At 37.6% G+C, this 53,918-nt stretch overlaps 6 protein-coding genes and 1 long non-coding RNA gene across 10 annotated transcripts; 5 read left to right on the plus strand and 2 right to left on the minus strand.

The window, feature by feature from the left end:
• Positions 1 to 1,452: 1,452 nt before the first annotated feature.
• LOC103710172 lies at positions 1,453 to 26,024 on the plus strand. The gene is made up of 8 exons (XM_008795798.4): positions 1,453 to 2,634; positions 8,959 to 9,147; positions 11,961 to 12,053; positions 12,155 to 12,337; positions 12,421 to 12,523; positions 12,612 to 12,794; positions 20,779 to 23,294; positions 25,182 to 26,024. The coding sequence occupies exons 1-8, from the start codon at positions 2,404 to 2,406 to the stop codon at positions 25,803 to 25,805; spliced, it is 4,122 nt and encodes a 1,373-aa protein (XP_008794020.2). The 5' UTR covers positions 1,453 to 2,403; the 3' UTR covers positions 25,806 to 26,024.
• A 2,291-nt stretch (positions 26,025 to 28,315) lies between these two features.
• Positions 28,316 to 31,972, minus strand: LOC103710183. 3 transcript variants are annotated; one of them, XM_008795836.4, is made up of 5 exons: positions 31,600 to 31,972; positions 30,977 to 31,066; positions 30,794 to 30,890; positions 29,643 to 29,790; positions 28,316 to 28,643 (listed from the first exon to the last, which is right to left on the minus strand). In XM_008795836.4, the coding sequence occupies exons 1-4, from the start codon at positions 31,808 to 31,810 to the stop codon at positions 29,652 to 29,654; spliced, it is 537 nt and encodes a 178-aa protein (XP_008794058.2). In that variant the 5' UTR covers positions 31,811 to 31,972; the 3' UTR covers positions 28,316 to 28,643; positions 29,643 to 29,651. The 3 variants fall into 3 exon arrangements, with proteins under 3 accessions (XP_008794058.2, XP_026661883.2, XP_008794050.2); XM_026806082.2 differs by lacking the exon at positions 28,316 to 28,643 and adding an exon at positions 28,706 to 28,723; XM_008795828.3 differs by lacking the exon at positions 28,316 to 28,643 and having other exon boundaries at positions 29,489 to 29,790.
• A 2,971-nt stretch (positions 31,973 to 34,943) lies between these two features.
• LOC103710198 (tRNA (guanosine(18)-2'-O)-methyltransferase) lies at positions 34,944 to 40,850 on the plus strand. Of its 2 annotated transcripts, XM_008795847.3 has the most exons (6): positions 34,944 to 35,579; positions 35,832 to 35,970; positions 36,911 to 36,972; positions 38,215 to 38,353; positions 39,354 to 39,547; positions 40,516 to 40,850. In XM_008795847.3, the coding sequence occupies exons 1-5, from the start codon at positions 35,002 to 35,004 to the stop codon at positions 39,489 to 39,491; spliced, it is 1,056 nt and encodes a 351-aa protein (XP_008794069.1). In that variant the 5' UTR covers positions 34,944 to 35,001; the 3' UTR covers positions 39,492 to 39,547; positions 40,516 to 40,850. The 2 variants fall into 2 exon arrangements, with proteins under 2 accessions (XP_008794069.1, XP_026661895.1); XM_026806094.2 differs by lacking the exon at positions 40,516 to 40,850 and having other exon boundaries at positions 38,215 to 38,361; positions 39,354 to 39,490.
• Positions 40,851 to 41,563: 713 nt separating this feature from the next.
• Positions 41,564 to 42,564, minus strand: LOC103710209. Its single transcript, XR_604589.4, has 2 exons — positions 41,986 to 42,564; positions 41,564 to 41,880 (listed from the first exon to the last, which is right to left on the minus strand). It is a non-coding gene; the product is annotated as an uncharacterized LOC103710209 (long non-coding RNA).
• A 975-nt stretch (positions 42,565 to 43,539) lies between these two features.
• Positions 43,540 to 44,994, plus strand: LOC103710216 (pentatricopeptide repeat-containing protein At1g08070, chloroplastic-like). The gene has a single exon (XM_008795863.3). The coding sequence runs from the start codon at positions 43,540 to 43,542 to the stop codon at positions 44,992 to 44,994; it is 1,455 nt and encodes a 484-aa protein (XP_008794085.3).
• A 1,659-nt stretch (positions 44,995 to 46,653) lies between these two features.
• On the plus strand, positions 46,654 to 47,984 carry LOC103700508 (nodulin-related protein 1-like). Its single transcript, XM_008782441.4, has one exon. It carries the CDS (start codon positions 46,966 to 46,968, stop codon positions 47,362 to 47,364), a length of 399 nt encoding a protein of 132 aa, XP_008780663.2. The 5' UTR covers positions 46,654 to 46,965; the 3' UTR covers positions 47,365 to 47,984.
• An 809-nt stretch (positions 47,985 to 48,793) lies between these two features.
• LOC103710224 (nodulin-related protein 1) lies at positions 48,794 to 49,584 on the plus strand. The gene has a single exon (XM_008795877.3). It carries the CDS (start codon positions 48,895 to 48,897, stop codon positions 49,384 to 49,386), a length of 492 nt encoding a protein of 163 aa, XP_008794099.1. The 5' UTR covers positions 48,794 to 48,894; the 3' UTR covers positions 49,387 to 49,584.
• Positions 49,585 to 53,918: the final 4,334 nt, after the last annotated feature.

Consider the following 53,918-nt stretch of genomic DNA (forward strand, 5'->3'; position numbering starts at 1 on the left):
GTCTAACATATGGTACTCTAGTATGCTGTCGAGGAGCCTTTCTTCTATCATTCATCCTACTCTAATTAGGATAAGATATATAAGATTATGACAACCTGTTGGAGATCAAACCATGTAGGTGATCATAAGGACTGCAAGAGGATGTCTTGATGAGGTCGAAAATGCGAAGGCTAAAACCCTAATGGTCTTCTATGCTAAAGAGCTTAAAGCCTTCACCATAATTTGGCATGTATTAACATTTGATGGAAAATTTTAGAGATTTTATTTTTCTCTTTTGTTATTTGTTTTGCTATCTCAAGTGCTGGCCATTATTTTTTGTCCACAGTCCAACTCAGACTAGAAGGCCAGTCTATATCACATGTTAGAGTGCAATTTGAGTAAGTCGGATAGGTCAACATTCAAGATAAGTAGAACTTGGTCAACAAAAAATACAATCATATGACTCGTCCAGCCAAGCTGAAAATAAAATTTGCATCCAAATTTTTAACCCAAATATAATTTAGACTTGATTTGGTTAAATTGAATTGGTATGAATAGGATTTATATGCAAGTTATTTTGTATATAGTACTGGTTACATTTGAGTCAGGTCATGCTTGCAATCTTCTTGTAGATACTTGGGTTAAGTTTGGGATGCCTAATCTGAAAAGAATAGGATGAGGGAGATTTGTGCCAATGTAGCTAAGCTGAAAGTTCTATCATGTGACTATGGAAAAGACTAACAAATGAAGTTATAAAACATTTTATAAGACAATAACAAAGACACAAACACCAAGCCACTCTATGCATAAAGTTGACTTACTTTCTGGATCATTTTACCCACTACTTAACAACATGCGATAACATTTTCTTATACTTTTGTTTGCATCAATCCAGCAACCTTGATTGAAATGCTGATGTTGAATATCAGGACACCATCCATATCTCTCACCAAACCCATCAACCACCCTCACCTTTTTTTTTTTTCCCAGTCTTTTTAAGGCAAGTCCCTCCCCCTATCTCAAAATACATTTATACCCTAGGTATACCTCACATTCTATGTAAGGGCATTGCAACCTAAACTTTCATCTACCCCTTCCCAACCAACATAAAAATAGAAAGCCACCCAATATGAATTTCTAAAATTGGAGAAAATATATCGCATCAGATGGTCATAGATGTAATCAATCATAGACATTCATTTTTATAGGCCCCATTCATCAAGCATGCATTTCCATGCATTACTTTAGAAATAAATAGCTATGATTGGCGGTATATATGGCCGTATGATGAGGTAATATAAAATATATTTTCTCCTAAAATTATTATCATATTTGAGCTAATGATTTTTTTTTTTTGGTTGGTTGGGGATGTAAAAAACTAGAAACCAAAGAGAGGAAGGGGGAGAAGCCAAATATATGACCTAAGACATGATGGTGTTCCAAACGTTTGGGTCAATCGTAACCTAGTTTTTTTTTTTTTTTTTTGATAATCGTAACCTAGCTCTTTGAAACCAACTCTCTCCTCTTCTTTCTCTCTCCTTTATTCCTTTCCACCCATTTGGTTTCTTATTCTTTTCTCTCTCGTTCTCTTACTTACATCTTCTCCGAATCCCCATAAACCTTTCGGGCCACCTCTCGATCGCCAATCTCGACATTCCATCAGTGGAAATCCTCGCCCAGAGCTCGAGTTCCTCCGCAAACTTGTGGGTGGAGCCGCTGCATTTATTTAGGGTTTTGCCCCATACCCTTTGCCGCTAGGGTTTCCGCGCTTGATGCGATAAAAGGGCTTCTCTATGCTTTGATCGGGCGGTCCAGTTCGACGGCGTTGGACAGATCTCGCTGCGGAGCGCTCGGCGTCGAGGTTTCTTGGGTTGTTCGAAGGTAGGGCCTGGATCGACTGGCCGTTGGTTGGATTAAAGGGCGTGGCGGGAAAGGCGAGAACTTAGATCTCTTTTGGGTTCAGATTTGCTTTCGGTTCTTTTGTGGTTACTGTTTCGATTCCTATTTCCTTCGTCTATTATCTTACGGCGGTAGAGGAGATTCTAGAAGTTGGGTATTTTGATTGGAGTGGTGCAGTAGAATTAGGGTTACTGGATTCTCTAGAAAATGCTGCAAGTTTGGGCCTTTTCAGAAGAACTTAGATGCCTAAAGCCCGGAATTTTGAGGTCCATGTGATCGCCTCTTTTGGGATTCAAATTCTGGCTTCTTGGTGTTGAGGAAATAGAAAAAGTTGTTCTTGTTTTGTGGTCGAAGATTTTCAAGTACCTTCATTCGTATTGTTTCGACTTTAATTTCTCAACTTTACACGTACAGTGTATTGGATTCCATTGCACGGAGAGTTGTTTCCTGAGATTATTGTATCAAAGGAGGTGGGAGAGGTGGCATCTGAGACAGCACGGGTTAGTTACCCTTAAGTAGCCCTGCATGGGCGAGCATGAAGGCTGGGCAGAGCCTAGTGGCCTATTGCCCAATGGCCTTTTGCCCAATGAAGTAGCCAATGTGACCCGAGTCCTTGATGCAGAAAGATGGTCCACGGCCGAAGAGAGAACTGGAGAGCTGATTGCACGTATTCAGCCCAATCAACCATCAGAGGAGCGTAGGAATGCTGTAGCAAACTATGTCCAGCGTCTCATAATGAAGTGCTTCTCCTGTCAGGTTGGTCTGCTTCAGTGCTTTTTGCATTTATAATCGGCTTCTAGTTGTTGAAGAAAAGAGGGAGACTGTTGCTCAAAATTTTCAATGGTTCCATGATGCTTTTTATAGTTCTGCTGCATGAAGGAAAGCACATGGTTGAGCAGTCCTATATTTATTTTTTCACTATCAAAATTGCACATTGATTTTTTTTTTGTTCACCAAATAAGTCAGTAGAATGAATATAATGAACTTGTCGGCATCAATTGCATTTTGTTCCCCATTCATTTAATCATATAATTTTCAGGTTACATTATTATGCGTACATCAGTTGCTAGCATAATAGCCAGTTAGCCATTAATATCACAATCAAGTATATGTGACAATTTCCTCATGAAGTCAATCAACTTGGTCATGGTCTCATGGAAAAGAGTCATAGCCAAAATAGCCCCAACTTCATAGGTGGTTATTTCTCAGGTTTTTAAGTTCTGTAGTTTCATTGCAAAAAAATTAATCAGCTATATGTCATCATACAATCTTGGTATCATTGAGTTGTTGATCCTAGTACCGGACAATAAGAAGCATGATGAAGAAAGGCAGTTAGAGGTGGCTGTGAAGCTATTTGAAAGCAACATTAATTTATGATGATTGTGATTTCATTAGGAATATTGAAGTAAGTGGATAATGGCATCCTTGGATATGGTGAGTGAAAGTTTTGCCTTTTTGTTGAAGGTGACAAAACTTGGCATATCTTTAAAAGAATGTAGAAAAGGCGCCATGTAGAAATCATGCTTAAATTGTCAAAGTCATGTGGGAAGGGGTAGGAGTTGGGAGAAGGTAAAACGGGAGATCTATGAGACAATTATTTCTAGTGTGTCAGCACATTGAAAGGTGTTATCTGTACTTTGTTTACCAATCTCTGCTTACTTGGATATTTTTTTGTTGGTGGCACTAAGGGGGTGCCATGCATGGAAAATTTTTGAAGGTTGTTGTGGTGGACAAGGGAATGCATATTAACCTTTCACCGACCGGGATTAAAATATTGCTCGCTGTATCCATGTTTGTCGCGAGCTGGCCTCATAGAAAACCTTTACTATATTGTGCCGTGTTCATCACATGCTTGTTCACTATGTAATGGCTCTTGTTTCTTTTTTTTATTAATAAAAATGCAGGTTGATTTCATGTTGTATCAGCATGCATGATTTAGCAGTAACGACCCCCTTTGCTGCTTCTGAATTTAGTGGGCACAGTATATATTGTATGCCATGGATTGGTATGTACCAGCAACTAAATCCTTGTGGCCAGCTAGCTTTGTGCCAGTTGAGATACTTACCTCTCCAAAGGGGCGAAAACTTGCTAGTGCCAGCTGCAGTAATGCCTTAGAAGACCATTTCGTTTGGGGCTTAGTAACACTAACAGAGTTCCTGGGGCATAAATGTAGTATAATTCCTTTTTCGTAAACCTTCTAGGGGAGGCATAAATTTATACATATTTGAGAAGTGTCAGGTATTTTTATTTTTTATATTGATTGTCTTGTCTTTCTAAGGTTGAATTAAAATTCAGCTTTGCTTTTTCTTGCTGCATCGTTGGGACTGTTGTGCTTGTAGGACATTGAAAAGTAGTCCCTTTGGGGCTTTCATTTTTTTTGCTGAGTTATTTGAGTTATAATTGCTGCCCTCTCAAAACCATGCTACCTTTTATTTGCTACATTACAAGGAATTTATGGCATGATCTTTCTTTTAATCATGAAATCTATGTGCTAGTCATGGGTGAATTGGATGCTCATTTTCTTGCATCTAGAACTGTCATATATGTAGTGAGCTTGGGTGACTATTACAGTTGATATAAGTGCAAGGTGATTGAAGACTATAGTGATGATACTTTACTGTTAGAATGCCGATTTATCATAATGGCAGTGCATTGTCTCATATGATAGGTTAACCTGAGAACATGTATACTTGAACTGGAACTATTATAATCTTGCTCTTGCATACAAAGTTTTCTTGTCACTGGAACTTAAAGATGTGTCGTATGCTTGCTCCACTTATGCTCACTTGTTTTTCCATAGTTAGCAGCTTGTTCAAAAATGATTTATAACACAGCACATTGCGTAATATGATTACTTTTAGGGAAGCATACGATATTTAACAACAGATTCCTAAGCTTTTTCAATGAAAGTATTACGAATGTGTCGAGATATTAGCTTAGCCCATTATATACAACTTTAATAGTCTGTCAAACAAGATTTGATGGAACTAACTTGATAGTGAGATGTAGCAGACCAGTATATATATTTTTTTAATAAAAATGCCATCATGGAGAAATGGTTTCTCTAATGTTTGATCAAGATTATGGGCCTAATATTGTAATCAGTATTGATGCAAGGTCAGATAATGCTTATTATGTAACTCCAAGGATAATGTCTCACACTTTTGATTATATGGGACTAGCATGCATAAATGTGTTTATGTGGAGGGGCCTTTTGCATGTAGTGCTTTGTCCATGCCATTTCTTATAGTATTGTATTCCCTAGTAATTTACAACTTAAGCAAGTTATCAAGGCACCCAATAAATTAATCAGGAATTAGTTGGCTTGCTACTTATAGCCCTAAATTGTAATACCAATCTCAATCTGTTTGATTTATCTCAGTTGTTTAATATTTGCTCAATTTTTTCCCCTATGAAATGCAGAAAGAGGGAGGAGTCTATGAAGTATTGTCATGCACATGAAATAGAGATCTGGCACAATATACATGCACTGATGCAATGAATCTTTTAAAAAGGGATAACAGAGACTGTGATACGACAAATGAATACATAGTTTTTGCAAATATGTAAAAGAACAACTAGAAAGGATAATTGGCTATCACAGTAACATATTTCATACTCTGTATACCAGTATCAATGTTGCAAAGGTTAAGATTAATCATTTAATAACACATCCATCATGTTTGTCACCAAAATGTTGACTTTCATCAAAATAAGAAAAGGAATTCTTGTACTTGTGGTTCAGTAAAAGAAGGGGATGCCTGTTGATCCTCACCAATTTTATATTATTTCAATAAAATTGGGATTAGCAACCCGACTGCCTGCCAAATGAAAAAAGAAAACCATGAAACCCGCAACCTGAGCACCTTCCAAATGAAAAAAGAAAACTATGAAAGTTTAAAACCCTCCCATTTGTGATATCTCATGGAGGAGAAATTCTGGCATCCATAAAAAAGGGACCTCAATTCATGTTGAAGAAGGGGAAAAAATAAAGCATCATCTGGGTTTTGGAGGAAGCATAAAGCATGGGAGAAAACTAACCTGCTGGATGCCGGATGATATTGCACTGCTGGCATCTTGTTGGGCTTGTTGAGCTCCAGATGCTGCTGTTGCCCCACGACAGCTAGCTGCCACTTCCTTCTGGTTTATTTGTCCCTTTCTCCACTCTCTTGCTTAAATAGAAGAGAAGAGCTATGGGTTTAAAGGGCTACTTCAACATCAGATGCATTTTTCGGTTCAATTTCTGCTTGCTTGATTGTGTTAGCGCACCAATAGCCAAAAAATATTCCATGAGTATATGGAAAGTGTTCAGTGCATTCTGAAAATATTAAAGCCTTGTTTTATTTTTTAAAAATTCCATTTGAAGTATTAGACTCGTATGCAAGCTGTCTCTGATCAATATCTGATACGTGCGGGGTGGCCCTGTGGCCACAACATGTAAAATGGAGTACCTTCCCTTCTTGTGAGGAACCCAGGAATCTTCCTACACAAAGTAAGAATCATTGAAAGGCTTTATGAGGTGGCTGGCTGTTGGTTTATAAGATCCTTATGGTCAAGTGCCACTTTGAAAACTTTTTTAAGGGGGAACAGTCCCAAGGGTTTAGGAAACTGTAGTCTGTCTGATCACTAAAACCTCACTATCTCTTACTCTTGCCTCGACAGAAGGTAATGTTCCAAGTACCAAGGCATCCCAAAGTGTTAATCAATTCAGTCTCTGAAAACTGGACGGGTAACACATTTATGGAAGATAAGGAAATGATAGATGTATATGTAAATATAAATAATATGTTGAGTACTTGTTGAAATTGACTGTAAATGATACTCTGCAGTAGAAAGTTACTTTATTTCTGGTTATACTAAATATTGAAAAGAAGTGGTGACCCTCACTAAAGTATCTGAATGTTTTACACTAATCTAGTTCAAAACTTGAAATGCTATAGAAGCTAACGTCTCTACACTTGCCCTAAATATTAATTGGAAAATTATTTCAAAATAGTTCCAAATGGTGACGCTTCAGCTGATAATAATATGCTTTTGGAATTGTCAAGAAGGTTGTCCAATATAATGCCATTACACATGTGCAAAAGCATTGGCAGTCAAAAAATTTAAAAACCTATAGTGTCTAGTTAGTGTATCCTTGATACACTTTTTGATAATTGGCAGGCTCTTCCTCTCTCTGTTCCTCTGTGTAGTCAAAATTTTGAAAGGTGCCAGAAGACCAAGCTGGTATAGTCTCCAGTGGTCGTTCCAAAAAGTCCTAGGTTCAAATACCCCTCAGGTGTACCCTTGATACATGAAACTATAGAAGGTGTAAGATGACCAAGCTGGTGCAGTCTCTGAGACTTGGTAGGCTCTTCTTCTCTCAGCAAAATTTTAGAGGATGCTAGATGACCAAGCTGGTACTGTCTCCAGTGATTGTACCATGAGACCTAGGCTCAAATCCCCTTTAAACCCTCACATAGTTTAGGATTTATGTGTATTTTGAAGGAAGCTGCCGTATTTATATAACCCATTGTCTATGTTCAAAATTTTTGGAAGAAAGACTCCCTAAATGAGATATTTGTCCAAGAGTTTGTGAGGCGCTACAAGCCTACAAGGTTGGCCCAAAATCATTGGGCATGTAACTACAAGAGGTCACCTCCTAGAATGATGTAAGAAATTTGTCTTCTTCGTGTGATCGCTAAACCATTATGTGGTTTTGCCCCTTTAGAGTTTCCTTTTCCAACATTTACCTTGCCTTTAAGAAGTAGGCTATATGCGATTAATTTAATGTATTGAAAGATGGAGGATTGTGTTTTTTGATGCTTGAACCGTTGTGAATAGCTTGAGAGGAACCCATGGTGATGTTTACTTGTTTAGTGTTAGTTGCTTGTTTTAACTTGCCTTCAGCTAGAAGGATAAGCCTTGTAGGAAGATGCTTATTGGCATCTCTTGCTGAGGTCATTTAGGTTTTTTACTGGTTTTTGTATAATATGGAGACAAGCTGATTTGGAAGTTGAGGATCCTCTGAAAAATCCAATTCTTCAGATGTTTTATTTGTAATAGGGGTAATCTTCACATGTGATGATTTGGAGAAACAAGTATGTATGTTGATAGTAATTGCATCTTGCGAATACCATTGGGTTCGAGAGAATGCCAATGAGAGTTTTGCAATTCCTAAAATAGCCTTAAGAACCCTTGGGATATAATTCACTGATAGAAGTTCATGGGACAAGAAGGAAAGGATTGGCCCTTTCCCTCACTGTTGAGTGGCGAGCATTCTAGAGTTAATGAAGAAATTGAAGTCTTGTGAAAACATTTAGTGGGATGGAGGACATTTTTATTGGTGCCAAAGGGTTGGTTCAGCTTTTGGCTCTTGTTAAGGGCCTGAGTTGTGATGTTGAATGATCACTCTTGTCTTCTCAGTGCTGAAATTTTACGGGTGTGTGTCCTCATATTTGTTCTTTGCATTTTGTTCTCAAATATTATGTTAGCCTATAAAAATCTTTTTTTTTTTCCCTGTTTGTTTGTGCTTTTGTTTCTAATACTATATTTCTAACAAAAAACTGCTTTGATCTAGCTATAGAAGATGTAATGCATAGTCAGTTTGTTTAGACATGGAACCATAAAGGGGAAGGTATACATCCTAAATATGTTCACATTGAACCCATATATAGTCCCTCAGCAAAAATGTCCTTATAGAGGACAGCATGAATGCATTTTAGCGACATAAATCTTTTCTGATCTTTTTTTTTTTGACTTGTATCATCGACTGTTTCTCCAACCTTTGAATTCTCTTTTTTGTCTTCCTGTTGATTTGTCATTTGGTGTAGTGACTCGGAAGTATAAATCCTACATATGTTCACATTGAAAGCATATATAGTCCCTCAGCAAGAATGTCCTTATAAAGGATAGCATGAATATATTTTAGTGACAAATATTTTCTTATCTTTTTTTTAAACTTGTATTATCAACTGTTTCTCCACCCTATGTTCTCCCTTTTTTGTATTCCTGTTGATTTGTCATTTTAATCTTCATGGAAATTGGGATGAGTCTTGATGTGTGATTACAATTATGGTTATGACTTGTGATGTTTTGTAGGTTTTCACATTTGGGTCAGTACCTCTCAAGACCTATCTACCTGATGGAGATATTGACTTGACTGCATTTAGCAATAATGAAAATTTGAAGGATACATGGGCCAATGAGGTGCGCTATGTGCTAGAGAACGAAGAGAAGAGTGAGAATGCTGAATTTCATGTAAAAGAAGTTCAGTACATTCAGGCAGAGGTATGTCTTTCTTTAAAACCCATAAACATTTTCAAACAGTATTTGTTTCAGTTTCATACTATTGTTTTTTTGTGGTTTATTGGCTCAAGATCTCTGGTGTTCATGACCACACTTTATCATGAAAATAACAATCTTGATCTTGCAAATCTTTTTCAGAGAGGGCTACATAATGATGTTTTCATTAAGCAATAATTCAGTTCTGTCATTTGCCGTCATTTATGTGCAAGAACTATTTGCACCTGAGATCTTTGTGATCAAACCATTTCTAAAGATTGGTATTTGTGTTGATCTGATCCTTCAACTCCAATCATGACACTGTCACATTAAAGTGAAGAGCATGCAAACCACTTATTACTCAAACTTCACCGACGGCCATTTGCTATATCAAATATTACTGGATATGCTTTTGTCCCTTGGTTCATTAATTAATGTTCCTTTGATTTATATGACTAGTGAGTCTTTTTTTGACTGAGTAAGTCTACTTAAATTTAATCCATTCCCTTGGCTGATGACTAGCAACTTGCTGTTTAATGAGATGAGAACATAGTTCAGTGCATCACTGAAACATGGGAGAATACTTATGAGTGCAAGGGTCTACAACTTTAGTTGGACTAGCACAGTTTATGTATCTTATAATCTTATTGGAGACATAGGTGATATCGTTTTCAAGATGCACTTGAGCCCAGAGGATGTCAGGCAATCATCATTGTTATCCTAGATCTATTAGAAACACAGAAAAGACATATCAAGTATATTTCAGCACAGTTACTGAAATGTATGGCTTTTATCCTGTTTCTCATGATAGCCTATGCTCTTATGTCTTACCAAAGATTTCATAAAACAGTAGCAAGGTCTATGATGCATATATGAGAATTTTGTGAAAAAAAGTCTTAAGCACAAGTAGCATGGCAAATATTCAGATATTGTGGAGGTGGATGTCTGTTGAGAAAGGCCAGCTTTAGAAATATATATATAAGAAGAAGTGCAAGAGTTGCTCAAGTTGAATTGGTGCTAAGCTGACTCATATGGTAGTTGCAACAAATGTTTGAGGAAACCTTAGTTAGGAGAGCTATTTGGATTTGTGTTGAATTGTCATTGAGGGAAAGACCTATGTTAACATATATGGAAGTTACATCTTATGTGAAAGGATGTGAAAAAGCTGATGGTGATAGTGGTTGTCAGCCTGACGAGAAAAGAATGATGAGGGATATGCTGACTGCAAGTTGAGATTACACTTCTCTTTACGTTTATCGCGGGTAATGGCAGCTACACCTTCCTTGGAGTTAGAGTGGGTGCAAAACATTCTTTTTTTTTTTCTTATGTTTTTCGCTACTTTGTACATAAAATTTCTAATAAAGATTCTTAGCCATGAATTAGTTGATCGAGTCATTAGACATATTCTACAATCTTATTTCCAACACTTTTTTCCACCTTATAGTTTGAAACAATTAGTTTCCTAGTTCCCTATTAATTTCCTATCTGAGCTATAATGTGAAACTTGTGATTAGGAAACCATCATAGACAATCGTACAATTCCATTTCTTCTGAAAGATTGTTGTAATACTAGTTCTTTTTTTCCGGGTAGAAATTGTAATACTACTTCATTGGCTTTTGCTCATTCTGATGTGCAGTCCTTAAAATTTATGGGTTTATGATTATGTATTTTTTGTAATGTTTTCCTTCAACAACTCAGATATGCATAATAAAAGAGTGTATTTGATTATTATGATATTCTTTTAGTGATATGCTGAAAGAATGAGTTTGGCTATGCTGTCTTGGATAGCCAATCATTTTGTCTGTAATAATAAACCGAGGACATTGAAGTGCATTGTTACCTTGTGCATGACTGTTTGGAAATGAGGATATTTACAATCCCTAAATCATGCCATAAAAATCGACTAGCCAATGTTGCACCAAAATGCTATGATTTATCTAGTTTCTCTATGGTTATTCCAAGCTGGGTCACAGTAACATAAATGTTCGAAATTAAATCGGAGTGCTGTTGTTTGGTTTTATATTCAGTTAAAGAATCTAATTAATCCACTTGTTCCCCAACTAATATTTTCAAGTTATCCTGTCTAGAACATAAAGTTACTTCCTCCTCTGAGTTAGATCTCGCTTCAAAAAAGTATGAAGTACCACTTTGTTGCGGCTAAAACCATGGGACACCTCCTAACTCACTTCTCTTGTCCCCTATTGTCTTCTAATGTGATGCTTATGATGTTTGTAAATATTGTCTTTATATTCTTTCATTATGTTACCGTACTGCTTATTAAATCAGGTGCTTAGATACCAAAATCTCCAGTAAACTGAACCAATTTGCTGTGATGAATTATTGACAAGATGGAATACATTCCAAGTCCTCAACCTAGAAGTGCAGATGTTATTTTTTTCCTTATTATTTCTTGATGCTCTTTTTTTCCTGGTTTCCATCATTGGCTCGTTTGTACATAAACTGGAATTCATTTTGTTGAATGCCTTGAGGTATGCTTGATATTAAAACGTTAACTAATGATTTTTATTTTCTAGAGTAAATTACTTATGGTTGTATACTTTTATATCCTGTAATTAATCTTAGAAGCCTTTTGCAGACAATTTGTCTTGTTTCATTTTATCAGGAATGGGTTTTGCATCTGCTTTCTGCAAATTGTTTCCTATGCAACTGAAGACATGTAGATGTTCAAAGCTTGTTTTTTGTCTTTATTGAGAATCAGGATAATTTTCATAGCTTTTTCTGTGTTGGAACAGCTCTCATACTTTGTTTTAGACATCTCTGCATTTTCTGATTGCCCTTCTTTCATATCTATGTGCAGGTAAAGATAATAAAGTGTCTTGTAGAGGACATTGTTGTAGACATATCTTTTAATCAAGTTGGTGGGTTATGTACACTTTGTTTTCTTGAACAGGTGAGCTGCTGGTTCATCTCTTGAACTTATTTTAGGAGCATGAAGTCTGATGTTTAAGTGGCTTGTATAACCTTCTACTGATGTGCATCTGTTTACTGTAGATTGACCATCTGATAAATCAAAATCATCTCTTCAAACGCAGTATTATATTGATCAAGGCGTGGTGTTACTATGAAAGTCGTATACTGGGTGCTCATCATGGGCTTATTTCTACATATGCTTTAGAGACGTTGGTTCTTTACATATTTCATGTTTTTAATAATTCTTTTTCTGGACCTCTTGAGGTAACTCTAATTTCTTATTTTGTAATTTTTTCATTTTATTGTGTTCTCTGAATTTAACAATATTTATGGTCATGCAATTACAGGTCTTATATCGCTTTCTGGAATTTTTTAGCAATTTCGACTGGGACAATTTTTGTGTTAGCCTCTGGGGTCCAGTCCCTGTCAGTTCACTCCCAGATATGACTGGTAACTTTGTTGTCATGATTTATTGCAACTTCTGGAGGAAAACTCTTATAAAATGTGTGTTCTCATCTGTCCTTGAAATATCTTGCAGCGGTACCTCCTCGGGAGGATGGTGGTGAATTGTTACTAAGTAAGCCCTTTGATGCCTTGAGTGTAGCGTATGCTGTTAAGCCAAGTGGTCAAGAAAACCAGAGCCAACCTTTTATTTCTAAGCATTTCAATGTTATTGATCCTCTACGGACAAACAACAATCTCGGGCGCAGTGTCAGCAAAGGTATGAAAAACTAGCATGTGAATTGGGATTAACCTTTATTAGTGACAACTTGTTCTAATTGATGGTATGGTTACGTAGAAAATGCTCCAATACTTGAGTTTCACTATTTAACTTTTGATATTTATTGTTTTGTGGATTGCTTTTTCCTTCAAGCAATAATTGACTGTTATTTCTTTAGAACATGAAGTACAATTCCAAGGAGAGATTTTGCTTTTCTTTTCTAACTAATTACAAAATTGCTTATAATGTTTTGGAGAACTCACATTTTGGTGTGGACTGGAATTTTAAAATGAAATCATTCACCCTGCCAGGTATCTGAACATGATCTCTTGTGATTTTGAGTTTTTTCCTTTTTTTTTTGAAGAGCATTTGACTGTGTAAAATAAAGAGAGCAACTTTCCTGAAATACACTATTCGGTCAAATCAATATAAGATGCTTTAATCACTCAAATACTTCTGTGATTGTATCCATTAGATCTCTCTATTTTCTCCCAGTATCTTAAATATGTATTTAATGTGCAAACACAAACACATCTCTTGCTCTCTTCTTGCTTCCTTTCTGGACCGATACTTGCTTCCATTTTCTTTCGAAATTCTTTTTCCAAGGTTGCACCTCACATTATCTCCTCCTTCCATTTTTTTTATCTTGCCACATACATTTTCTGTTAATTCGTAGATGGCTTGTGATGGTTTCACTTAACAAAATGCTATGTTGAATTTCATTAGAATTTACCTGTAAGTTGTACCAAGGGGGAAATTAAGCTTTGGAAATTTTCATTAGATGCTGAATTTCTTTGGTCCCTAATTTCATCTATATCTTTGCTTCCTGTATTGTTTTCTGTTCTAATTTTTGGTGTTGGATGAGGCAGTGCATGCATTATTAGTGCCTTTCTCCCTATGTTCATTCATTTTATTATAGATTAATAATGATCAATAGCAATTCAAATCTTAAACTTCTAATGACTCAAGTGGTTCACCTTTTCCATACATGGTGTCATGCACCTAATCAGAATCAACCGACTTATGAAAGAAAGTCTTCGTATCACAATATGTCAAGAAGTTGATAATGCTCTGCCTGGTAGGACCGGTCTAACCATTACACATCACCGTCAGTCCATATGTGGGCCATTTGCTCTTATATGTGGCAATCCACTTCTCTAGCTCTCCTTATTATTGTCAAGAAGCTTACCATATATGTCCTTCTGTCTTAGAGGATCTACATAGGGACCGACAGCTCGTATGGAGAAAATGGCACTTATAGTACATATTGTTTGCTACATTCGCTGAGATGTGACTGAAGTGGAAGTAGGATCCAATAGCTCCCACATATCCTTCTTCAGCATTGTGTCAGTCCTCTGCTGCTTCGAATCCTTGTTGGGCAAGGCATGCGAATCTAAATCATGGATGGTGGCTCTCGATGAAATCTTCCTAGATGACTTCTTTTTACTGCCAAAAGTCCTCAGTATAGATGCAATACAACCACCGCCTCTGCTAACGGTTTTCTTGAATGAAGAGGTCCTCTTGAACTCTGGATTTGCCCTACTGCACGTATAACCAAAATCCGACTCGTAGTATGAGGGCCCAAATCGAGCCCTATGCCTGGCCACCTCATTTTGCTGTCACTGATCATCCAGGCTCGTCTGAATGGCAGCTTGGATCTGTGCTGTCATCTGAAGCGAACACCTCTTCTGCCTTTTTGGAGTGATAGAAAGGTGACTTCGCCGCTCGGCGGTCTACCTCCGCCTTTTTCTTGGTAACCCTTTTTGATAGAACCTCCTGTGGGCATTTTCGGCGCATAGATATGTCGGGTTAATTACTAAGTGCTGCTTCAAGCCGATTACTCCTTGAACTCTTTGTTGTACCAATTGCACTTTCAGTCGTACCGACTCGAGAGCATTTGCCCATGATCCCAACCAATGTCACGTTTTGGCTTCTTTTTTTTTTGATGGTTCTATTCCTGCAAGTTTATCGAGTATGCCAGTTTATCAATTATTTAAAAATAGCAAAATTTCGTTATGATGAAGATAATTTTTTTACCTTAGAAAATACATCCGATTTATCAAATACATGGGGGTGTAAATCGGTTGGGTCCATATATACTCGGACCCGACCCAAAAAATTCGGGTCCGGGTCGGATCAAGTCCTTACTAGAAAGCTTAGAACTTTCCCACCGATGAAAAGATGAAAATTTTCCGTCAGAATTTGTTAAGAAAGCAAACCCAATTTTTTATTAGTCAAGAATCAGTTGTGAAAATTATATTATCCGGTATTGATGATTATTTTATGTTTTAAGTTAAAAGAGGCATTTTGCCCTAAATAGGGAAAAAAGCTTAGAAATCTTTGTCCTCTTCTTGCCTCTTTCTTTCTCGGTTTCTTGTGACAGTTTTTTTTATTATTTTTGCTCGTGTCGGAATTATTTTTTTCCCTTTGTACTTTCTCTCGCGTCTCTTCACCAGTACAACGTCTCTTTTTTGCCTTTTGGTCTATCTCAACCATCGGGCAATCAAACTCAATGGATCATCAATCTTTCTCTTAGGAGCATAGCATGCATTCTCACCGTTCGAAGAAATGCCTAACTCTAATAGTTTGTTTAGGTATGAAAGCTTTAGGGAGAAATAAATATGCGATCGGTAGCTTGTGTGTTCCTTCGCAACTGGCGGCTGTTGGATCATCCACTGGTTGCTTTGAGATATTTGCGGTGGGTGATTTGATGGTGGATTTGCACCAAGGTAGGTGGATCCTTCTTTCGCGTGAAAGATACAACTCTAATCCCTCTTTCTCGTGTGTGTGGAGGCAGTGATGATGAAAGCTCTTTAGATGCCTCTTGTGCTTTTTTTTTGGGTAACGATGGCTTGGCAGCTTGGATGGTCTGCTGGTCTACAGACAACCGCTGTAGCCATTCATTTGAAAAATGGTGCAGGAGGAATGATGCATCGAAGGCGAATCTGAGCCTCTACTTGCCTGTGGGCCTGCAGGACTAAATGGGTAATTCAGGTTCGGTTGGGGTCGGATCGGGTCGTTGGGTAAACGATCCAAAATTGGGCCCAAAAAAAAAGGGCCGGGTCGGGTTAAGATTCAATAAACCCAGATTCGACCCAAAAAATAGAACGAGCTCAATTTTAAGACCCGACCCAGCCACGTGGAGCCTCCAATTCGGATTCGGGTCGGGTCGGGTCACGGGTCAACCCAACCCATTTGTAGCCTTACTAATATATAATACTATTTTTTCATATTTTTTTTATTTATTTATATATTTTTAAATATCATAAATTTAAAAAAATATGTTTTTATACTTCAGAAAATACTTCTAAAATATGTATTATGTATTACTAATTTTTCTTAAGTTTTGGTATTAATTATATATATTTAAATACTTTTTAAATTTTAAAAGAATTTTTAAATATAAATATTTTAAAAAATTAATTTCAGTTCAGATCCTTGTAAAACCTAACAATGAATGCTATATATATTTTTCTAGGCCTGTGGGCATGCATCAAAGGTTATTTATTTTTTAATTTTTTTCAAATTAAGGCCTTAGCTACTGTGTGTATGATTGCATCAAAATTTGAATAAATGGACACCAAATTTTGCTGGAGAGTAGCTTACATGCTCCTAAATAAGCTTTTGATTTTGTAGTTTTTTAATTTTATTTTTTATTTTTTAATCCAAAAATATATTTTTAATTTTTAAAAATTAAAGGCTACATATTTCTCAATTTTTTTTAAATTTAGGTTTCGACCACTGTGCGCAAGATTGCATCAACATTTGAATAAACATACACCAAATTTTGCTGAAGAGTAGCTTACATGTTCCTAAATACGCTTCTGATTTAGCATTTTTTAATTTTAATTTTTTATTTTTTAATCCAAAAATATATTTTTAATTTTTGAAAATTATATGTAATTCGAAAATTAAAAATTTCTATGTCATTATATAGATCATTTATAGATCTACAACATATCATAAAATCAAGACAAAATCAAAAATTTTGGCATGATCTTTCTTTATTTTGCCAATTTTGAGCTATTTTTTGGAGCCAAGAAAATAGAGAAAATGAGATAGGGAAGAAGAAGCATACCTTATTTATGCTTGAATCTTTTTTTAATCGTGCTGAATTAGTGTGACTTTTACTGTGGGAGGAAAGGAAGAGATCTTTAGAAAAGGGAATAAATGTTGGGAAGGCCTGAGAAACTTTTTGGGCCTTCCCAACATTCTCTTATAGCAAAAGAAGGAAAGGGGGAGGGGGGCCGGTTCCAAACCGGCCTGACTCGGTGCGAACCGAACTGTTCGCACCAAGTTCGAACGGAACCGGCCGGTTCGTGACTGGTTCTGGTCGGTTCGGTTCCGGATCTCGCTCTTTTTGGACGGTTCCGGACCGGTCCCGATTTTAACAACCAAACCGACCCGGTCCCCCACCGAGTTGGCTCGGTATGGGCCGAATCAGGCGGTTCGGTACGGTTTGGCTGACTTTGCTATTGCAAGTTACCTCTAGAATTTATCAATATTGCCATGGTGCTTCTTATTTGCAAAAAATTAGAGTCAGACGAGAATTGGTCTGAATGCAAATAGGAATACTAGTTAGAACCTTTTTGGGGCCAATTGTCTAGAGTTCATCAAAATCAATATGGAGTATTTGGAATGCTTGTAGTGGAAATGAACTTGGAGTCTAATTTGATGTCAAAGAGGTGTCTAATGTGATCCTTCTTTGTCGTGTTAGCTGGATAGAAATCAGAGCCAAGTTATTTACGAAATAATCTGTCAAACATGGCAGATAAATTGAGAAATCACGATGGAAATCTACCACAGGGCCATCAAATTAAAGTCATAACATTCAGTTGTGAAATCATCCTTCATGGCTTCAGTTTCCTTGTTCAAAATATAATTATAAAGCTTGAAGCAGACTCCAGACTATGTATTGATCGAGGCTTAATACATTAATCTATGCAAGTAAGGGAACTGGGTTATTACCTACTTTATAGAAGAATCACGAGAACCCTTAGAAATTCTTCTATGGCATGACTCCAAATATGATTCTACACTAATATTGTCGAAGTGGATGGAAGAGGCAGATTGTATACTTAATGCAATGCGTTGCATTAATGTTTTTTCCATTGTACATTTGGACAGAAGCAAACCTGTTCTGATTTTTTTTTTTTTTTTTTTTGAAGGATTGAGAGGTGAAGATCTTTGAAATAGAATGGACTTTGGTGAACAATGTGAAGAAGGGCATTTAAGTATTTAATGATTGCCACATGCCTGCAAAACACAAGGAAAATTTGGTATGGCATTGGTGATACCAGCAAAGTGTCAATGGATCAAAATGTTTTATGGCGCTGAGATTCAAGCACATAAGATGATCATGACAAAAGTAAGAATGCTGAAGTGAATGTGTGGCAGGGAAAGGAGGGTTAGACATGAGTGTGTTAGGCAATGTGTAAGGCTTACATTTATTGAGGATGAAATGTTTGTGAACTGATCTGCATGGCTGCTTCTGTGAAAGAATAATTGGATGATGATCCTTAGGAGAGCAAATAGATAGACCTGAGATATCAAGAATGGAACTTATGGGAGGTGAATATTTGGAAAGATGGCAACATAGGATGGGGCCTATAACAAGAATTATAGTAACAAGGGTCCATAAAGTAGCTGACCTTTTATAGTGTGGGCCAATCAAATTATCCCTCGCTTTCATTAGCTTTTATTAGTTAAGTGTGTGATTACACAAGGAAATGATGTTTTCAAGCAAGTACTGCTTTTGTAAAATAGTATAAGTTATTTAATATAAGTTGGAGCCAAATTGCTATCAAATTATGGAGTTTTCAAATATAAAACAAGCTAACTTACATGTCGTATACAGGTTTGCCATTGTTAATGTGGAATTTAGATATGCAAAAATAATTAGAATGATTAACTATTTCTATAGAAATGGCTATAAATGAATGAGACATTGCATGATGCCTGTCTAAGTCATTTCATTATCAGTACTATTACATTCTTAATGCACATTTTCAATCAAAAGGTTGTCTGCTATTGCTTTGCTTGTTTGGTTCAAGGGTTATTTTCATTTATAAGCAGGCATTACCATAGTTCGGTGTAGATTAAAAAATGTGCTTATTGTCCACTTGATACATTTTAATATATAGCTTGTGATTTGTTGCACCTTATCGGCCTTGTCTTGGTTTCACGATTGCAACTAGGCTAAATTTAATGTGCCAATTGTACCGTCATTAGGGCTGGAAATGGGCTGGGCTAGGCTGAGCCACTCACCTATCCAAACCTGGCCCCAATTTTTTTTTTTGGGTTTCGGGCTAGGCATAGGCCGAAAACTTCTGGAAAATTCTGGCCTAAGCCCAACTCGAGCCTAAGCCGAAACCAAACCCGATTGGGCCAACTCGAATTATCGTTTGGGCTAAAAATTGGGCTGGCCCAAACCTGATTGAAGCTTAATCTTTCAATTTTTCGTACTGTAGCTTCACATTTTTTTGATGAAATACCATAGCTTCATGTTAGCAATCATCTTATGATCAAAAACATGTTTACCAGAAAAGCAAATTGATAACACAATTGAAAGCAGCATTCTTATTTTTAAGTAGTTCATAAACAAGTACGTAAGTTCGGGCTTCCTTTCGGCCCAGAGTTCAGGCTAGGTCCGGGTTAATTCAAGCTTCATTTCGGGCCTCGTCTGGGCTCGGGTTGGGACCGGGCCAAGCCTAAAAAGCATATAGGCTCTATATAAGTTCAAGCCCGTCCAAAATCTTTTGAGCCTAGTCTGTAGCCCGACCCAAAGTCGGGCTGGCCTGATGAGCCTCAGGCCAACTCGGGCCCAATTCCATCCCTAACTGTCATATATCGTTGTTATCCTTCATTTAGTGCCATTGTTTCTTATGAGTTGACAAGGAAATTCTTGAGCCAAATTGGGCATAGGGAACTGTGAAGTCCTCTAGGACTGGTAAGATAATGCTGGAAACGAACGGCCTCTTGTTGATTCTGAGTAGCAATTCTTCATGACCTTCCCGCTTCACCCAACCAAAAACACCACCACGACAAAGGAAAGTCTTCATCAAATGTTGAAGCCCTCCTATCACTAACAATATCTGATTTCTTTCTACTGGGAATAGGCCTCCTTTACTAGCATCATACATCCAGTGTCAGACTTGATATCTGAAATTTTTGACAGGTTCAATCCATGATGACAGGTTATATTTATTGACAGTACTTGCTACAAACTTCATGCTATATATCTTCTGGGTCTTTTAGTAAATTAGCACTCTGGCAGGGTGACACCTGCAGTTTGTTCGTTGCAATTGCAAGAGCTTCAAGGCTTCGGCGTGCCCATGCCTCCTGTCTAGACCAAGGCATTCATTCTAGAAATGGTGTATATGAACATGCTAGCATGCATATGTGCAAACCTGACACATGCACAGAACATGCATCTTTGTATCCGTCTTCAGTGCAATTTTGAAGAATTTCTTGAACATCTATTGATTACATATTGTCTAACCTTAAATCAGAACTGAACTTGCTCATGAGCAACTTTGTCAGATTGATTTTTTTCCTGACAACTACTGTATCAGTTGTATGTCAACATTTGGACTGCCGTTTGTCTCTTAGGATTTTGGGGAAATTAAGTTTGTTAAATTGGCTTCATTTGACTGTTGTCTTTCTTTCACCCTAGGCCTGTTGTACTCCATAGAGACATATTTTGGTTCTTTATGTGCTAGTGTTCCTTAATTTTTTTTATTAAGTTCAGAGAATCCAAAAACTGAATGATGTCTGCCACCTACATCTCCATCTCTCCAGCTTATGCATGTTTGTCATGTCTGCATGTAAATTGTCATGCATGACTATGTGCACATCTTTATGCATGATTCAATTATATTATCTTTTTGTTTACTAGATACTAAGTGCTGTTATATGTGGCCATGTTGCTATACTGAGGCATATATGTCTGCTACATTTTACATCTAACCCTTTTTTTTGTCAGGAAACTTTTTTAGAATACGCAGTGCCTTTGCATTTGGAGCCAAAAAGTTGGCCAGGTTACTTGACTGTCCAAAAGAAGACCTGATTGCTGAAGTGAATCAGTTTTTCATGAACACATGGGAAAGACATGGGAGTGGCCATCGTCCTGATGCTCCTTGTCCAAATTTGCGGCACGTGCGAACCTTAAAAACTGTTCCAGTTGAAGAATCAAATAGTTCCAGAAACAATGGGAGCATCAAGAATAGTAGAAATTCTGTGTTGCAAGATGGTCATGAGCATGTGGTTGAAAGTGGTCATGATCATGAAGACCCCTCATCTGAGGTTGTTTACTCTATTAGCCAGCGCTCTCAGAATGTATACAGGATGAACAATCCCTCTACACCTTTTCACAATCAGAGCCAGAAAAATAATGGTGTGCAAATGAACTCCAGGGTCTATGGTCAGTTTGAAAGAAATATCAGCTCAAGTGGATCTGTTCAGAGTGACAAAAATCAGAAAATATTAAGGCCTCAACGTTCTGTCAACGATCAAGGACAAGGCAGGTTTCACTTTGCAAGGACAAGGTCCAGTCCTGAACTGACAGAGGCATCTGTTGAGGTTTTGTCTCAAGGAAGGCCTAATGGAGTAGTCGAAACTACAAAAACCCAGAATACTCCGGCAAGGTTGGATTTTGGCAGAAGAATAAGGAACTTGGTTTCTGAGGCTACAGGCAGTCATAGTATGAGTTCTTTTGATGATCCCACATCAATAAGGCACATCACATCCCATCAAAGCTTTGAAGCTGGTTCAGATGCAAATAGTGTTTCAAATAGTTATCATGATGATTTGAACTTCTCATCTATAGGGGAAGAGCTTGCCTCCGCATCTGAGGCATTGGAGATGCAGCAGGAAGAGCAGGATTTGGTAAATATGATTGCATCATCCAAGTTACATAACTTGAATGGACAGGTTCAGCTGCCAATGCATTTGGCTTCTCCTCATCTACCTCTAACCATATCTCCATTATTAGCTTCAATGGGATATGTCCAGAGAAACTTGGCAGGCATGGTACCCACTAATCTGTCTTTGATTGGACCCTCATGGGGTTCCAATATGCAGTTTCCTCAAGGTCCTTTTTCATCACCTCTGTCCCAATATTACCATCCTGCTGGCCTTAGTTCAAACCATGATGACATGGTTGAGTCTGTAAGTGAGAGTTCTGGCATGACAGGATTGAACACAGAGGATGGTGACCAAGATTTCTGGAAAGATGATGCTGGATCCACCAGAGGGTTTAACCCTGAAAATAGAACTTCCCAGATGCTTCATTTCAATGGCAAGCAACAGTCGACTCCAAGTGGGTCTAACTTTAGTTCTTCATCACGAGGCAGTATTAGTGGTGCTGGATCGCAAGGTCAGCATAAGTTTGCAAGAGAGGATAGAGAACCAGTTAGAGAAGATCATATTGATGCATTCCAAAATCAAGCAAGTAGAGTGAATGATATTGACTCCAATGCTAGGAATGCAAATGTGAGGTTTTCACCTGTGTCACAGGCTAATTCTTCAAGAAACAAGCCTGGCTATGAAAGTTCTAGGGATGGATCTACTTCTAGGGTATCCAGATCAGCAAGGGACAAATGGGGAAGAAAACCATTCTCTTCTGCAGGTCTAACATCCCTCCATGGGAAGGCAAGGAGTGGGTGGCAAGTTGAGGGTTCATCCGATCATGATTCTGTGGAGGTGGAGGATGACAGCAGAGATTCGATTCCTCTATCAACCATGGGTAGTGACATATCTGAGAGAACTGCAGGATCTGCTTCTTTGACTTCCTCACATGTTAGCAACCATCAATTGCATGGTTATGAACCAGCACATATAAGTGGATCAGATTCAATGAGTCCGATTGCACCGGTGCTTGTTGGTACTTCACGGCAGAGAACAGTGGATAATTCTGGATTGGTCCCAATGACATTTTTTCCTACAGGTCCACTAGTTCCATTCTTAATGCTTCCAGTTTATAATTTCACATCTGATACTGGAAATTCTGATGGACTGGCAAGGCAATTTGATCATGATGAAAGAGCTGATAATTGTCAAATTAGCCCATCTGATCAGAATTTTGGTTCACTAAGGAACCTGGATCAAGCTGAAGCCCCCTTGAGTTTGACTGCTTCAGGAGGTGCTGCTTTTGAGCCCTTAGGGGAGAAGTCTGACATTTTGAACAGTGATTTTGCCAGCCATTTGCAAAACCTTCTCTATGGACGGTTCTGCCAAGACACCCATCTTCATGGACCTTTAATTTACCCTTCTCCTGCTGCGGCGCCACCGGTAAATTTACAAGGTCATTTTCCATTGGATGGTCCTGGCAGACCACTTTCTGCCAATGTAAATTTTACACAGGTCATGACCTACGGGCCTCGACTGGTTCCTGTGATGCCTATCCAACCAGTTCCTGATAGGACTTCCGGTGTTTTCCAGCGTTACGGGGATGAAGCACCAAGATATCGTGGTGGTACTGGGACCTACTTGCCAAATCCGGTAAGGCGTATTAACATCTCCATGACCTTCTTCCTATGAGAATTCTTGATAGTATTCCAGTTTACCTTTTTTCTTTTAATTGTTAAGTTAGTCAACATTGTGCCTGCATCTTCTGTGTCCAAGGTCTTGGACTCCGGAAAGGTATTTGGTCACTGGGTACTCAAGTACTGTGAGTTGATGCTTGATGATTTGACTACTAACTGTTAAATTGTCAAGTTAGGGCACTGTTTAGATTGCATGTCAGATTTTCCTTTGGTTTGTTCTTGCCATTGGTTATTCCTAATAATTGTATATCTGAATCATGTGGCTACAGTACCATTCTCTTTGCTTACTAGCATTGGTTGATGTTAATATTTGGCAAGCCAACTGGATTGACCATATAGCCTTAATATTTTCATTCATAATGGTCCCTAAAATACTGTTTTCATGCAACGCCATGTTTGTCAAACCTTTCCTGTATGGAAGCAAAGAACTAATCCATGTTATCCCTTTAAACACAAAAACTAAGTTGCTTGTCTTGCTCTTTTTATAGTGGCTATTCGAAAGATACTCCGTATATGTTGGGAAGAACATTAATTTGGGATTCCAATCAAGCTCGTGTGTTTTGTTTCCCTAGTTTCAGCATTGAATACATCTGAGTTATGCTGTTGGGAATGTTGCAACTTTCTAGGAAAATGTGGCAGCGACAAACTCCTATTGCTGAAATCTTCTTCCTGATGTGTCACATCTCCAAAACTTCGCTCATGCCTAGTGTTTCTAGGATTTCTTAAATCTCACTATATCATTGGCAATTTTTTATATGAAGCCTATATCTCTATGTAAATTGTTTTTATATTAATTTGCATCTCATTTGGTCATATGCTAAACTGTTTTATAACTTAATTTTTGATGCATTGCGTCCAGGTAAGTAAATGACCATCTGATGCTTTTCCAGTATTATTTCTAACATTTTTTAGTGGAAATTCTTGCTCTCACCTGAATCTGCTTCCCCACTTACCCCCACTTTACGCTATCATGGAAGCAGGCATATTGAAATTCTAAACTTCGGCCTGGGAGCCTGTTGCATTTAGGAAGCAGAGGAATATATATATATATATATATATATATATATATATATATATATATGCAAATATTGGTAATAGGTTTTTTTCAACGAACACCACAAATACAATTGCGGAATGGATAATATAGTGAAGCCATTACAGAAACAACTGGGAAGGTCTATGTTACTACTTTCTTGTCAGTTTTTTTTTCATGTGCCAATTAGAAGATGCAGTTATGTTGGAACATGGAACTATTGCAGATGAGAGACTGGAGCTGGTTTGCTAAATTTTTTACCATATATAATGTGCTTTTCATTTGGTCAACAATAGAAATATGATAGCGGTTGTAAGCAACAAGGCTTTAACTCTAATTAGTAAAATTAGAAGATTTATTGCTGGAAGATGTCTGTCCTATGCAAGCTAGGTTCTCTGATGGGACCAGGAATTTCAGAGGATGTATAATTGTGAGAGGCTTCTGCAAACTGGGAAACATGCAGGGAACACTATTAAAATGCATAAGATAAATTAAAAGAAATAAGTTGCTGGAGGGTGGCTGAGAGTACTAGGAACAGCCGAGAAAGCATTGATGAACAATTTTCATTGGTTGCTGTGTTCTACCCTGTGTTTCCTTGTGTTCCATACATGTTTCGTGATATTGTTTAGATATTTTTTGTTTGAGACATTTTTACCACTATTTGTATCATCCATTTGAATATTGATGTCTGCAATGCTTTTTGACCGTGCAAACTTCATTTAGAAGTTAGAAGAATGTTTTAAGATTTGAGTAATGTTGAGCATAGCCTAAGACATGGAACTGATTCTCTTTGCCCTTCTCTTTGCACAGAAGGTGTCTTTCAGAGATCGACAATCAATGTCTTTCAGAGATCGACAATCAAGTAGTAGAAACCACAGAGGAAATTATGGTTATGACCGGAGTGACCACGGTGACAGAGAAGGAAGCTGGATCAACTCAAAAACACGAGCTGCTGGCCGAAGCCATATGCGCAGCCAAGCTGAGAGGCCACCTTCATGGCCTGACCAACTGGCTGCATCTGAACATCATGCTGACAGACAATGGGAATCACAAAGGCATGAGCCAGCTGCTTCCTATTTAGTCCCGAACAATTCCTTCGTGTCAACAAAATCGTCACATGGCTCAACAAATATGGCATATGCCTTCCATCGGCCACCTGTTGCAGGTTCAGATGGTGTCAGTCCAGCCAACCCTACAATTCCTCCTGTTTTCATGGTGTATTCACCTGATCACGGTGTTGGTTATGATTCATCAACTGAACCACTTGAGTTTGGATCCTTGGGGTCAATGCATCTATCTGGTACCAATGAAGCACCCCGTCCAAATGATGGAAATCCAGCAAGTGGATTATATGAGCAAAGACATGGCACATACTTTGGGGGTTCTCCACGATCTTCACCAGAGCAGCCATCTTCACCTCAGCTACACAGGTAGTTCTAATGTCATTTTCCATTTTTCCCATTTTCTTTTTTGTTGTATATATTGTTGTTGTTAATTTGAAACAATTGTAACATACCCTTAACAAATGCAAATAAGGACAAATTGTGTAGACATGAGTCTGAGCTTTACAGAAGGCTGCAGCTGAACATGCTCTGCACTAATCAATACGGGCAACCGAGTTCTCTTGAATATCGCAACAAATATTTGAAGTTCCTTCAATGATACTAAATGAATGTTTTGAAACATCATGGGTTCAGCAGGATGCTGACAATTATATACTGGCCAAGTCTGATGGAGGCAAATATGGTTCTGCTTTCCAGAAAATGTGGGGAATTTCTAAATTGCAGGCAACGAAGGCCTTACTTGAAATTCAGTCTGATAGAGCTCTAGCGGTCCATTTTCCTGAAACATGTTAGATTGTTTTACATTAATGTTGGGCAATCACAAGTTACTTCAAAACTGCACCAAGTATTTGAAAGCATTTGTTAGCTGGAATTGAATGAAATGGAAGATCACAGGTTCAGCTGCAGCTTCTAGTATGTTTAGCAGCCTGGCGCAGTTTTTGTTATCGTATCATCAAATGCCAGTTCCACTTATATCAATGTACAAAGCCATCAAAAATATGATGATCCAGATGGCCTTCTACCCTCATCATCAGAAGAATCAAATATAAGGTCGTGGTGATCTGGATTGTAACTTTGCTCAACCTATTTAAGAATCTCACTGCCCTTTCAGAGCTGGAACTAGCAGGCTGTAAACAGGTGATTCCTACCATCATTAAGTACGGTCGGTATCATTTCGATATGTTTCGATTCTTTCGAACAAGTGAGATTTGATGCTTTTTAAGGGGGATTAGAAGTCTTCTCTTCCTCAGTTATATGAAAATTAGTCGCTGCCCTAAGATCGTAGCAGCGGCAAAAATTGATGTGCTACCCTAAAAAAAATACAACTCCTTGCTGCTGAACTTAGGGTCGTTAAAAGCCTCTATGGAAGCATACCAAAGCGAGTTATCCATCCTCTCTTACAGTAAGACGAATCCCTAGCCCCACTTTCACCTTCATCACATCACTACTTCTATTAGAATTTTATATTTATTTTTTTTTTAAAGTCGTCTTCCTCATCAGCATTCGTGAAACCATTGGTTCGACATGTCCTTTGATTATATTCTCAAATTACAAACTACATTCTTTGATTGTTTTTATTTCCACCAATTATTGGTCAATTTCTTCTCTTAGCATGTAAACAGAAGCGTGTGATCAGTTGGCTCCATCCGCTAGCAAAAATAATGCATATCTTGGCTTCAAGGGTTAACCTTGCCCATCTTAAGATGCACATGGAAAAATTAATTCAACGGACATGAGATCAATTGCACGCAGCTTTGGCTTCGTTGACCAGCGAGATCACTTGCAACCTTGCCCACGTTAAAATGGATATGGTGAGCCTTAAGATACAGATTCATCAAATCTTTGACAAGTCTTCCTATTATCATAGATTCATAGTCCACAGTAGAATTCTACGGATGCATGTTTCATGGATTGATTATAAAGTTTCCTACATCTCGTATCGTCGAGGATTTATGCTCTATGCTCTTAGTACTCGAATTGTAGTAATTAATTTTCTGTGGCTTGGATTGTAGTGGATCTGTTCCCCTAACCTAGGGGACTTACAGCTGAGTAGAGTAGACCAAATGCTTCAATTTCTCTTTGTATCTCTTCTGGAAAACTATTTTTGAGTTTTAAGGTTTGGCTGCAATCCTCACAGCAATGTTTCGTTTTGATGTCATAGTTATTATACTTGGTCGCAATCTTGGAAGTTTCTCACATTTATCCAGAAGGAGATCAATGACCAAAGAATATATGCTCTAAATTGTGGTTGGATGAATTTCCCACTGAGCTAGAGGATCTAGCTTGGACTGATGTATTGAGTTGTATCTATTCTAAAGCATCTTAATAGAGATTTCTCTCACCAAATAAGAAGTTTCCCTGCTTGGGAATCAATCACTAATTCATATAATGTTGACATCGAATTTATAGCTAGTCGAAAACATTCACATACCTAATTCATAAAGCTAGCTCCATATTGATACGATAAGGCTTCTTGGTACATAGCTTTTTATGTATTCAAAGCAAAGCATTGCATCAAAAATTTAAATCAAACAAAATAGCATTTTCTAACATGCTTCCATCATGCAAATTTTTTTATAAATAATATGAAAATATACATACGAGAGAGAGAGAGAGAGAGAGAGAGAGAGAGAGAGATTAGGAGTAATAATAGTTTCAGGTAACTTGGTCTCCATGAAGGGGATTGGACCTCCTAATTATACAATCCCAGTTCAAAACTGCATCTATGTTTATAAAGATGTATATGCATATATAATGTCTATATCAGAAAATATAGCAAACGCATCCAACCGATGAAATGCAGAATGATCTAAAATTAGTATAAAATCAAGAACTTCTAAAAGTTGAAACAATTAGACACAACAACAAGAGTAGGTGTCATCCATCAAACAAATGGTAAAATTATTTTAGCAATAAAACTGATTTAGTAGTAATAACAAATGCATCAGACCAATGTTGGTCATTGCCATTATAAAAACAGCATATTTTGGGAAGCATGTCAATCACAATTTCTCATTATCTGAATCTTTCATCATAACATGAAGCCACTTGAATTGAGCCCAATTCAATAACAATCAGCTAATACTGGATTATAGAAAAATGCCTGTCCTGTTTATCTTTGAGGATATTGGCAAGTAAACCTCAAGTTACCTCTCTTCGAAAATTTGGGAGGGGGCGGGGGTCGCAGGGGTGGGGAGTGCGTGGCATTCTCAAGAAAGGAACCAGAAGCAGAACAATGTCAATCCATCCACTAACACTACATAATTGCAAGTCAAAAACCTAGTTGATCTGCAGATTGATAAAGTACAAAGTTACGGAATCGTATAATGTGATCTTATAATTGTCATAAAATTTGAAGCATATAAAAGTAACATTAAATCTAGTACTTGTCTCATGTAAAGTAAATTAATATATCAATAGGCCCCCAAGACAGTTTAAGGCAATATATTTGCTTCTTATCAAAAATAGAAAGAAAAGTAATTAAAATAAATTAAATCCAAATTATAAAGAAAGAACAATATAATTAAGCAGACTCTGTGAAATCAACTACATGAGCAATTTTCAGTGTGTAAATGAGGGATGCACAGGTAGGCTACTGATACAGATCAACCTATTAATAAGAAACACTTTTGACAGCAAGGACAATTAAATCCCATATAAACTGGAGGGCATCAATTGTGATCCAAGATCTCTAATGTAAAATTCATGCACTATATAAGGGTGATCCAGGTAAGTCGAAGTGGACTGGCTTGCAGAATTTCCAATAAACGTACAACTGATATGAGGATCCATAACATTGACCCATCAATCCCCCTTAGGACCATTCAATGATGCTTAGTACAAATGTTTGTTGCTATAAGTTTGAAGTACATTTTTTATCCATCTGCTTGTGCCAAAAGAATAAATAAATGAAGTAATATTCGAGGATACTTGCATAATGATGTGAAGTAGAAAACTAAAATATAACATTCACATTCAATAACTTGAATTGCCTGCCCTCCAGGATTCCAATTTCCATACTACTGCTAGCATTAGCACTTCTCCCTCTTTCACTAAATTGTAACCTCTAAACGAAGATTTTTTCATTTACAGCATCGTACTTTAATAATTAATAGAATATATGTAATATATAGATATAAAAGTTGAAGAAGAAAATTTAATGCAAATGGAAATTTTCTTAAATTTACAATACTGTAACTTGAGTTACATGGTTAGTTTAGTCTCCTCCAACTCTCTTTTTCAACAATCCAACAAAGTCGTCTCTTTCTTCTTGTGTCATGCCTTCTGTGGAGCAATCTCCTACACCCCACTCTGCACCACGCAAGCAATACTTGTCTTCAATTTCCCTCCGATTCCTGACAATATTAACACAAAGATTTTGTTATTGTAGGTGCATCTGCATTTATAAGTTCTCACAGTGAGTGAAAGGTAAAAACAATCATAAGTTCCCCGGAAAAAAAAAGGATCAGTCTTCTTGTAACATAATCGATCATGTTGAGATGCTTTTGAGGAACATCTTTGCAGTGGGAGTGGAAACAAGACTTAGCATCCCAAGTGCTGAATGGACAAGTTTTTTCTCAGGCATGATGGGTTTGCAAAAAGATTTTCACAGAAGCTGAAAATCTTGGCTGCTAAATTGCTGCCGGAATAATGGTCAGATGGGAATACATAAGAGGTCTGACAACCATATTACCACTAATGCTGCTGGAATCAACCCTCTAATGCCATGGACAACCAAGAATCTTCCACCATTATGAGTTGAAAAAACACTATGGTTATGTCATTTCAAGGACTGACGTATTGTCCATGGGCTCATTAGCAAATAAATTAAAATGCCTGTCATAGCCCCTCTTGGCAATGGCATCATGGCATGGGAACAGGAGATGGCATCATATCACTAACAGGTTTTTTAAAGATGCCACATAACCCTACCGTCTAGGCTGAAAGTGCAACATATTTGGTCATAGGAAGTTTGCACTTCGAAGGAAATAATGCATATTGCTTCAGGTTAGCAACTCTGCCCCTTCTGCTGCCACTTAAATACAGTCTAAGACCCGTAGCTGCAGACACAATGATTAAATTGGTCTATGTCCAGTGCAACAAATGCAAGTATCGCATGGGAGATACCAATGCTTTGAAAAATAATCTTGCTTTATTCAAGTGAATTCTAAGTGATTGATTAAATTTGACTGGCATGTTCCAAAAAATTCTAGCTCAGAAATACTTATGAGCTCCTTGTGACAAGTGAATCCTTTACATATTTAATGCATATAAAGATATGAACAGTAATTAACGTATGCTATATAGACCAGCTTATCATATAAGCTCCTATCATGCGAGACAATCTGATGATATTACCTTTCCTTATTCAGTTTAGACCTCTCCAAGAGTTCTTTAAGCACAGTAGATGATTTGAATCTTTTGTCAAACTCAGCGTACTTCTTCTGGTTTTCCTCTTTAAAAAGCAAAAATATATAATTACTGATTGGATATCTAGAACAAAAAGGGGAACTTGTATTCATTCCAATGGCAGAGCCGAACCATTCCATTTGTTGAGGAAATCAATTTGAGGTAGCTGGGGGCCAGGAATTGATTCCAAACCTGAGAACCCTGAGAGAATCCCAGCATGCACTGCAATCACCAATAACACTAAGAAAATTAATCAACATAGCACCATTAAGTCACTAAGTTATATAGTTCACTGAAATCACCATAACACATAAAAAATTAATCAAAATCGCACAATTAAATCACTAAGTTATATAACTTAACACCCTCTCACGTATCTAGACATTTGTCTATCAATGACAAAAGTTGAAAGAAGCCATAAAATATTAAGAAATTTCAATGAATCAATGATCTTAGCAACCAATATCACCAAACAACATCAATTACTCAGAGAATATTAGCTTTCAGAGTCAAAAAGCAGAACTTAATCGATAGTTTCCTTTACCCCCAAACAAAAACAAAAAAAACTTATATTCACGTCAAATTTTGAAAGTGATCGAGTCAATATCGCAAATATTCGGCTAAATCAAAGAAAAAAATCATAAAAAAGGTGCAAAATCCTCGGAATCTATGAAAAAAAATAACTAGAAGAATAAGTAAAGTTCTCAACTTTAGGAAGCCACGGGCAGGGAATTGAAGCTATTAATAGAGTATACCTGGATTGGGCCACAGAAGAATGGCAGCGGAGGCGGCCAAAGGAATAGCCACCTCGAGAGCTCGAGAACGGGGGAGAGAGATGGGCGAGGCCGAAAGAAACCTATTGGATTCTTGGCGTCGCGTAGCTCTACCGTTTATTTTGGTGCTGCAGGCCTTTACGGAGACTGCGACGGTCGGAAGGCCGGCGAAGATGGGAGAGGAGAAGGCCATGGACGAAGAAGAGAGTATGGCTTCTTCTTCCCTGCAGCTGGCCTTGGATGCTTGAGCTGGCGACCAGTTAAAGACTGAAGCTTTTTCTCATGGAGTGCTGGCGAGAGAGAAGACAGGATGATACTTGGTGGGTTTCCGTGAACCACATGTAACAAACGATAGGCTTTTTCACGCACGGGTTAAGGGGGAAGAAGTGGGGGAATTAACGGCTCGTTTGGTTCGCGACGGATTTATTATTATTATTATTATTATTATTATTATTATTATTATTTATTTATTTTATTTTATTTTAGTTAGTTAGAGTTTTCAACCGAGAGATAGAAAAATAGTATTTTTTTTAAAAAATAAAATATTTATATTTTAAAAAAATATAAATATTTTTTTATTAATGATATAATAGATGTTTTTTTTATATTTTTTTAGAAAAATAGATGTCCGATCAAACATAAGTCATTATATAATGCACCACTTTTTTATAGTCAACTAAATCTGCCACAACTATTATTTTCAGGCATTATATTTCTAGAATTTAGTATCCTAAAAGAAATATTTTCGAGAGAAAAAATTATTTCTTCGAACCAAACGAATTCTAAATATTTGGCTACATCTAAAAAGCTCTCTCATTTTCTTTATCATCTTAAATATTGGTAATATAAAGTTGCAACAATTTCCGGCAGGCCACATTTGTTATTAGGATAGATAATGTGAAAAATAATAGTAGCTATTATTTGTATTATTTTCTGTTATTTCCCATTGTAATGAATTATTATAACGTGAATAAAGAACAGAAAAGTTCAACTCTATATTCTTTAGACTTGGTAACTGTTGTGGTTCAAATTTGGCCCGAGGGTGACCACGCCGGTAGAGTCGAGGGAGCCGCCGGTTGTTGAAAGAAGGAGACGGGAGCCAATGCCTGCGCGACGGCCACGAACCTGCACAAAACCTCACCGGTGTTTCTGCTAAGGACCTTCCGATGATCAAGTTAGAATGGGATAAATTTGGTTCAGCCAAAAAGTCCCTTATAAGTTACCAAACCAAGCTATTTATAGTCCCGGTGGAGAGGCCCAAGTGGCAGAGGCACTGTCAGCCCTTATCATGAGGGGGCGTGGCTCTGAGCCGGATGACGCGCAGCTTAGGCTGGTTGGTGGCATGTAGTACTGCCCGTTTTTTAGAACGGTAGAGTGTTGACAATTACAGCAAGGTATGGCCGGAGTAATCAAGGTATCGAGGTGGAGCGCCCCGAGCTCGAAGGTCGGGGCGTACTACTGAGGTAAACGCCCCGAGCTTGATCGGAGCGGGTCGGCGAATACTGGAGGCACTCCGAACTTGGGCAGGAAAGTCGGCGAATATTTGAAGCTGGTAGAACTTTTGGCGGAATTCGAAGTCGAACTAACTCTGGACCAAAGTGAGGATTCAACCGGTTGACGTTAACGTTTATTGGGCCGAAACTGGGCGGCCTTTTAGCTGTGGGCTGGACGATCCATTTTGCCCCCCATCAGTAACCATTTAATCACCATCTTTAAATTGGGTGATGTTATATGGTCAAGAAATCATGATGAGCTGAACCGAAAAGGTTGTGAGAACTTTCAAGTAAAATACTATATCGAAATAGGTCAAATCGAGGCTTTTAAAAATTATGTAAACATTGAAACTTGAAGGATAATTACTAGGGTTTTGTGGTGGTGAAGATTAGGAGCTCTCACCTTGGTTCTCTCTACATTATTGTATGAAGAAAGAGAAGAGAAATATGGCAATGGTGGGAATATAAATATAAGGTGAGGCTAACATTTTTAATTACAGGCTAGATTGTAATGCCCATACACTAATGGATTTATATGGAGAATACTACTGCTAAATGCCAAGCATTTGATCTTGATCGACTAATGGTAAATAAAGGATGAGGATACACAACTATATCTCAGGCGGACACATGCATAAATTTTCTTTATGGATGTAAATCTGCACAAAAAATAAACAAATGGTCATCTACATTCATGATATGGAAATTGATAGTGCTAGGAGATTGGTTATGTGCATATGGAAAGTTCATCTATCACATGATATAACAAGATCGATTTCATTGCTAGAATTGATGCAATTAGTTGATTGTGCAGTTATCAACTAAATATGAGTGGGCTTAGACAATCAAAGCATTTTTCATGGATGTGGCATCATTTATGTAAGCAAATGTGTGAAGATAATCATCTAGTTAGCATATCTAGGGTCCTTCATGATTACTACTAGATTTTGATGAATTTTCAGGCACTAATGACAATTGGAAATGGGAATGGCCCAATGATGTTGGTGCAACCTCTTTTTTTATAGAAAGCAAAAAGAGTCTCTTTTTTTTTTTTTAGGATGGTTTAAATTGGCGAAAATTGGAGAAGCATGCTAGTTTTTCACAATCCTTTGTAAGAATGCATCAATTGGTGGCAATGAACATTATTGTAAAATCTATTTTGCTACGTTAGATAATCAAACCTAATTTGTAATTAACAAGTAAATATATTAAAAAAAAATAATGCACCTTTAGTTGTCGATCTATGCGTTCTTCTCTAAAAAATAAGCCATTGTATCAATATCTAATAGTTCAAATCATTGTTTTTTATTAAAAACAGAAAAAGCTGTCTCCATATGCATCCATGAAAATATAGTTCATCCTATATTTACCCTCTTAAATCACTGTTTGCATGTATGCCTTTCAAACCATCTTATTTTTACAATAATACAATACTCTTCTTGTTAAAATATTGACTATACGTGTTAAAAAAATAATTGTTTCAAATGTATAAAAGGTCATTGTTACCCTTTTTTTTGTGTGTTAATACTCCAAAAAAAATTAACATTTAATTTATATGGTAAGAGCTATATTTTTGTAGAAATTTAATGTAAAACGATAGAAAAATTATTTTATTCATAAAAAAGTTATTTATTAAGGGTCATGATAAAAAATTCCAAGTGCATGGGTCTCCCTGGCAAATTTGATATGATAATGAGATAGGTCTGGTTCTAGGGAAAGGATGGACCCGAGTCTTGCCGGCATGGTCCGGTCCGACCGCGTACCACATGAACCGGTTCGGGTTCAGGACCGGCCCATAACCCAGACCCACCTCGCCCGAGCACCATTAACGGTCGAACGCGAAACCCTATCCGAACCCCGCGCTCCCCGTCTCTCTCCTCCCCAGTTTCAAATGAGCGCCTGCAAAACCCTAGCTCGCACCTCCTTCTTCTCCTTGGAATCCAAGATTCGGAGACCCAGAAGAGCTCTCCATTCCAATTCCTCCGCTCTTAGCTTCGCCTCTCTCCCCTCCTCCCCTCTCCGCTTCCCCCTTGGCCTCCTAGGTCTAAGGTTCAATGGAACCCAACCCTACTGTGCCGAAGCCGCCGTCGATCGATTGGACGACTCCGGAGACTCGTCGGAGGACACCGTGGAGGAATTACTGTCGAAAGGAGACCGGATCGAGCGGCTGATGAAGATGGATCGGAGGTTGGAGCCCGAGCAAGGGCGGACCCGGTGGTTTCCCTATCTCGATCTCTTTAGGTCTGGGACGGCGTCGCTGAGGAGCGAGGAGATTATAGCGGCGCTGGATTCGTATATATTGGAGGCGAGGAAGGAGAGGATAAGGAGGGTGGTGGAGAATCGGAGCTATTCGGTGTGTTTGGTGGTTGAAGGCCTGACAGATTATGGGAATGTGTCAGCTGCGCTCCGTTCGGCAGATGCTCTTGGGATTCAATCGGTTCATGTGATTTCAAGCGATAACCGAAAAAGGTGCAGCATAATTTGAGGTGAAAGCACTCTTTTTTCGTTCAATGTTAAGGAGTTGGGTTGGTCTGAAAAGTTTTCTTCTCCATATGAAATCATAAAAATGGAGTCTTTATTTGATAGTTTTGAGATTAAGGAACCTTACAAGTTACAAGCCCCATAACACGTAAGAATTGATTTTTTTTTCTATGGTAATGTGTAGATTGTCTGGCTTCAGACGGTGTGGCTGACACTGAAATATAATTTATGCTGCTTCAGGTATAGAGATAATCGCCATGTCAGCATGGGTGCTGAGAAGTGGCTGGACATCGAGCTCTGGAATTCACCAATGCAGTGCTTCACGGCTTTGAGAAAGCGTGGTTATCGCATTGCAACTACTCATTTGGGAAATGATTCGGTATTGATAGCTGTTTCATGTCATTTTCAATCTATTTCTTTTTTCCCCTCACATGACAATATTCTTTTTTAAGAGTTTGTATTTGTGTTTGATTATCATACCATACCAGCAGTAAACAAAATGTCATTGATGATTAGAGGTCAGAGTTGTTTATATGCTACAAAATTGTTGTTTGGTAAGTTAGCGAATTAAAACTATTCTTAGACTTCCCTCATTGAATTGTTATTATTTGAACTGATATTAGCAGGACATGCAAATGAACTGTTATTTAACATGTAATACATTTCCAAATGTGCACTAGAGCTCTGATTGCACCAATTTTACCATCCTATGGAGCTTATGTTCCATAATTTGCAATTTGGCTCACCACAGAATGCATCATCCATGTGATGCTTTCGATATATAAGAATACCCTTGAACTAAATTATATATATATATATATATATATACACCTCCCATTTGTTGCACATCAACTAAAGTAGCATACATTTTATTTCTTTTAATGAATCTGCTCTAAGGTCAACCTAGCGTCATGTCGCCATTTTTTAATATATTCATGTTTAACAGTTTCCAGATAGATATTAAACCAACATAGATTCTTACTTGACCTAGGAGGTGATATAAAGTCAGTTTAATATTCTAATTATGTAAAAATTAACAAACTCTAATTTTATTTATTTATTTTGGCTAAATATGGTCTAGGATTTTGCTGTTAACATATAATCTTACCAGTAAGTTACCTAATTTCTGTACTCTGAGATGTTAATTATTTTTGTTAACTATATTATGTTTATAAGTTAAGCAATAGATGCATATATTATAAATGCCATATTAGCATGTAAATGCATATTCTTGTTATTTTCATTTCTTTTTTTGAAAATGAGTTGCTCAAAATTTTTTGTTTCTTAGATACACAAATGACTTTTTGACTGTTTTGTAGGTTTCTGTTTATGAGTTGGATTGGTCGTGTCCTACTGCTATAGTTGTTGGAAATGAACATATGTAAGTTTCAAAATCTGGCCTCTGGGAGTATTCTTGACGTAGGTCAAGAGACTATCTGTCAAATATTTCAATTCTAGAAATCAAAATTCAGTCAGCAATTTGAGGTGCCAAAACAAAGCATATTTCATAATATTATAGTCTATAATGCTGCATGTAATAGCACTAGTGCTAAAAATGAGATACAAGGAGCTCAAATGAATTAAAGCTGTTTAAAGGAAGCTTGAGTTGATGATTCTTGAAAGAAACTGGTTTCTTTTATGATCTTAATGATGATCCTGTTGGGCATAATGTGATAGTATAAATGGGTGATAATGCCAAAAGCAGTTGCATCTCCCAAGTTTGACCAAGTTTCGGTGGTTATAGCCTGATGTAAGCTATGGCTTGAATTCTACAGTTTTTGACCAAGTTTGAGCTATGATCTTATAATTTTGAATGTGCAAGGCCAGGGCCTGTCCTAACGGCATTTATTGGTCAGTGCTTCCATGTAAAGTTAATGCTTTCTGCTTTGAGTTTTCAATTGACTAGGATTTTTTTTGAATTTTTATTTTTAACATGGTCTCTAGTATTTAACACAATAATAATAACAATTAGTATTCAATAGGAATCACTATTTGTAGATTGAGATTTTATCCGATTGACATGTAGCTGTTGAAGTAGAGTTCAGGATATGCCAGTCCTTACCAAGTGTCTTTGATATCCAGTTTTTTAAATTCATCATAAGAATTTCTGATACCTCATCAGGCAATACTGTTCCACTTTCTGTTGCATGAATAAAATATGGACAGTACTTTTCTGCTTATATGTTTTCTGGATTCTTGCATTCTTCACTTGGTTGTACTGCTGCTTCTCTATTCATAACTGTAATTTTGCAAATCATCAATGATGATACTTTTCATCTTTATTATCAATTAGCTTGGTCTCCACTTGCACCTAAAACTAGGCTGTTGTGTCTCTTCAAACATTGTCGTATTGCTAGTTTCGGTGATAGTTGTCATTGTCTTGCTGTTCTTTTTCCACATCATGATTCCTACTCTGCTAGATACCAAACAAACTGTTCTAAGGAATGACATAAGCTTATGAGTCCTTTTTTTTTGTTTTTTCATTATAAGCTTTAGAACCACTTTTTCAGATGTTATTTCAACAATTATAAAAGTTAGGGCTATCATTGCTATGTGACTAATTTTTCCTTTTTTTCTGAAATGATTTGTATTCTTATCAGATCCTTCACATGTCTGATTGCAGGGGTATAAGTGATGATGCTCTGCAACTATCTGACTTGCACTGTAGCATTCCAATGAAAGGCATGGTGGATTCTTTCAATGTCTCTGTCGCTGCAGGCATTCTCATGCACCATGCTGTATGTGACAGGGTTTCTCGCCTGGTATGAATGTTAATATACCTGTCCCTCAATTGAAGCTATGCAAAAAATAATTCGCCATTTTTTTTTAATAACCTTAAGAAAGTTGCATATGATATTGATATCTCACAACTTGGATGCTATGTACCATATGTTACATGTAATCAAATTGAGAATCCAATCAACGGATGCCCTTAAAGTGAAGGAAGGATTTATTTTTTTTGTTTAAAAACTGTCAATTATTTGACATTTTTCAGCCCTTCTACTCTTTCAACATATTATAATAGCTTCCTACTGCCTATTAAATGAATTATCTAGCTTTAACTTACAATCTGTTCAATCCGTGTGATTGGCTGGATAAGTTGTAAGATATGTCGAAGTTTATATTTTTGAATGGCTATCAAACTTGATGTGTGACCCTCGTAATTGGTGTCTAAGTCTTGATCAATACCAGTCAAATAGGAGAGCCTTGCATGAAACAAGAAAACCATCTGGGAAGTCAGAGGCTACCATATTGGATCAGTAAGCCAATTCTCAAACTTGGACCCTCCTTTTTTTTTATTTTATTCCAACTCACGAGCTGTTCTAATTAAGCCTGAAGGAAAACAGTGGTAAAGAATGTAACAGCACATTCTCTTAGGTAGTGCTTTATTTGCTGTTTGAGGATATATCTGGTTCAGAGCCAAATGATGATCATATGTTCATTTTCTATTTTTTAGCTTGAAAAATAAAGATGTTTTTTTCCATGTTTCTGCCCTATTTATTTGTATAAATCATCAGTCATGCCCGCATATAATATCTACTTTCTGAAGTGTCTAAATGATGTATCACCAAAGCCCGGTAGCAGTTATTTGTGAACAGAACTTAAAGTTACTCTACTGAGATTTTGAGGAAATAAGCTAAAATGCTCCTGTCAAATAATAACAACCAGCTTTATATCTTGATTACTATCACTCAAAACATTTTTATTTGATCATGAATGCTGAATAAAATTTTCATCCTGAATCTGTATATTTATCTGCAGGGTCGGCATGGTGATTTGACACCTGAAGAAAGTCAGATCCTACATGCAGAATTTTTCTTGCGCCATAGAGAGAGTACCATTAGCATTATTCATGAGTATGCAAAACGGAAGGTGGATAAGTTTGCAAGGAAAGTTTGAAAAGAGAAGAAATAAGAAACATTGATGCTTAGCTTTGACAATGGAACACTATCCTGGTATATTTTCTGGGAAAAAATATTTTGTGTTTTTCATTGATATGTTTGTTTAGATGCCCTTCAAGTGAATCATTGCAAGTTCTCTATTCTGTATTGGCTGGCACAGTTTAAATCCTCAATATGAAAAAACAATTTTGAGAAAGGAAAGGAAGAACTCTTGGCCTAGTGGTTTTAGGATGGCATATTTGGCCTTGACTAATTACTGATTCAGTTATTTGGGCAGAGGAGACTTCTAGAATGCTGAATGAGGCAGATGAGAACGCCCAATGAATCTCATAATCTCTTCAGTGGAATAGATGGACAAATGCATGTGTAATTGTACACTCTAGTTGGTTTACTGATCATGCATGGTAAATTCAATTAATCAAATGTTCATCTTGTTTACCAGTAAATAAGTACATAGATAAATAAACCAAAATTTAATCAATGGCCTGAAGATTGGTAAAACCCCTTCATTTTAGTTGAGGGAAAAAAGATAACAATTTTTTTAATACATTTTTTACAATATTTAGACATCATACGGTAATAAAGAGAAATTAGTTGCTAGCTGTGTGCATGATCTGGATTCTATGACATCAGATATTTTATAGACTCCAATACATAGGTGGGGGAATTACTGTTTTGACTTCTGACAAATATGTTTGTTGGATTTTGGAATCCATGTTGAGATGGAATACTTAGATACTGAATCTGCAATGTGATGTATTCCAACCATTGTGGCATTAACTATGCATTGTGCAATGCAAGCGGTGCTAAAAAAGGATCTCAAATTTTACTTATATTCTCTCCTAGAGTATATGGCATATCGCAATGTAATTTTGATTTCATGATTTTCCTGTTGTAGGAGTTATGCTAGCAGTTATTTGTGTCAGCATGCCATTTGTTCGTATTACATCAGCACTGATGATTTCACTAATATGATTCTTTTGGTTGCAATTCTCATTTTCTCCATGTATGCTTTTGTTTAGGATTTCGAATGTGGATGACTCCTTTGCTAGAATATTCGAATTTGGAAGTTGATGCACTCTCTGCGAGCAAATGGGAGCAGACTGCTGTTTTTGTAGACTAGATTAGATAGTCAATCACTGATCAATGAAGAAATTATCAGCTCATAATCTTCTTTGTATTGTATGAATTACATGGCATTTCTTAATTGAGATTACTTGATAGTCTTGTTCTAGTTGGGTTGTATGTCGGATATACTTTTTTTGAGTGTTGCAACAGTATTCAAAGTTGCGATTGGTGCCTTGTGTTTACAAGAATTGCCATAGTGCACTTAATGAAAAACTCTTTCTTGAAGTTAGGTGAATATGTTAGATACAGGGAAGCACAGAAAAAGCATGGTTTGAGCTGTTCCATTAAGCAGGAAGTTTTTAATAACATGCGGACGATGTGTGTCAGCAGATGCATGGAAGTACTGATGCATTGCCTTCTTATTATTGGAGGAACTGTCTTCATTATGATTCGCTCTGATCTAACTTCTAAGTTTTGTAATATCTGAAAGTCAGGTCTCTGGATAGCCTATGAAACACTATATTGCTGCTCCATCATGATAATGATCATGATCATACTCTTCATTCTCCAATGGTTGCCTTTTCTCTTGCTATTTAAGTTTTCTAACCATTCACAGCTATGAACTTTCGTGGTAACTGGCCATGAGAAAATTACAACTTTCGACAGTGGCCAATGAATGCTAAAGTTTTCCAATCTTCAGGCCATCTATTAATTTTTTGTTCAGGCCATTGTTTAATTTCCGACCATCAATCAATGTTTCAAGTATTCAACCTATTGATAATGTTGTTCACAGATCAGGTACTTGTCTATTCCGTGGATATTATGTGCTATATTCTCTCTCTCACTCTCTCTCTCAAAAAAAAAGAATATTATGTGCTATAGGTTTCTGTTACCTGAAATTGCTTCGGCTACACATTCTATTCAAATAAAAGGATGGCATCTGAAAATATGTGTAGATGAAATTATATAGTTAACTGTTTGTAGCTTCTGAGTCATGAGATCTCATCAAAAGGTCTCCACTATGTCATAAAGAAGGCATTGTGGAATATTTGAAACAGGAGGTTGATCCTGGTATTCTGGCCCAGGGATGCCTATTTCAGACAAACAATTGTTTGCAAACCTGGAATCCCTAAATACCCAACTCTTTAAGTTTTAAAGTAATTCTCTAGTGATAAAATAAGCTGACAAACTGCTGACTCTTCGACATATTTGCAAGATCTGGTGCAAGTGTTTCGCAGAAGGTTTCCTTCAATGTGGCAGGCCATAGACATGGAGCTAATGAAGTTCAACAAATTTGATATGCAAGTTGGTTCCCTTCTCTACAAATATAAAAGACTATCTTAAGATGAAGAATCTCTGGAAAAAAAATGGAATGAAGAACATACAAGAATCCTTAGCAAAAAAAAAAAGAAAAAGGAACATACAAGAACCCAAGCATCTAATGCAAGCTCTCCTGTTTGATGGCAACTAGCACACTTTTGCAAGCTGAAGTGGACACAAACACCAGTGGCTATCAAAGAAACCATAACTGCTGCAAAATTGCTCACCAGAGAGGAATTCAAATTGATATATAACCCTGCTCTCCTGCAAAATACCAGCAAAAGGAGAATGAGAGATTAATTGATTTCTTTGAAAAATTTCTTTGGGCAAATGTAGCCCATGTACAAGTAAGAGAAGTTAAAAGACACAAGCAGGAATCCTGCCAACATCCATAAAAGCAGCATGTTGGTGGGCAATGAGAGAGATAGCAATTCTGCAATGAGAGAACAAGGTGACCCAAAGGGGTGACCTGAGAACACAGATGCAGTGGCAAACAGGTCTTGGCACTCGCTGCTGTGTTCTCAGATTGCACTCCTTTGGGATCTACAGCCTCTGTTATTGGTGCCTGGGATGGTGAATGATAAATTGGTAGATGGTTTTCCAAGGAGGAGATGGAAGAGTCTCCTACTCCCCATCTCCCTCCCTCCCTCCATCCATCCAATGCACAAGAACCAGCAAAGAAAAATAGGAGATGACTATTTTTATAAGCACATCCCCTTTTTATACAGAAATGGCTCCTCTGTTGAGCTCATTAGGATGTCATAATGTTGACATACTGACAACATTCTCATGTGCTGTCATTTTCTTGGTTATCAAATTAATGAGTGCTTGATGTTACCATTCCGGAATGCAATTGCCTTAATCTCCCATGAATTTGCCATTAACGCATTTCTTCTACATTATGAAAATATAACACAATCAAAACAATGGTACTCAAAGGAACATATGATGACAAACTTTAGAATGCTATCTCTATCAATGGAGCCTTCTCTAATTCTAGAGCACCAATTTAAGAACTCTCTCAGCACCATTAGTGTCATTTATAAAATGGTTTATGTAAAAGAATAATTGACCTTCTTTTGCAACGATCATTATACAGATCTTAAAGCACTCCGAACATCTTCATTCATCCATTTTCACATATCTCAAAATGATTAAATAAAGAACCCCCGTCCTTCCAAGAAAACTCTTGGGTAACATTTGATTACTAGTTACCACCCTTATAAAAAATTATAAGCTGTGTGGCACCAGAAGGGATTATGCCAAGACCACTCACACCACCACTCCTTTACCACAACAACTCAACCCTTGTCCCAAAATGGATCCACCTCCTCCAAATCTCCACTTCATCACCTTCTCCCCCAACCCAAATCCCACTTCAAATCACAACTCCAACAGAACCCCCTTCAATCAAATCCCTCAAAGGTCTCCATCATTTAAAGCAAGTCCTCTCCCACATGATCACCACAAACACCCCCCTCACCCCTCTCTCATTCCAAAAACTCATAGACTTCTCCCTCTCTTCCTCTCACTCTCACTCTCTCCCACTTCTCTTCACCCAATTCCACCACCTTATCAACACTGACTTTTGCAACTCCTTGATCAAATCCTACACCAACTCAAACCGCTGTCTACACTCAGTCTTAGTCTACACCCACATGACCAAATTGGCCATCTCCCCTGACCTCTTCACCTTCCCTCCTCTTCTCAAGTCCCTCGCACAATTAAATCTCCCGTGCCTCGGAATTCCCACCCATGCATGCATCGTTAAGTTGGGCTTCGGCTCCGACGTCTACACAAACACTGCTCTTGTCAGCGTGTACTGCACTTTTACTCGTATAGATGAAGCAAGGCAGCTGTTCGACGAAATGCCCAACAGAAACTCTGTTTCTTGGAATGCAATGATAACGGGCTATGTTCATAATAGGAGATTCAGAGAAGCCCATGAGTTGTTCTCTGAAATGCTTGCTTCGGGCATCGAATTAGGTGAAGTGACTATGGTCTGTGCCCTCTCGGCTTGCGCCCATTTGGGAGCTTTGAATCAAGGATTGTGGATTCATAATTATATAAGAAATCATGGGTTGAGGCTTAATGTGTTTGTCGGCACTGCTCTGATCGACATGTACATGAAGTGTGGGGTGGTGGATGAGGCTTTGAAGGTTTTCAGAGCGATGAGAGTGAAGAATGTCTTCTCATGGAATGCCTTGATATTGGGGTTTGCAATGAATGGGAGAGGTGAAGCTGCCATGGAGGCTTTTTATATGATGGTTAAAGAGAATATCGAGCCTGATGCAGTGACCTTTTTAGCTCTTTTAGGTTCTTGTTGTCACCAGGGATGTGTCGAAGAAGGGAGAAAGCTTTTCGCCGATATGGAAAGGGAGTTTAAGGTGCGACCAAAGATTGAACATTATGGTTGCATGGTTGATCTCCTCAGCCGATCAGGCTTCCTGGAAGAGGCTTATGAGCTGGTTAAGACCATGCCAATTGAGGCTGATACTGTTGTTTGGAGGGCATTGCTAGCTGGTTGCAGGATCCATGGGAACACCAAGTTGGGTGAGCTGGCAATAGAAAAGCTTCTTGAGTTGGAGCCTGGCAATGGGGAGAATTATGTTTTGCTATCTAATGTATTAGCCCGAGATCGGAGGTGGAGTGATGTTGGGAAAGTGAGGGAGGTGATGAGCCAAACAGGAATTCGGAAGGTCCCTGGCTGTAGTTCAGTCGAAATCGATAATGTGGTCTATGAGTTTGTCGTCACGAGTCGGTTCAAGAAGGATGGATTGAATGAAATTTATGCAATGCTGGAAAATATGAAGAGGGAATTGAGGTCAGCTGGTTATGCTGCAGATACTGAGATGGTTTCTTTTGATTTGGAGGAAGAGGAGAAAGAGAGCGCTCTGATGCATCATAGTGAGAAGTTGGCACTTGCCTTTGGGCTCCTCAAGACACAGCGAGGATCAAGTATACGGATAGTGAAGAACTTGAGAGTATGTAAGGACTGTCATTCATTTTTTAAGTTTGCTTCAAAGGCCTATCAGAGGGAAATTGTTGTAAGGGATCGGAACCGTTTTCATCATTTTAGTGCAGGTCTATGTTCTTGTAGGGATTATTGGTGAAACAATTAGAATTCTTTCTTTTGGTTAAGAAATGTTATTTAATTTCAATGATATCACAAGGGTATTTGATTTATATGATTTTACTGTAAACCGCAAAAATGAGAATAAGGTCTATCTAGATTGTGTTGATGCCTGACTATGCAGTATGTATGTATGTATATGTATATATATATATGTGTGTGTGTATGTGTGTGTGTGTGTGTGTGTGTGTGTGTGTGTGTGTGTGTATATATATATATGTATATGTGTATATATGTATGTGTATATATATATGTGGATGTATATATATGTGTGTATATATATATGTATATATGCATGTACACACACACACACACACACACACACATATATATATATATATATGCTAGTTCATCCAGTAAAAATCTTCCGCCAAAAATCATGCATTAAGCCATATAGGTTGGTTACAATTCATTCAAAGCCATGGTTTCATGAGCAATACTGGCTGTATATACAGCAGCCATGGCTTGAAACTATTATGGAACATCACAATGTCTTGAGATACTTCTACTTTATTGTGTCTGCCCCTCCGAAGTCTCAAAAAAAAAAAAAGAGCCAAAACAGAAGAAAAAACAAAAGAAAAGAAAACATACTTTCATTTTGGCTAACTGAAGCTATAATATCTAATGATGTATAATTACTTACAAATGCAAAAGATATATTTTCAGAGTCAACCACTGTTGGAGAAAGAGAATGGGAGTCAAAACAGTTTAAAGACAGGGAACTAACACAATGGTGCTGGAAAGGAAGCTTCTTGGATCGAGTTAGTTGATAACTTCCACAAAAAAAATGAGAAAAGATTTATATTCCGCAAAAACTTGACATAAATAGTATATGTCCTGGGCTGTGACTAGAGATGTTGAAGAAATCAGCTAAATCCAGATGCAAGAATGCAACAAAACTAAAAAAATTGATTGAACATGCTCTTGCCCAAACACCTCTGCCATAATCTGACTTCCAAAAATCCAACTTGTATCTCTAAAGATTAAGATAAACAAACAAATGAAACCCGTATGGACCCGTATGGAACTAACCTTTTAGTTGAGATTCGGGTTGTGACAAAAGAGATCAAGAGTTGGTGAAAGCGGAAGTAAACCATATGACTCATTCTATGACAAGAGGGATATGGCATGCTTTGGTAATGATCCGATATTGTAAGCATGGCTGTCAACCATCCTATGAAGGGATCCGTTAGATAAAATACCCCGTTTGATATTAGACCGGGTGATCTAGACTACTCCGAAACATCAGATTCGTGCATTTGTATATAATCCTAGCCATTTATTGTACCTAGTCCCTCCTATAAAAGAATAGGAGGCCTCATTTGACCAAAGATCCAAACAAAGCTTCTCAGTGTTGCGAGGCTGCACGAGGATTAAAAAAAGTAATCTAAATAGTTCTAGTTAAAAAAGAGTCATATAAATATATCGTATTAGGTATGACCATAGAAGTTGTCAACTTTATGCATATTTTATATTTACTAGAAAGCGTCAAAATTATCCAGCTAGTGAATATTTCCTTGGGACTTCGTGCTCCAACTAACGCGCTGGCGACGCTGACAAGGAAGCTACTTGGATCGAGCTAGTTGATGACTTCCACACGAAGGTGTGGAGAGTAGTTGTATATTTATGTTCTTCATAAAATTATTAAAGAGACATCACAACCCCAACTACTACAAGGATATCTCCCCACATAACTCCTCTTCTTCAACCTTTCAACTCCCATAAATTCCTCTCCCCATATTACTTTCCTTTGATTCCAAATCCTTAAAACTCTCTTTAGCTATCAATCCTAAGCACCCAATTCCCACCAAAGCCCAAAAACTTTCTTGTTATTCTCATATCTCACCAACCTCATATTGTTCTTCCCATCTCAAACTACAAAACTCTCACAAATCCTGAGCCAACTTTCTTTCTGGCTGAAGAACTTCACGCTCTTCCATTCTAGGTGCCAATGGATTCCCACTCTGGCTACAGCAGCAAGCCCAGCTCTCACTCCCACAAGCCCCAGCCTTCCCCTAAAGATCTCCTCTCCAGTGCCAAGGTGGTGGCGGATGCTGCCAAGTCCACCCTTCACCATGACACTGAAAAGATCGACAAGGGCAAGGTGGCCGATGCTGCTGCTGGCTTGCTCGGCGCCGCCTCGCATTATGGAAAGTTTGAGGAGAAGAAGTTTGGAAAGTATGCTGAGAAAGCTGAGAATTATCTCCACCAATACCATTCCTCCCACTCATCTACCACCACCACCGCAGCCCACCATTCCTCTTCGGCTCATTCGAGCAGCGAGGATCACTCAGAGGGCGGTTTTGGGGACTACCTGAAGTTGGCTCAGGGATTCTTGAAGAAGCACTGAATCCTTCTTCGGACACTTGTACAAGTTAATATTTGTGTTCATGTCTTTTTAGACTCTGTTTGTCTTTTGGAGTGGCTTAGATGAAAGAATTCTAAGTGACTGATATCTTATTTGCACTTGTCATGCTTGACCTTTGATTGAATGGGATAATGATTTGGATAGTGGAACCCTTAAAAAAGGAGAATGTTTTTTGAGTATTGGATGGTGCAGTTGGGTTCTTTTACTTGCTGTTGCTATGAATCTCATGCCATTGTTACCAAGAACAAGTGTTCACTGCTTTGTATTTTATGTTTCTGAGGAGATGCTAGTTCCTCTGTCTTAAGGGTGGAAGTCTTTCAAGGAAAGATTTTTGTTCTATGAGTAGGTTAGATTAGGTCATTAAAGTTTAGTTTGTATCCAGTTTGGAGTTTCTTCTGTCAATCCTATGAGGAGAAAAACAGGTTCATATACGTTCTCTTCTGAATTTTTGGATGAAAATTAGATGGTTCTTTTATTATGATCTTGTAGCTTCTCTTGTTATTCTCCACAAGTTTATGTATGTAAACATGGACATATGTCTATGTACATGTATATGTACATATTTGTTTGATCAATTCAATGGGTTTACCTGTTTGTGCACCTATGCTCCTCCTACACTACCTATATGTTGTGTCTCAATTATTACAATCTTAGTTTTTGCTTACTTCTATGTCAGCATATAAGCTGCTAAAGCATGAAGTCGATACTGGATTAGTGAATTCTGGAAATTATGATATTAGGTTGTGACAGGATTTTATTTTATTTTTTTGCATCCAAAATAGTGTTTGTTGATTTCATTGAAATAGAAAATATAATTTTCAGCACTGGGACTGAAAACCGAGACTTTACAAAGAGAGGCATGAGTGCCTACAAATGTATCTACAAAACCATGACTTAATTTTCTTTTCTTTTTCGTTCTACCAAGATGGCATTTCTTGAAACCATGAGATCCAAATAGCCTCTCCTACCAAAATTTCCATTTTTTTTTTCATTCCCATCCACAACAAATTTTTGCATGGAATGTTTTTGTTACTCGAGCATCTGCGCTGAAGTCTCTGAGTTCTTGAATCAAAGATTTAGCATCAAATCTCTCCTCTGCTGGCTAACAGAAGTATTTGGGGAAGGCCACCCCCAAAACTCACTATTGGCAGCCATGCACAATTCAAAACCAAACGAAAAAAGAACAAAGAAAAGTCATTTATCACCATCCTAACTCAAGTCAGAAACTGTGGGTGAAAGAGATAGGGCGTTGAAATAATCTGAATACAGGTAACTGACACGCAGGCAACGCTGCATCAGAAGCTTCTTGGACCCACTTGGTTGATGGCTTCCACACAAATGTGTGGAGGATATTTATGCACCACATGCAGTTGCAATAGAGACATCACAACCACAACCTTGTCTTCTCCTCTGGCCCTTCCCCTTATCTCCTCTCTGTCATCCTCTTGGTTCTCTTTTCTTAAATCCATAGCATCCACCTAAATCTTCATCCACTTCCCATTTCAGGTGCCAATGGATCTCCACTCTGACAAAAGTAACAAGCCCAGCTCTCACTCCCAACACCCTAAGCCTTCCTCTTCAGATCTCCTCTCCAGTGCCAAGGTGGTGGGTGAAGCTGCCATGTCCACCTTCCACCATGAGACTGAAAAGGTCAACAAGGCAAAGGTGGCCGATGCTGCTGCTGACTTGCTCGGTGCTGCCTCTCATTATGGAAAGGTCGAGGAGACGAGCTTCGGAAAGTATGTGGAGAAAGCTGAGGATTATCTCCACAAATACCATTCTTCCAACTCACCCACTGGTGAGGTTCACTCGAGCAGTGAAGCTCACCACATCCATGAATCTACTGCCACCACAGTCCACAATTCAGCTCACTCCACCCATCCACCCACTACTACCACTATGGAGCACCATTCTTCTTCAGCTCACTCGGGCGACGAGGCTCAGTCAGAGGGTGGCTTAGGGGACTACATCAAGATGGCCGAGGGGTTCTTGAAGAAGCGCTGAGTTCTTTCCTTAGGTTCCTGTATAAATTACTATTGGCGTATCATCTATATGTTTGTGGTGTCAATGTGTTTCAGGACATTCTCTTGTGTTAATGATATATTTGCAGTTGTGTTCGCTTAATCTTTTGTTTTTCTATATCCAATTATTGGATTGTGTTTTCTGTTTCAGGTTAATAAAAGAATGTTTTAGATAGTGATACCCCTAAAAATTTTCGAGTACGGTACAGCTTCTGCTTCTTGCTGCTGTTGCTATAGATTTTTTTTTTTTTTTGCCTCTGCTATCAAGAATGAGAGTATATTGATGTTCTTTTGAGGAAATACTTTGTTTTGGGTCAGAGTATATGGGAAATCAACTTATACCTTTCTGTGCTATAAATAGGTTGATTAGCTCACTAACTAGGAGAGAATTTCTCTTGATCCATATGTCCTGTTGTGGTTAACAGGTTCTCATCCTTTAGATCTTTGATCTGCTTAGATCCATACAATCCAAATTTAGGAATGGAAGTTAAATGATTACTAAATCAAAAAGAAATGGCCAGATTTATTTTCCTAGATCACTGAGTTGAACTCATGCATGTCTCCACGTTCGCAAGATCATGTATTCGTTCTGTAAATCCAAGCAATATATGGTGACAGCATATTGTCTTTCCAATTTAGAAATGAAATTGTATGGTTAATAAACTTCAGAAAATATGGCCAGCTTTACTTTCCTGGGAACAATGTAAAACAAATTGGATTGAGCCTATCAATGGAGCAGAAGAAGAGGATTAGGGGACAGCCCTCAGTGTCGTGTAAATGGCGAGGAGAAGACCACATGAATTTTTTTTGATTATTATTATTTTGAGCAAAAGGTTGGGGAAAACTAAACCAATTCTTTGACAAAATGAATAAGTGCTTACAAACTTTCGCAAGAGCAAGTCACAAACAACATGGGAAATGAATCCAAGCAAATCAAAGTCCACCTGAAATGTACAACCTCATCATGAAGACCACAGGAGTGTGAAAATCTTTTATTCTCTTCTAAGATCTGGAATGCAACAACTGCTTCCTCCCCATGAAGGAAACAACTTCATGGGGCTCAACGCTTTATTGCTTGATAAAACAAGTCCAAGTATTTAAGTTTTATCTTCCTCTTCAAAACCTTTTTTCTAGTTTTACATGGTGATGATTCTTTCTGAATGAGTTCTTTTGAGGTTTACTATCAAAAAGTTTGTTATCATATTATTCTTCGAAATGCTTAAGAAATCATGTCTCATTTAAAAGATTTTATGTGAGGAGTTATCTTTATGGATGCATCTCAAGTCTTCACATGCAATCAACTGAAGTTCTATGAATAGTGACTTTCCTAAGTTTGGATCAGTGAAATGAAGGAACTAAGTTTTTGAATTAAGAGACCACTTGGCCTAACCTTCTACCCTCTCTTTCTCTCAAAAAAAGAAAAATCATCATAAATTAGTTTGAGGATAAATCACTAACTTTTCCTCTCAAAGAGTTGATTCTCAACACGCTCACCTTCAACCAAACACACTATTGTATTCTAGCTGATGCAAGGGCATCCTCCATTTCTATGTTGCTCATGAGACGACAACGGGTGTGGAAATGTGTATTTTGAGCATCTAAATATATTACCATTTTGCATCTCCATTCTTGCATAATTTTAGAACATTTATAACTCTGTTTTATTACGATCATGATAATGTTGCAACCATGGAGCCAAGAGTTTGAGTAATGTTTATTTCCTCAAAATAAGAAAAGAAATGGAGTTTGTGCCAAACTTCTTGAAATAAATGAAATTCACAAAACTGCGATGATCCCATGGTCCCTCTTCCTTGTATGATCCAACCATCCACCTAGATGATTTTCAGTGAATAAAGAGCAAATTCAGCTAGCACACCTCCTCTAGGCTATTATTTTCAACAATATCCATTCATTTGGGGGGAAAGCTGCAAGTACTATTCTTAGGTGCTCTACTTGATATCGCATAACATTTTTCCCATACATATTTCAATAATCTATTACATTTGCATGTAAAACACATAATGCTTGTTATTGGTTCTCTAGCTAGCAAAACACTACCATGAACCAAACTCAGACCTCTCTTTCTAGCACTTGCTGATGAGGAGAGAGGTGCCAACCACTTGAAATATATCCATTTGGCAAATTAAGTTAGCTTTAATTACCATGCAACTTATTTTGCTCAACCATTGGTAGCCCCCACATAGCATGCTCAATCTTATGACAAGAATACTTGGCAACATTAATATTATTTTTTATACGCTTTGAGGGAACTGGACTATATTCTGTAATGTTGTTCTCCTAATGATCATCTTATATTGCAACTAAATGCAGTGATCATTATTTGCAATGACTAGACAAAATCTTTTCAACCAGCCAAGGTGGGATCATCTTCCATATTACAGTCAAGTAACTCTATGTTTTCAGGAAAGAAATGCGCCTTATCTTTTTTGCATGTCGATGGAGAAAAGGCCTTTTTCCACCTATGAACATTAGCATCTCCACTAAAGCATCTTACTTTGGTTTCCCAAGGCAACCAAAGTAAGGAGAAAAAACTTGATCCACTATAGCAGTAGAGGAAAATAGATAGCAGAGATAACAGTCCAAAGAAACCATTAAGGCAGTGTAAGTAATTCTTAAAAGAATTATAGTCAGGTAGTCTAATGGTTGGAAAGCAACAGTTCTCCTCAACAATAATTTTTTTTTAAAAAAAAAACTTCTCTATCTATCCCTATTTTTTTGGGAAAAAAAATCTCCATCCAAAATGTTGTAAATATTCAGTAACCATTGTGATCTTGAAATGTTTTTTTTTTTTTTTGAGAAAATAACAGGAGCGGAGACTAGTGGATTTGTGTTAGTAATATAATTAATCTACTGAAAAATCAGTTGATATTACTTGTTCTAGTTTCCATGATGTTTTTCTCTTTTATTTTGAATAAGGTAATTTACATCGATTTAGCTGTTGAAATTGATTTTACTAGGAAAATCCATGAGGCCGTTTCCAAATCCATTTTTTTGGATGTTCTATTATATATGCTGTTTAATTGTAATCAATGCAAAATTGAAATTGATTCTGCCAGTCATTCCATATCTTTTTCACATTGTTTTCTTCTTTAGATTCCTTAATTTGAGATCAATGAAGAGAAACTTCTCTTAGCCTCTTAAACAAGCAGCTTTTCTGTTATTTTGAGTTTGTTTCAGCTTCTCTGAGATGAAAAGATCATTCGAGTTCCCTCCTTCTACTGATTCCCTAAGAGGAAGACTATATATTCTGATAAAAAACATCATGCAATCTTCAGTAACCCTCTCCTATAGTAGCATAAGGGACCTCCAGAGATAATTTTGTTGCTAACTAAAAAAGTAAATAACAACTGACTTCTAAAGGATGGTGGTGGCTAAGAAGAACATTATCTCCACTCTTAGTGTAAGATCTTCCAAACTTGTAGTTCGTCAAGTGAAGTGAGGTCTTTGTTTTGTATCAGATAATAAGCCTCATAATTTCCTGCCAAGGCATTCACTGCAGCCGCGCCGGTATTCAGGAATAACGTTCGACTGAAAAAGGCAACGGTCCACACCCTAAAAACTGACATTCTTCCAACTTGATATCACCTAGAAATACAACTGCAAGAGGTGGTTTGCAGTAGAGTTTAGTGCATACCAGATGCATCATTGATTGATTGCCATGATTTGCTTACATGATACCTCATCTAACGTATGTTGGATACTTGGATGTCCCCTCCTATGGATGTAAGGATGTCTCATCTTCTTGAGATCTTACTTCACCATTAATTCTATCCTTCTTGGAATTTGTTGGACAAACCAGTTCAGGGTGGAAATCAACTCAAAAGGACTGAATCTAGTGTCCAGTTAAAACTCATCTAGCTTTTAATACACTAATTTAGTAACTTAAATAAGTCAACATACCAATACAACTCTCTTTATTTGACAGGTAACAAATTCCATTCCCTGAGGACCTGCCTTGCTCAAAGCAACACTGACTGTTAAGGAAGAGGTCAATAATGTATATCAAGAATGGCTCAATTGAGAGTGAGTAAAGACGAGAACAGACTCAAGATAACATACAGGTGGTGTATTGAAAGGCTGACATGAATGAGGATTTAAAATCCATGACCTTTGGCTCTGCATCATGTCAACTTATTACTAGACCTCAAAAGCTTAAATGGTCGATCCTTAAGATATGCTTTACGAATTACAATAACTTGATAAAGCTGGGTGGCTGACTCGCAATCAATGGTTTAGTTTCATAATTTCAATTCCATGAAATTACCCCATTTATTAAATCTTGACAGTCTATATTACTGCTAAATTTGAAATTATTGTAGAATCTCGACTCATCTTCCTCTCTTATGTGGAGGGTGAGCAAGCTGCATCCGATTTAGTCTTGTTATTTCAATTCTTCCAGCCTCTGGTGAGATGAAAATAACATTCAAGATCAGTCCTGCTATTGCTTTCTTGGAAGCTCAAACTATTTCAGTAGCATACCGGACCTCCAAAACA

This window comes from Phoenix dactylifera, chromosome 6, assembly GCF_009389715.1.
Source record: "Phoenix dactylifera cultivar Barhee BC4 chromosome 6, palm_55x_up_171113_PBpolish2nd_filt_p, whole genome shotgun sequence".
Classification (NCBI taxonomy): domain Eukaryota; kingdom Viridiplantae; phylum Streptophyta; class Magnoliopsida; order Arecales; family Arecaceae; genus Phoenix; species Phoenix dactylifera.

Excerpts from the sequence above, each read along its gene's own strand:
- LOC103710172 (XM_008795798.4), top strand. The coding sequence starts at position 2,404 with ATGGGCGAGCATGAAGGCTGGGCAGAGCCTAGTGGCCTATTGCCCAAT. Across the intron at positions 9,148-11,960 it reads TTCAGTACATTCAGGCAGAG|GTAAAGATAATAAAGTGTCT; the intron begins GTATGTCTTTCT and ends ATCTATGTGCAG. Across the intron at positions 23,295-25,181 it reads GGACCTACTTGCCAAATCCG|AAGGTGTCTTTCAGAGATCG; the intron begins GTAAGGCGTATT and ends CTCTTTGCACAG.
- LOC103710183 (XM_008795836.4), bottom strand. The coding sequence starts at position 31,810 with ATGGCCTTCTCCTCTCCCATCTTCGCCGGCCTTCCGACCGTCGCAGTC. Across the intron at positions 31,067-31,599 it reads TCTTCTGTGGCCCAATCCAG|TGCATGCTGGGATTCTCTCA; the intron begins GTATACTCTATT and ends TGGTGATTGCAG. Across the intron at positions 30,891-30,976 it reads TTTCCTCAACAAATGGAATG|AGGAAAACCAGAAGAAGTAC; the intron begins GTTCGGCTCTGC and ends TGCTTTTTAAAG.
- LOC103710198 (XM_008795847.3), top strand. The coding sequence starts at position 35,002 with ATGAGCGCCTGCAAAACCCTAGCTCGCACCTCCTTCTTCTCCTTGGAA. Across the intron at positions 35,580-35,831 it reads TCAAGCGATAACCGAAAAAG|GTATAGAGATAATCGCCATG; the intron begins GTGCAGCATAAT and ends ATGCTGCTTCAG. Across the intron at positions 38,354-39,353 it reads GTGACAGGGTTTCTCGCCTG|GGTCGGCATGGTGATTTGAC; the intron begins GTATGAATGTTA and ends ATTTATCTGCAG.
- LOC103710216 (XM_008795863.3), top strand. The coding sequence starts at position 43,540 with ATGACCAAATTGGCCATCTCCCCTGACCTCTTCACCTTCCCTCCTCTT.
- LOC103700508 (XM_008782441.4), top strand. The coding sequence starts at position 46,966 with ATGGATTCCCACTCTGGCTACAGCAGCAAGCCCAGCTCTCACTCCCAC.
- LOC103710224 (XM_008795877.3), top strand. The coding sequence starts at position 48,895 with ATGGATCTCCACTCTGACAAAAGTAACAAGCCCAGCTCTCACTCCCAA.